A 60,948-nucleotide genomic window follows, 5' to 3' on the forward strand; every position below is an offset into this window, starting at 1 on the left:
TTTTTTCCGGCGAAAAATTAAGTTTCTCCAATCTCCTCAAGACTCTGGATTCTGATAGAGGGTCATGAGACTTAAACCTGAGTGCAAAAATGGATGCTCTAGACCCTTCCAGAGCTGAGATATCGAAACTCAAAAATTCTACCCAAAAAAAAAAACCGACAGTGGTACCCCTTTCGTTTTTTTTTTTTCGGGCGAAGAATTAAGTTTCTCCAATCTTCCCAAAACTCTGGATTCCTATAGAGGGCCATGAGACCTAAACCTGAGTGCAAAAATGGATGCTCTAGACCCTTCCAGAGCTGAGATATCGAATTTCAAAAATTCTACCCAAAAAAAAAAACCGACAGTGGTACCCCTTTCGTTTTTGTTTTTTTTCGGGCGAAAAATTAAGTTTCTCAAATCTTCCCAAAACTCTGGATTCTGATAGAGGGCCATGAGACTTAGACCTGAGTGCAAAAATGGAGGCTCTAGACCCTTCCAGAGCTGAGATATCGAAACTCAAAAATTCGGCCCGAAAAAAAAACGACAGTGGTACCCCTTTCATTTTTTTTTTCCGGCGAAAAATTAAGTTTCTCCAATCTCCTCAAGACTCTGGATTCTGATAGAGGGTCATGAGACTTAAACCTGAGTGCAAAAATGGATGCTCTAGACCCTTCCAGAGCTGAGATATCGAAACTCAAAAATTCTACCCAAAAAAAAAAAAACCGACAGTGGTACCCCTTTCGTTTTTTTTTTTTCGGGCGAAAAATTAAGTTTCTCCAATCTTCCCAAAACTCTGGATTCTGATAGAGGGCCATGAGACTTAGACCTGAGTGCAAAAATGGAGGCTTTAGCCCCTTCCAGAGCTGAGATATCGAAACTCAAAAATTCGGCCCGAAAAAAAAACGACAGTGGTACCCCTTACATTTTTTTTTTTGGGCGAAAAATTAAGTTTCTCCAATCTTCCCAAAACTCTGGATTCTTATAGAGGGCCATGAGACCTAAACCTGAGTGCAAAAATGGATGCTCTAGACCCTTCCAGAGCTGAGATATCGAATTTCAAAAATTCTACCCAAAAAAAAAAAAACCGACAGTGGTACCCCTTTCGTTTTTGTTTTTTTTCGGGCGAAAAATTAAGTTTCTCCAATCTTCCCAAAACTCTGGATTCTGATAGAGGGCCATGAGACTTAGACCTGAGTGCAAAAATGGAGGCTCTAGACCCTTCCAGAGCTGAGATATCGAAACTAAAAAATTCGACCCGAAAAAAAAACGACAGTGGTACCCCTTTCGTTTTTTTTTACGGCGAAAAATTAAGTTTCTCCAATCTCCTCAAAACTCTGGATTCTGATAGAGGGTCATGAGACTTAAACCTGAGTGCAAAAATGGATGCTCTAGACCCTTCCAGAGCTGAGATATCGAAACTCAAAAATTCTACCCGAAAAAAAAACGACAGTGGTACCCCTTTCGTTTTTGTTTTTTTTCGGGCGAAAAATTAAGTTTCTCCAATCTTCACAAAACTCTGGATTCTGAAAGAGGGCCATGAGACTTAGACCTGAGTGCAAAAATGGAGGCTCTAGACCCTTCCAGAGCTGAGATATCGAAACTCAAAAATTCGACCAGAAAAAAAAAAGACAGTGGTACCCCTTTCGTTTTTTTTTAGGCGAAAAATTAAAGTTTCTCCAATCTTCTCAAAACTCTGGATTCTGATAGAGGGCCATGAGACTTAGACTTGAGTGCAAAAATGGAGGCTCTAGACCCTTCCAGAGCTGAGATATCGAAACTCAAAAATTCGACCCGAAAAAAAAAAACGACAGTGGTACCCCTTTCGTTTTTTTTTTCGGGCGAAAAATTTAGTTTCTCCAATCTTCTCAAAACTCTGGATTCTGATAGAGGGCCATGAGACTTAAACCTGAGTGCAAAAATGGAGGCTCTAGATCCTTCCAGAGCTGAGATATCGAAACTCAAAAATTCGACCGGAAAAAAAAAACGACAGTGGTACCCCTTTCGTTTTTTTTTTCGAGCGAAAAATTAAGATTCTCCAATCTCCTCAACACTCTGGATTCTGATAGAGGGCCATGAGACTTAAACCTGAGTGCAAAAATGGAGGCTTTAGACCCTTCCAGAGCTGAGATATCGAAACTCAAAAATTCAACCCGAAAAAAAAAAGACAGTGGTACCCCTTTCGTTTTTTTTTTCAGGCGAAAAATTAAGTTTCTCCAATCTTCTCAAAACTCTGGATTCTGATAGAGGGCCATAGAGACTTAGACCTGCGTGCAAAAATGGATGCTCTAGACCCTTCCAAAGCTGAGATATCGAAACTCAAAAATTCGACCCGAAAAAAAAAAACGACAGTGGTACCCCTTTCGTGTTTTTTTTTCGGGCGAAAAATTAAGTTTCTCCAATCTTCTCAAAACTCTGGATTCTGATAGAGGACCATGAGACTTAAACCTGAGAGCAAAAATGGAGGCTCTAGACCCTTCCAGAGCTGAGATATCGAAACTCAAAAATTCGACCCGAAAAAAAAAAAAACGACAGTGGTACCCCTTTCGTTTTTTTTATTTTTGTGCGAAAAATTAAGTTTCTACAATCTCCTCAAAACTCTGGATTCTGATAGAGGGCCATGAGACTTAAACCTGAGTGCAAAAATGGAGGCTCTAGATCCTTCCAGAGCTGAGATATCGAAACTCAAAAATTCGACCGGAAAAAAAAAACGACAGTGGTACCCCTTTCGTTTTTTTTTTCGAGCGAAAAATTAAGATTCTCCAATCTCCTCAACACTCTGGATTCTGATAGAGGGCCATGAGACTTAAACCTGAGTGCAAAAATGGAGGCTTTAGACCCTTCCAGAGCTGAGATATCGAAACTCAAAAATTCAACCCGAAAAAAAAAAGACAGTGGTACCCCTTTCGTTTTTTTTTTCAGGCGAAAAATTAAGTTTCTCCAATCTTTTCAAAACTCTGGATTCTGATAGAGGGCCATGAGACTTAGACCTGAGTGCAAACATGGAGGCTCTAGACCCTTCCAGAGCTGAGATATCGAAACTCAAAAATTCGACCCGAAAAAAAAAACGACAGTGGTACCCCTTTCGGTTTTTTTCAGGCGAAAAATTAAGTTTCTCCAATCTTCTCAAAACTCTGGATTCTGATAGAGGGCCATAGAGACTTAGACCTGCGTGCAAAAATGGATGCTCTAGACCCTTCCAAAGCTGAGATATCGAAACTCAAAAATTCGACCCGAAAAAAAAAAAACGACAGTGGTACCCCTTTCGTGTTTTTTTTTCGGGCGAAAAATTAAGTTTCTCCAATCTTCTCAAAACTCTGGATTCTGATAGAGGACCATGAGACTTAAACCTGAGAGCAAAAATGGAGGCTCTAGACCCTTCCAGAGCTGAGATATCGAAACTCAAAAATTCGACCCGAAAAAAAAAAAAAAACGACAGTGGTACCCCTTTCGTTTTTTTTATTTTTGTGCGAAAAATTAAGTTTCTACAATCTCCTCAAAACTCTGGATTCTGATAGAGGGCCATGAGACTTAAACCTGAGTGCAAAAATGGAGGCTTTAGACCCTTCCAGAGCTGAGATATCGAAACTCAAAAATTCAACCCGAAAAAAAAAAAGACAGTGGTACCCCTTTCGTTTTTTTTTTTTCAGGCGAAAAATTAAGTTTCTCCAATCTTCTCAAAACTCTGGATTCTGATAGAGGGCCATGAGACTTAAACCTAAGTGCAAAAATGGAGACTCTAGACCCTTCCAGAGTTGAGATATCGAAACTCAAAAATTCGACCCGAAAAAAAAAATGACAGTGGTAGCCCTTTCGATTTTTTTTTTCGGGCGAAAAATTAAGTTTCTCCAATCTTCTAAAAACTCTGGATTCTGATAGAGGGCCATGAGACTTAAACCTGATTTCAAAAATGGAGGCTCTAGACCCTTCCAGAGCTGAGATATCGAAACTCAAAAATTCGACCCGAAAAAAAAAACGACAGTGGTACCCCTTTCGTTTTGTTTTTCAGGCGAAAAATTAAGGTTTCTCCAATCTTCTCAAAACTCTGGATTCTGATAGAGGGCCATGAGACTTAGACCTGAGTGCAAAAATGGAGGCTCTAGACCCTTCCAGAGCTGAGATATCGAAACTCAAAAATTCAACCCGATAAAAAAAAAAACGACAGTGGTACCCCTTTCGTTTTTTTTTTTTTCGGGCGAAAAATTAAGTTTCTCCAATCTTCTCAAAACTCTGGATTCTGATAGAGGGCCATGAGACTTAAACCTGAGTGCAAAAATGGAGGCTCTAGACCCTTCCAGAGCTGAGATATCGAAACTCAAAAATTCGACCCGAAAAAAAAAAACGACAGTGGTACCCCTTTCGTTTTTTTTTTTCGAGCGAAAAATTAAGATTCTCCAATCTCCTCAAAACTCTGGATTCTGATAGAGGGCCATGAGACTTAAACCTGAGTGCAAAAATTGAGGCTTTAGACCCTTCCAGAGCTGAGATATCGAAACTCAAAAATTCAACCCGAAAAAAAAAGACAGTGGTACCCCTTTCGTTTTTTTTTTCAGGCGAAAAATTAAGTTTCTCCAATCTTTTCAAAACTCTGGATTTTGATAGAGGGCCATGAGACTTAGACCTGAGTGCAAACATGGAGGCTCTAGACCCTTCAAGAGCTGAGATATCGAAACTCAAAAATTCGACCCGAAAAAAAAAACTACAGTGGTACCTTTCGTTTTTTTTTTTTTTCGGGCAAAAATTAAGTTTCTCCAATCTTCTAAAAACTCTGGATTCTGATAGAGGGCCATGAGACTTAAACCTGAGTGCAAAAATGGAGGCTCTAGACCTTTCCAGAGCTGAGATATCGAAACTCAAAAATTCGACCCGAAAAAAAAAACGACAGTGGTACCCCTTTCGTTTTTTTTTTTCGGGCAAAAAATTAAGTTTCTTAACAACCATAAGTTCCCACCTCCTCAGCACGAGCTGACCGATACATCTAACACATCAAGAGAGGCGGGACTTAAGGCAGAACAGCCAATCATCAGCCGGACACACTCAAAGCCGGTGTCATGTTTGAGAGGAGACAGCCGCAGCGAGCGCACACACACACACACTGAGCGCCAGAGAAACGGAGGAGTGACTGTAGAAAGGCGTTTGTGTAAAACTGCGGAAAAACGGCAGAAAAAGTGCGGGTGTTGAACACTCTCACCGGGAAAAGTGTGGGTGTTAAAACACCCACATCCCCCATGGTTGCGACGCCCCTGCTCTGGCCCCTTCCCATACTGAGGTTAACTGTATAAGAAATGTATCAGTGCTTTCACATAGGTTCCTGCAGAGCTGATTTCATTGTTGGTTAATGCGTTTTTTCCAAAAGAGCCGCAGTAAAAGAAATATATAATATTATTATTAAAGAAGTGCTTTTTTCAATAAAATGTCCGCACCATTACGCTAATTATTAGGTCCATAGACAACTAAAAACAAGCAAATATTTAGCAAATAAAGTTTCAATATTTATTGTGAAGGGCTTTCACTGTCTGTGTATGAGAGAGAGAGAGTACTATTTACAGTAATTAGAGAGAGAGAGAGAGTACATGTAGTCCTTACATCTACTGTGTTTATGTAACTCGACTTGGCATTTTAATATATTTCTGTATTTATTTGGCCGTTTAGGTGTGCAACCGAAGACAAAGGCTACTCTGCTTTTCCGTGTTAAAAAGAAAAAAGAGCAGACGCGCACACAGCATCCTGCCAGTAATTTAGTTCTTTTTCACGACTTATCACACTTTTCAAGGGACACTTCACCCATTTGCATTACAAACCCAGTCATATTTTTGAATGGTCATGGTTTATTCCCATTTTCCTCTGAGATGGGAGAAATAAGGATTTAAGTGTTTTACTTCCTGCTTATTATGACGTAAAAATCGTCATTTTGTGCCATAATAAGCAGGAAGTCACATTTCATTGAAAAGTGTAGGGACTACAAACATTAGCTCATTTTTACTCAAGGGGGTGGGACCCACTCACGCTACAGGCCTATTACAGATCAGTGGGTGGGACTTCACTTGTAGATACTGAAATCAATATCAGCCATCTTGTTTGGAAGCTAAGCTAACAAACGCTGTGGAGATAGGAAGTTATGACAATGACGGAAGAAACTAAACATGATATGGAAGAGGATTTTGAAATTCTGCAGCTCGATTGACATGTTCGTGGCTATCTTTACAAGCCACAATATAGTGAAGAGCAGCTGAGGCTGATGGAGGAACAGGAGGCGGCTGCCTGTTGCAGTCGAGGAGCCCGGGCTGGCTTGAGCTGGGCGGACTGCTGGTGCCTGTGCTCTCGCTGTGTGCTACGGACACAGATAGAGTCAGAAAGGCTGTCGAGGGGAACTAGGTATGGTTGGTATCAAGACCTGTTCCACTCCTGACTGAAACGCATAGCTGCTTTCTTAGAAGGCTCGCTGGGGAACGCATTTATGCGGGTCGTGAGGCTAGTTGGTGGCACAAATGGGCAGACCGGAAGAAGTGGGATACGCTTCCTCAAAAGCTTCTCACTCCAAGGAGAAGGTGACGGGTGAGTTGTGACATGCAAGGGAAGCTTAGCACAACGGTCGTGATGTTGTCTTTTCAGACCTGTACCAGCTCACACCCATCCCACACGACACCCTGGGGTGGGGCATAGTAATGGGGACCCGAGCTTCGCAGACGAAGGCGAGTCTCGATCTCAACACCGCGACAGTCATTTTTCCGCAATGGGAACATGAACTGTCCACAAAAGCTGCTTCAGTGGGCTGTAAGCCCAAACACATGATGCAACAATTGTGATCGTCATAGAGGAAAAGGGAATGACCACATCCAGAAACGCACGGGTGGAATGACATCTTGAAAAAGACGCAAACACAACCGTGTTGCTCTTTCAGGAAATAGGAACCATCACCAGTGCCGGAGCACCCATGGGAATGACTTTAGCAACACTGAACAGTGAACTGAAACAGTGAAGCACTCACTTTTCCACCCTCTAACCAGCCGTCAACACACAAACATTTAGAAAAGTGTTGCTGTTAAAGCAGCAGTTGAGATCTCAAAGCTTGCGATCACCGCTGCACTCGCACTGTAGTAACCATCAGCACTGGGAGAGTCTTCCAGAAGATCACAGACACACTCGCTCGTTGTAAACAACAGCACTCTTCAGTGTGCTGAAATTCATTTGTGCACAAAGGAGCTACAGCATGACTATACTCTGAATGTCAACAAAACTGGCATTACAAAATGGCAGTGTGGATGAAATGTTCTAAGTATAGAGTATGCATTTTGTTCTCCTGGTTCTTTTGAATTGAATTCAGATGAGAGTTCAAGCTCCTTTGCTCTGTGACTTTGTGCTTTGAGTTTATTCCAGGCTCACATATGACTCATTGTAGTGGCATTTTGGCTTTCCATGGTTGCAATAAATACAAAAACCCACTATACAGTATATTTCACATCATAAAAGGCTCACCATAAATCCAATTAGTCTCCAATCTGTCACACAGGGAAAAAAAATGTCTCCATTTCTCTGTTCACATGGGGCCAAGCATTTCATGGCACTGAAATCTGTCATGTATCTGTCTCCAAGGTCATTGGCACTTTTATAGTGTAATTTGACTCATCTGCAATTTGTTACGCATTTTTCATTTACGTTTGATGTAGAATAGCACTTACAAATGAGGAAAACAACCATCAAAAAACAACAACAAAAAAACAAACTTTTGTAGTGTTCTAAAAATTCAAGAAAGAAATAAGGGACTAATTTTGTCAATCTTTTTGAATCTAATAATTGTAGTTATTTGTTCATGATGCCATTTTTACATTTTTTTTGATAACACTTTATTTTACAATGTCCTTGTTACACATGTTTCATGAAGTTTCTGAAGTAATAACTATAAATTATCAATAATTACACGCAACAACCTTATCCATACCCCAATCCTATAACCAACAAAGTATGTAAACACGGATACCTTAAAATAAAGTGTAACACATTTTTTTTTTTTTACTTATTGTTTATTGTTATAAATTGTATTGCTAAAATTGTATTTACCCAAATTCTGTTTGATGAGCAACATGATGGTTGAGGGGGCAAGGGAGGGGGGAATTTCCTTTCCCTCTGAATGATGAAATGTTTTGAGAGAAAAATAGTCTTTGATCCAAATTAGCCTATGTTAAACACATGTCTGAATGCAAAAATGACAGCAGATTGCTTGACAAAGACCACTAAATAAACTGTTCTAAACATTACTTCATGAGCGTACAAACATGATTATGCATATGAAGCCATAGATGTAAACAATACATTTTCACTGTTTTGAGGGGAATACATATAGCATGAAGCTCCTGTGGTATAGCCTGGTGTACATCTTACTGAGAAATCTGGCATCAGAATAGTATAATGCACCAAAGTTGAATTTACAGCTTTGTTGTGTGTTTTTTTTTTTAAATAATTTAATAATAATTAAATAAGTAAATAAAAACAAGAATGATCAATAGCAACACCTCATACTACCAATAATTATTTTGTTTTTGTGCACAGCTGGGCATCATTTTTTATTTATTGAACAGCGCTGTTATGTCCACCTCAGTATAACCAAAATCACGTCCCACTCTCATCTGTGGACTTCTCAAGCCAGATCACTGATTAGCCCTAAACCCACAGACATCCCGCTTCTCCAGATGAAAGATGGGAAAAGGCTTGTTCCATTAACTAGTAACATCCTGGTGCTTCTAATCTGCCTCTGTTTTGGTTCTGGAAAAAGATAAATGCAAGTCAGCCAGCAATGAGACACCATATGCTCACATTCTCTGGTTCAACATGACCTGGGGAAAGGTAAAGCAGACAAGACTGCTTTCTCCACAAATATTTGTATTTTTGACGTGCAAGTATGGACTTTTCTGGTTAAATATTCACTTCTTGTGCTACTGATTATTCTAAATGACCCACTCTATCTCAGTGATTTGAATGGAAAAGTAGCAAGCAAATGATTGGAACTAATTGCAATGAGAATTTTGGCTGCGTGATTAGTACATCTGCCTTTCCATATATCCAGACAGACTTCAGCTTCTAGGGAGCATTATGTCATTTTTTGGCCTGGCTGTAAGCTACATGTTAAAGTTTGAATCCCATGGAAAATTACTCTAAACTTTGTGGAGTAGTGGCAGGTTGGAATAACAAGAACTTTCTCAGCAGTGTTTAATATGTTGAAAATGAGATGTCTCATTATTCTCATTAGTTTTTTTGTTTTTTTATCAAAAGTACTCCCAGGGACAGTCCATGACTTTGTTCACCCCAAAATGAAAATTCTGTCAGTAACTAAAATTAAAAAAAATTAAAATATAATAACATCCAACTACTTACAGCCTAAGAAAGTTACAATGCTTAAAATCTGTAATGCACTTTTTTACAGGGTATAATAACAGAATGGGTGCCTGTAAGTGGCTTGAATATTTGGGTTTCCTGTTGGGTGGGCTTTAGTTCAACTGCCCAAGTAGGGCAGTTGATAATTACACCACTATGTTCATTTAACTCGCAATTACAAACGCAGGCCTCATGAATCATTGGGATCACCCAGACAGCTGAACAATTTCAACACCCATACGTAGAAGACAAAAGTCATTAAATTATCAATGGGATACAAGCTTGGATGTCAACTAACCCTCTGCACAAAGAAAAACAATGACAATAGACATTTGCAGAAAGAAGATAAATCCTTTTTCTTTTTTTTATCCAAGATCAAAATGCTGGAACTAAATAAATGTACAATGACTTGGAGTCAAACAAAAAGCAGCTGCAGTTTGTTTGACTGTCTTAGACGGATTGTTTTTTTTTTTTTTTTTTTTTTTTTTTTTTTTAAGGGGAACCGACAACCTTCACAATGGGAGTATGTTTTGTATTTGGATGCCACCTCCATGTCTGGTGATCTGGTGTTTATGTTGGTCTGAGCGCCTACGTAGTTTACATACAGAGACATAATGACAAAGCAATGCTATACCCCTCTGACTTTTTCTGGACAAACGAGGCATGTGAAATACACAAAGACCAGCTAAAATTAGGGAATTCCATATGGGGCAAATTAAATGAGTCACTCTTTAAACTGTGAGGTTGTAAGCACATTCTTTAAATCACAAGAGTCCACAATTCCCCTCCCCATTGGCAACATTTAACTTTAACTTCAAGAGATTTTATAGTTTTAAACCATAAATAAGTCAGTACAAGCAGCTTCTTCTGAATATTTAGCAATTTAAAATTTCTTTTTTGTTTCACACAAGAACACACTGTTTTAATACTTCATGGCTGAGGGAAAAAAGCTTATGACTCATCCACCCACAAGGAAACATTTTCCCTTCACATGTGGAAGGATTTTTGTTTATTTAAATTTAATAAATCTATACTCTGTGTTTAGACAAATAACCCTTCTTCCTCATTGGTTCATAACACGTTCTGTCTATAAACAGAACGACAGTACTGTTGATCTGTACAATGTTCTCATTTGATGAATGGCAACACTTACAGTGCTGAAGTGAAAATCTAAACGGACGCAGACAAAGTGCAGTATAACAGTGAGACAAAAAATGTGCTGTGGGTGACAAAGTTGATTTTAAGATGTAAAGGATTTGCAGCAACAGCAGGTATATGCTTAAACATTGCCTACAGATTAATTCCCTGACTTTCTTCTATCATGCGGTTGTAAAAAAATAAAAATAATTTATGATGACAAAAACTCTTCAAAAAGGATTGCATAGAGTTGGGTAGAAAGGATTTGAAATCTGCTCACCTTTACAGCATGTCACCTTTGTGGCATGTAGCATGATGGGATACAGACATAACCCTTAACCCTTGCAAAAGCGAACTCGTTAGGAATGGCAAACAGCAATTTGCGAACATCTGTCTAAGTTGAGGTAAGATCTGGTTTCGTAAACCTCCCAGAGATGCTTGTTTGATGAAGACACTAGGCCTAAGCAAAGAAAAACCCCATCATAATGCTGATTTATCATTTAAGTAAAAATAAATAAGGAAGCAAAAAAGTACCAACTTTAAAAGATTAGGAACAAATATCAGTTTCATTTGGCCTTGCAATAAGTACTTAACAAATGGCTGCGCAGTTTCACACACACACACACACACACTGCAGCTGCTCCAGTAAAGCCTGTCTGTGACCCCTGACCGCTCCTGATGTCTAAGACTTCAGTTCAGCTGGCCTGCATTTATTACTGTTTGAAGTAGTGTAACGTCAATGATGACCTCAGACCTGGAAATATGTCCTTTGAAGATTTTTTGTCACTTGGATCAACTGTGAACTTACCTGCCAGAGATATGGCACTTTCCCCATTGACCATTATGCCCTTGGACAAGACACCTAACCACAATTCCACAACAAAAAGTTGGTGCAATCTCAAAATATAAAAGATGAATAAAATGCAATATGGAAGATAAAATTCTAAGACGAAGATTAAAATGGATGGGTTTAATATTCTCACAGTACCACATGTGCCCGTTGTTTCAGCACATATGGAGTGCGCTTTTCTTCTCAAGCTGAAAGGATGTGACAGTGGCCAACAGCTGGTATGTTTCCTCTACTTTTTCAAAACCACTCTGCATGAGAAACCAAGAAGGCAGTGCAAAACATCTGAATAGCAGAGATGCACTGTCAACAAAACATTTGTCAGACAGTGGAAACATCTTAAATACAACTGTGTGCCACCCAAAATAAACTGATTTAAGCTGTTGCTTGTTTGCACTGGTAAACAACACCTTTGTTTTATTTATTTTCCAGCTGTTTTTTTTTTTTTTTTTTCAGATTAACATAAGATTCTTTTTCTAACAAAATGCAAGTCAACTTTCATTTATTTTTCACTGCATCAACATAAGAGAAAATAGTTTACATATTATATAATTGTATGTATGGCCTTAAAAATGAGACTGGTGTTGAATATTGCAAGAAGTAATTTCGATTACCAGATGTGCCACAATTTGTAATTTGAAAAATGTGGTGATTTATTCCGATGAGTCATTTTGTTCAACAGATGGAAATGGAAGTCTTAACCATCAAAAACCATCGTCTTCGTTGAACCAAAATTAGACAAATATCAAATTTTGCACTCTAGTATCCAAACAGCACAAATGGCCTGAACAATATATTCATATAGCGAAGTATTTAAGCTGAAAAATAATAATTTACAATATTGACAGCAGTTACATATTTCAAAGCAGATGTAAAATTTGTACAAGTACAACCATTTAGACCATTTTCAGCTCCATCACTGAGCAGGACAGATAGATGTGTGTGTGTGTGTATAGGGTCCTGGACACCAGTGGGTTTCTTCCGTAGAACTGAGTCTCTGATAGGTGTTGAGGAAGAGAATGAGAAAGAGTGGAGTGCTTATCAGTTCTCAAGAAAAGCCACGTAGTCAGTGAGTCTGGCCAGCTGTTGTTCGTTTGGAACAAGAGAGACCGGGGGCGGATCTGGAGAGAGGGAAAGGCAGAACAGAAACATGAGAGGAGCGGGGATTCCTCTATGATCTGCTCTATAACACATAGACCCACGAATGTAAACAAAGACGTGCCACAGAATAAACGCATGAATATGTGGGAGAGATAGAGAGAAACAGAGAGAGATGCAAAAGCACAAGAAAGAAAAATGTCATAGCAACCGTTGAATTAATGAACTTCAGCTGCTTTTAGTGAAAGCTGTAGGTCATAAGTACTGGGAATAATTTCTCAATCATCAGTTACTCAAACGCATTACAGACATCTGCGCTGTCTCACGAGGCTCATGCAGAAACCCAGATGCTGCTTCTTTGGAATAAACGTGTCTCGTAAAAATGGTTCTCAACGGTTACAGGCAAACACATAAAAAGCTGTGTGCACTACAATACAAAACGCAAGAATTTGCAGCATTGTTTCTTGCCATTTACAAAATGAAGGAATCTTCAAGAAACTGTGAGAACCAATTAGAAACGAAAATGAGAGCAGGATGAAAATGGAATTGGTGTGAAGGCACCCATTCACATGCTTGTTATGAAATGACCATGCAAAACTATTAACTCAATGCAAGAAGGTTTTTTATACAGAGGAGGGGTCATGAGTAAAACCTTATGGAGGAATGAGTCATAGAGTGGACAAAAAACATCTGTTCTTGTTGGTTATAAGAAGTGAAACAGTGCCCCCACCTGGTTTCTGTGGCATGATCATCCTGGTGTTTGGATCTGCGTGCCACCCATGGCTAACTACACCTTGAGTGAAAGAAAAACGGACATTTACATTACAAAGTGCAGCACAATAAAGGGTTTGCACATCTCTAAAACAATACAAATTGCTTTTCCAAAAGAGAAAAGAAATTGTCACAGCCAAAAGAAACTTATTTTCTAATTATGACCAAACACGTGTGAAAGTACTCAGAATTGCAGGCATGTTTAAATATATTTCTTCAAAATATTTTATTTACTTCATACACATACTGTATGTGCGTTTTGTGTGCATGTGTTGTGGCACTCTTTCTAGGATTATATACCTTTAACCGCCTCTTCGACAGAGTATCCCACAAAGGCAGCGAAGTCGTCTGCACTGATAGAGGTGTATGCTTGAGCTACAAGCCCATATGCCCTCCTACGCGTGGACTCTACAAGAAACACAAAAAAGCAAGAAAAACAAATGAGAGGTTTTCCAGAGGTGGCAATCTCCCAAATGTAACACTTTCATTGGTAACACTTTATATTTATGGTCCCTTTTGAACAATCTGTTGATTATAAGAAACTTTTTAACTACATATCAACTAACTCTTATTAGAGTATTAGTAGCCTGTCTGCTTAATATCTGCTAACTCTTTATTGTTTTGCTCCTCCAACAGACATTCTACTTACTATAAGTAACTTTGCAACTACATGTCAACTTGCTCTATCCCTAACCCTACCAGTCTACTAATACTCTACTAACGCTCCAGTGAGAGTTAGTAGAGATGTACGTACAATGTTACTTATAGTCAACTGAATGTGTTAATGGGACATACAGTTGAGTGTCGTCAGAATAACAGTGTATGAGATCTCATATTTTCTGAAAATAGGTCCCTAAGGTAGCATATAAAGGGAAAATAGAATTGGATTCAAAGTGGTCTCAACTGAGAATAATAATAAATCAAACTTGATAATTTTCCAAATCAGCATATTATAATGATTTTTAAAGGATCATGTGACACTGAAGACTTGAGCAATGGCAGTTGAAAACTATGCTTTGTCATCACAGGTGTAAATAACATTTCCAAATATATTAAAGTATATAAATATATATTGTATAAATTCAATATATACTGAAAAAAATCTTAAAACAACAAAATCTTAAAACAACAAACAATATAAAACGTCATCACATTTTTAATGGTAGTATATGTTCTCAAAAATAAGTTGTTTATGCAAAATGTGCGTTTAACGTTTTTAACCTTGCTTTATGTATAAATAATTTGAAGTGAAACAAACTGAAATCATGTTTGTTTAAACTTTCAAGTTGCATTATGTATTAGGAAACTTGATTATTGATTATTAAACAAAAGTACAATCATTTTGCTTAAAAATGACTTTATAGTACAATTAAGCAAATTGAGAGGACAACCATTGCTTTCAAATGTTAAGATTGAAAGGTGATGTCTGTAAATGCATTTGTTGTCACACTTCCAATTACTGAAACAGACTTTAAGTAATGCTGTGAAGGCACTAAAGAGGTTGTGTGACATAATCGATCAACCCAAGCTTCACCTAAAGTAAACAAATAAATATTTGGTTTTATTATTTTTTTTATATTTGTTTGTTTGGTATAATGGAGAGAAGTATGATACAAAGGCTTACAAATACTTCTAAACGCATTCAGCCCCTGAACTAAATATATAGCAACTCACATAGCAACAGTGTTTACTAACAGCTACTGATATGCAACACCAAGGAGGTCAGCATTGAATACAAGACTGTCGTTTGGAAATTACAGGCAGACAGAACATGTTATACAAGAATGACCTCTACGGAAAAAAAAACAGATACACCCAATGTGTGAAAAACATTTGGTCTTAGCACCTCACAAGCAACAAGAAAACTTGAGAACAGAGTTACATTCAGATACATTTATTGCATGTTGCTTGTTTATTTTTAACAACAATCATTCCAAGTGCTTGTCAATCCATGATAGTCAACCTGATTCCTCACTTGCCTTGACCCTCTATCATGAATAGCAAGAGGTGCTGAGCAAGGCAGTGCTGGGGGGAGGTGGAGTGGTGTCCATCTGTCCTATTCTGGTATCCTACCCCAAGGTCCCCCCAGCCATATCTCATCCTCTTTCCTTTTAAAAATAGCATGTGCCTTTAACCAGAGAAGTTGAGAGTAAAGAGTTCACTTGTGAACAGTTATGTTTAGAGTTAGTCCAAGATACTCTATTTAAACTGCATTCTTAAATGTGTAACTTGGTTTATACATCAAAAAAAAGTAATAATTACAATTAATAAATGAATGAACTCAAATCTGAAATTTGAAACATTTATTTAATAGCAAAGCATTAAGTCCACATTTGAGCAAACTGAACATGCAGACCAACATAACCACATATCGGGAAATGACAACAATGATCAATTTTTGAGTGAAACAATGTGAAAGTATGAAGATAACTTCTAAAGTGACAACAGCAGAATTTTAACTACATTATAAAAAGTATAAAAATGGCACCTAGTTAATCTAAAATATTCTTATGATGATACAAGTTGAAATGCTGACACTGCTTAGCAGTGATATACAAACATTTAAAACATTTTCTTTCTCATTGTCAACATCTTTGCTTCATCTTCTTGTCTTCCTCACATCCTGTTTGACCTCCAAGACACTGTTCCTTCCCTGCAACCTGCTTACTCCTCTTCCTGATCCTCAGCATCTTCAAATTCCTCCTCATCATCTGCTCCAAAATCCATCTTGGACAACAAAGTCTCCACATGTTCTGTATCCAGAGTGAAATGGTCCATTCTTTCAAAGCCTGGCTCTGGCCTTTCTTCAGCAAGTGAGCTCTTCGCTGCATCCTTTGTCTGGGCAATCAGGTTCTTGGAGGCCTGCAGGAACTCTGCGGCACTACTTTGCTCCAGCGCCAGCACTGCAGTGTCCGTTAACTCTGTGGCTGCCTGAAGACGATCCCCATAACGCCTAGCCAGACTTCTGAGGGCAGCAACCTTCTCATCCTGCTCCTTGCTAATACGTTCCAAGAGGGCATTCTTACGCTCTTCCAAGGCTGCGTACAGAGAATCAAAGGATTCACCAAGCTTTTGCTTGGCACATTGAGCATTGTCCTGAACGCCTCTACAGGCGTCCTCCATCTGGTTGAGCAACGCCTGAAGGCGACCGTTCCCTGCCACAAGAGCATCAATTGCGTTACTCAGCTCTCCCTTTTGAGCCTGATAGACACTAGCAAGTGGTGACACCTCACAGTCTTTATGCTGGCCAAAAACCTTACACATGGAGCAAGTGGGAATTTGGTGAGTCACACAGTAGATGTTGATCTTCTCGTCCTCGTGCTCCTGGCACAATGGCTCCTTGGAGCTTTTGGGTTTTATCGAAGTTTCTGTGGTGGTGTTTCCACCACCTCCACCCTCCTGCTGCTGTTTGTATATGTCAATTATGTTCTCAACTAGAAGATTTCTCTGAAGTCCATGCACACCATGGCGATCGAGAACCACTTCAAATCGGCAAGTAGGGCACCGGAAGACCCCACCGGAGAAACGGTAAGGGTTTCGAGAGTCATAAAGATCACTAGCACATCCTCGACACAGGTTATGTTGGCAGGGCAGGATCACCACCGGTTTAGTGAACATGTCCAGACAGATCGGGCAGCTCAACTGTTTCTCAAGGCTCTCCATGGAGTCAGGAGACCCCAACAAAGAGGCAGTTCGCTGAATTTCCATGTCAGTGGTCGACTTGTCTCCTTTTGCTTCACTTCAGCCACTCCAGTGGCAGTGTACTCAAAAAAATGTGTCAAAAATAAACTGTGGCACGGCAGAAAATGATCCCTTGCAGTTATCAGATCTGTTCTGAGTCACAGTGGCCCTGGTCTTTATACTACCCTCGGCCAGTGGGTGACATACCATTCCTCCAACCAATCAGAGCACACATTCCTATCCACTTGTTTTCAGGATTCATTTTTGGAGATACAAAAGCCCCCACCCCTTAAAACCCATGTGTTGTGTCATGATGATACCATAACACCCCTACCCTTTCCTGTACAGTGAGATTTCAATGGTGAAATATGGTGACAAACAAGTTTCATGTAAAGAAAACAAACCCTGTCTGTTACAAAAACCCTTTGAATTTTCATGGCTATTTTTTTATTTATTCCTCAGAAAAGCCAAAATTATACACTAACTCTATATACTCCTCAATATATTCTTTTTTTTTTCTGATGAATAGTATTTTTGAAAATATATTTTATTCATAAGAACAACCCATAAATCGTTCAAAACAAATTATTTTTCTAAATAATTTCTTGTTCAAACGTTCTTGAGTAATTTGTTTGTGAAAAGCAACTGTTGATGTCCTAAAACAGTACATAGGGAACCCATGAACACATGGAAAGGGTTATTTTTAACCTATCCTTGGCCTGGGTGGGTCAGCTTCTGGCACGTGGGGATCAAATGAAAGCTATGTTTTAGCATGAACCCTGCAGATACAGAGAAGAGATTGCAAAAGAACTGCTGCTCCATTTGAACAAGAAAAGGATACAACAAAATGTAGCATTTTAATGATAATGGAACTTCCACACTTAAATTGTCCCTACAAGCAGTCATCATTTGAATGATTCACACTTGGCCTATGAATAGAGTTAAATGCCTGAGCTAAGTTTAGTCATGAACCACTTGAAATTAAATTTGAGAGCAAGATATGAGCAACTTCTTAGGGTAAATTCTAGGGCTGGACCCGAATATTCGAATATTCATTCAGTGGATTGGTATTCGATTTGAAAATGTGACATTCGAATATTCGTTTTTGTTTTTTTTGTTTGTTTTTTTTGCACAGAAAAATATTAGACTAACTTTATTAGACTTAAAATATTGGTTAAGTTAACAGACCTTTGTGTGTGTGTGTGTGTGTGTGTGTTTTGCGGTGTCCATTCTCGGAGCGCTTCCCGCTCACGCTGTTATCAGTTTATTAAAAGTTTATTAATTCTGAAGTGTCGTGTCTCGCTGTCTATCTATATTGCACCAAATACAACACTGCACTTCCTTGTAAAGTCGTTTGGATGAACGGTTCTCGAAATAATTAAAATGCAAACAGACGGACAGATATATAGAGATCCCCAAGCTTTGAATAATTGATGATCGTATCCTCATAAACGAAGAATATATTATCTTTAAACATGGGACGGGTAGGTCCATGGAGACTTCTATGTAGTTCTGCCATCTTGAATAAGTATAATAGCAGAGAGGGACAAAAAAAAAAAAACTAAGCCAACATGTTTCCACAGCGCGCTTTCGTTCAGAGCCAGCATGACTTAACTGAAAGCAGCAGAAACGGAAGAGCAGAGCAGTGAGAGGCGCTTCACTGCCCTGGCAAGTTTAAAAGGCTGCATTGCAAATCCTCATCACCAGAAAAGTCCAAAATAGATCATAAAAGGAAATGTGACCAGAGATTACAAAAAACACGAGTTACTGTCGGGATAGCTTTTTTTCCAGGTAGATAGAGTTAATGCAAGAGAAAGATTTCAAAAGAAATGCTAAAGTCCTGCTTTCTTCTCGACAGGTCAATGTTACGTTCTTAATTGCAAGCTTTTTTCATTGTTTGGTTGTGTACTTTATTTTATAGACAGATGAACATTTATAGTTAATAGTTGATCATATCTAACAATGCACGTACTTTACTAAAGTACTTTAATCAAAAATATGTACTTTAATCAAAAATATATTAATTTGTGTTCTGAAGATGAACAAAAGTCTTAACAGGGTTGGACCAACATGAGGTGAGTAATTAATGACAGAATTTACATTTTGGGGTGAATAACCCTTTAAGGTGACCAACCAACAATTCATTAATCACACTGTTTAATTCAAACATTATAACATTATCAAAGCCAGTATAGACAGCTAAAAGGGCAGTGAGTCTAGATCTGGTCATGCACGGAAACCTACAATTTCCTAAATGTCAATTCGTATTGAGGATTTGTTTAATTAAACAGACAAGAATAATCAGAGCAAATGAAAAGTTCAAAGCCAATATAGCCTACCCATCTTCTTCATTATAGATGTCATTTTAGGAATACAGCATAAACCCCCAAGCCACATGATCTTAGTACCTTGTAAAGCCTCCATCACAGGGAGAATGCTTTCAGACCACTGGTAGGCAGCAATAGCAGTGTAGATCCCTGGAAAGTCTCGCTGCCAGATACGCTGTCCTACCGCCCATATAGCAGCCAGCTCTGGGTTTGCCTGTAATTAAAATCTGTATCAGAGGTCTCAAATTCATTGTGCTTTATGTTAGACTAATTGGAAGCAAACAAAAAAACTCACTGTTTTGATCGCTTGGGGTATCCGTTTCCAAAGGTATCTAGCATTATTCCTGCATAAAAAAGTGACTATGAAAATCAACTGATAATTTAAATGTATATTAACATCAAATAATTCATGTAACATACTCACATGTCATTATGCAGGAGATACAGGACTAGTAACTGAGAATACACCTGAGGTGTAGCAATGCCACCGGGAGACTACGATACAAGGAAACATGATTTAAAATGAATGACATTAGGAGATGATTATGACAATTTGTATAACAAACATTCAATCATGCCTGCAATAAAATAACAAGTAAACACGAGCACCGTGAAAATTATTACTACACACAAAACTTCATAAACATTAACGCACAAGTTCCATTCCACATGAATGAATTTTAAAGTCTCTATTTTAAGTTACACTGGTGCCTAGAGCTGGCTTTACATGACTAATAATGCTGTTCAACTGACAGACCCAGATACTATTGCTGTTTAGCATGCAACAAACATCAGCAAAATAAAAGTATTAATAAATCAGTATCTCTGTCTGCTTTTACCTCTAGTTCTTGAGTTTCAAACTGCAACAGCAGCTTTTCATCAGGTTCAGCCATCATGACAGACACGGGCATCTTTTACAGGAGCTTCCTATGCTAACGGCTAAGAAAAATAAACCGCTGCTGCTCTGGCCCTGTGACGTGACGCCCCACTGCCCCCTGTTGGATTGGAGAGCAAACGACGCCACCACGCCTCTTACATTTTTGTATAGCTGAAAAACAAAAATGTGAGGACTGGAGGTACAGTACTTGTGGCTAGTTGTACTCATATTAGCACGTATATTGCTGCAGTCGCTCTACTTCCTTCAGAGACCCATTTGTGCACAGATATGAGCATGAGTCAAGTGAAGTCAAGTATATTTATAAAGCAGTTTCACAATATTGCATCAAAGCAGCTTCACAATATCAATCAAAACATAATACAATGTTCGTTTCTTAGTGGAACAACCTCCACGTTTGGTTGAGCTGATCAATGGTATTCATGATTGGTTAATTAATTTGAATATCCCCATATTGCAGGCTTAATAGCTCACTGAACTGCTTTTCTCAGAAATTGTAAGGTCCAATTGATTGACTGTCCTGCTGCTAGGCCAGCTGCTCACTAGGTTGTCTAGAGAGAAGTGTCTATAATAATCCACCTCTCTTAACACTACACTGTATTTAGAAGAGTATTACTGTGAATGCTTACACATGAAGTCCTTGCGTTGTGTTTAAAACTTTCTGAAGCTACACCAAATATATTCTGTTATTGCGATAATACATTTCATTAATCCATGTTTCTTTGCTTGCTCCACTCTTGTGTGACTGGCTGAGATTTCACATTAGTTTTGACATGATAAATGCTAACATCAGTCTTATAAACATTTAGATCAACTTACAGTCCGATCTATATTTAGATGTAACCACCAAGAACAACAACAACAGATGCGCAGCATATGAAATTTATTACAGTCTTCAGCATTTTATGGAAGGTTAAAACCCTACGAACAGTGACGGTGTTGAGAAACATTGTCAGACAACATTGTATTGGAAGAATCAGAATTTGTGCATGCTCTTAAAGGGATAGTTCACTTCAAAATAAAAATTCTGTCATCATATACTCACCCTCAAGTTGTTTCAAACCTGCCTGAATTTATTTCTTCTGTTGAACATAAAGGAAGATATTTTGAAGAATGTCAGTAACCATACTATGGAGCGAATTATGTGCCAAAATTAAACAAACAAATCCAGCATTTTGCAAACAAACTCAATCTGCTTTGCAAAGGAAAACTCGACTCGCAAACAAACAGAAAGCAATTCGCAAATATAAAGTGGGACCAAAAAAATGTAAGGCCCTGCATGAAACCAACACTGCTAGATGCTTATCGCCATGAAAATAACAAACCATTAATTTGAATGTGTCCTCATTGCATTGCTCATTGTCCTCATCAGTACAGCCATTAAATACCCAAGTATGTCATCAGCTGTTTGGGAGATGTTTTAAATATAGTTACATGTGAGGTCAGCTAATGAATACTTTCACATGCACCTACACAACTGCATAAGAACTGCCTATAAAAGCAATCAAAACCTTAAAGCCAAATGTTAGAAAAATGTTTTGACTTAATTCAAGTAATCAGCACTTAAAGGGATACTCCACTTTTTTTGGAAATATAATTTTCCCCAAGAGTTAAACAGTTGAGTTTTACCGTTTTCGAATCCATTCAGCCGATTTTCTGATATTTAGAAGAATGTCAGTAACCAGAGAGTTTCTGGTCTCATTGACTTCTATAGTATACTGATATTCTTCTAAATATCAGAAAATCGACGGAATGCATTTGAAAACGCTGAAACTCAACTTTTTAACTCTGGGAGTTGTAAAATCGGCATATTTCCGAAAAAGTGGAGTATCCCTTTAATGCTAAATAAACTAATGAATTTTCATCAAGGAGAAACTGATGCCCTTTCACTTATCACTGAATTACAGTTGACAGCTCAGGGCACTTTTGGAATTAAGGTCACATGGTAAAGCACCTGTGTGGATCAGATTCTGGGCAGCTGTGTGGCCAGTCTGATTGGAGAACAATGCTGTCACACCTCATGATTTGTTGAAACGGAGAGTTGGAGTCTATTCTTGTGTAGTGGTGATATCACCAGCAATGCTTTCCACTCAGCTGTGCATCTGGCATATTTATCGAACTCAGCCTCTGTGTTGTTGGTGAAAAAAATAATCAAGGCATCCTTGACATGCAATTGCCCTGCACTGATCACATGTCATTTGTACTAAAAATACAGGATAGAGCAACAGTGATAATATAAATAGACATAACAGGACAGGTAAGAAGTGGAAAGGGTTGTCAATATTAGCCATGCTCTCCCAAGGCGCTGTGAGTCGAAAGGCCACGTTCTTGACAGAGAGAAGGCGGTCGTCTTTAGAAAAGACCAAAGGTCATAAAAAACCAGGGTTGGACTTCATTTGTCCCCCTGTTCTCGATGACCTGTTAACTCACCACTGGAGGGACATGCAATATGGATTCTCTGATCCAGAGCAACTGAACAAAGTGTTAGAGTTTCAGAGTGATGAACTGCTGTGGACTGCTCAGAAGCAGGGTGAGTCAGATTTGATGAATAAGACAAAGATATAAAATATTATTATGCATTTGTAATGTTTCAGAGAGGACTTATGTTGATCAAAATAGAAAAATTCAATGAAAATCATATCAGTCATGGTCTTGAGTTTCAATATTCTGCTGAAAGGCAGCATATGTTGTGCATCTGTTGTGAACAACACCAACCAGAAGTTTGGAAACTGGTTCCCAGAATTGGATTCAGGTATGCTGGAGCAATTAACTGGCTTTTTAAATAGCTTAAATAGGTTTAGTGTTTATTTTGTCTGCGCAGGACTAGTGGGTGCAGCAAATCAATGTAGTTCACTAGAAAGTGCTGGCTTTTTTTTTTTTTTTTTTTCAGTGAACAACATTGTTTTGAGAACCAGTTTGTAGTCTCATTCTGACATCACATGTATAAATCATATTCTAAATAAACTAATGCATTAAAGGGATAGTTCACCCAAAAAGGAAAATGTGTCATTGTTCTTTTGTCATTCGAAATTTTAATCATGGTTTAACTTTGTTAAACTTAATTAAATCCAAGTCTTCTAAAGAGACAAGATTGTTTTATATGATGAACAGGATTCATTTATGCCTTTATTTGCATATAAACATTGCTCATCGCATATATTTTGAGCATATCACAAATAAACAGAAGCTCAACCATACTTGGTTGATAATTTCATTAAAAAAAAATATCTTAATTTGTGTTCCAAAGATGAACTAAAGTCTTATGGGTTTGTAATGGCATGAGGGTGAGAAAATAATGAATTACCAATTAAATTTGACAGTCTACTGACCAATAACCAGATTTAACAATTTTTTGACAACAACTGTATATATATATATATATATATATATATATATATATATATATATGACATATTCAAGTAATCCTGTAATCCAGGCTTCGACTTCGGGCAGCGCGTCTGCTAGTAAACTCCCCTCACATTCCCTACACTCACTCTTGATGAGACAGGCTTCCTACATGAGACACACTGACATATTGAAGCTTTTCATGCAAGGATAACAAAGCTTGTGTCTTTTAAAATAGACTAAACTTGCCACGCTCTACAAGTCTTTTATCACTTAGAAAGCTCTTAACTCATGGCATTCTGTGGGCAGATGGCACATTACTGAGGTAAGGAATCTGTGTGGAGTTGACACTGGATTGCTAAGGGATTGGGGTAATCTTCTGTGCATATGAATGTCATGCACAGATCAATACTCGAGAGCCCTGATCCCAGTTATTGTTTGGGTTGGTCTCCATGCAACACTCCTATTACTCATTCTGCAGATTCCAGTAAAGATTTTCCTGGTGTGCCCTCAAAATCAATGATCTCATACAACCCAGAGATTATGCCATTGCAATTAAACTCTGCTTCTACTATAAATATCTAACCTGTTACGCTATAGACACTTTTCAGCACAGGCTACATGGAAGTCGCATAAAATTTGATCCATTTAACAGAGCATGTTTTAAATGTCCCTGAAAGACGGGTCTATTATTCAAATAAAACAAGTCTACAAATGGACATGGATGTTTGCAGCTCAAAGGATTTAGCATATCTCATACATCAACAACTAAAAATGGCGCCAGTAAGCTATGATGACCAACTGATGGAGAACAATGGCTTACTAAAAATAAAGGCAAAAAGTGCTTGAAGCCATAGGAAAACATGACTAGCACTATATAAACTCAAGTCCTTGAAAGCATGAGCCATTTGAAAAGTTAGGGGAGATGCTAAGAACTATGTGCTTTGAGAACCTCTGTTCAACCGTGCAGCTGAATGGATGGCAGGCTCTGCTGGATGATAACTGTGAGTTAGGACAAGATCATTGGGAAAGAGCTCATTTACGTTCCTTGTGGCTCTATAGAGCGGTAGTGAAGGGAGACTCCAGAGGGCTTCGAACCCTCCTTAAAAGGAACTATATTGATGTTGATGTGTTTTACAATGTGAGCCGGGAGGAACTCGAGTGGAAATCTCAGACAGAAACCACATTTGGACCCTCAGGTAAAAACAGTCATTTGTGGGATGGAAACTAGGTATTTTGAAAATGTTGTTGTATAAAACAAAGATTAAACATTTTATACTGTGGAGCATTTCTTTCAGATTTGTTTTAGATGTATTATTTCTCTATTACATTTTGAGTATTTTAAAATCTATTATTTTAAGACTTTACTATTCCTACTCTTAATACTTTCATTTAATTAATTCTATCTTATTATTCATTATTACTCTCAAGATATATTTTTAGCAATTCAATGGAAGTAACCATTAGGCCTATTTTGTTTACTTGTTTAGAGTACAATCTTTTCTGTAATATAATTTACTGCTTTGTCAAAAGTGCCAGTAAGATTTTTATTTTTTTTAACTCACCAAGGCTGCATTTATTTGATTATTTTAATATATTTTAAAATGTAATATTCCATTTAATATTCACATTTAATAAGTTTTAATTGTAACATTTTGTCTTGTTTTCTGTGAGATTCAGCGATACCCAGAGCTATCTCTAACACAGATGGATCTCAACTTGTCACAATAATATAAAACCCTCCTGATATTAGAGTAACAATAAGAAGAATAAAATAAAGCTAATGTTGTTAACTTTTGGAGCTTGGAAGGGTTCAGTTTCAGCAGATGTTTTATACCATCTTCCTTATCAGAGAATGTGTCAATTTCACATTCAGCATCTGACTCATTTACGATCTTTAAAATCAATATTTTGATCGTTGACAGCTTCTTTACCAGATCCATCGAGTGACAGTGACATTAATATTTAATTGTGTTCAGTACTTGCTCTGCAGTAAATCGCTGAGCCATTTCAAGTTTTAATTATCTGGTTTTTTTTTTTGCTTTGTTTTTGCCTGCTGTAACTCACTTCATCATTGTGTATCAAATATTGCTACCTTGTGGAATAATTCTTATTCAGTCATCAAAGATTGAATTATCATTGTGCTGAAAAAAATTATAATTCTAGTATAATAATTATTTTATTTTTATTTTTTGTTTGTTTGTTTTATAATGAATTGATTGAGGAATACTAAGATAGCATAAAGGCAACTTTTAATTAACAAGGATGAAGGTAGTGAATAACATCCCGGGTCACCAAAGCAACATCGGCATCAACATCGGCAGAGCGTTTGAATTATGGAGAGACCTCTGCTATTTTTAATTTGATAAATTACAAGTTTTCAGATATGCTGAAATAAATAATGGTAAACTGTAACAGGTAAATTACAACATATAGGCCTATGAGACATGAAATGACAAAAGACTGTTCCAGGATAATAAAATAAAATTATTTTTATGTACTAGATCTACTGTCTAACGTCATTCATCCCACTACTATCATATCGTTCACACACATTTCCAGACACTTTCAGTGCAGTAATGTTACTTCCTACGATCTTACTGTTACACTGAAATTGTTCAGTCTAGTTCACTAACCGTCTCCGTTATCATGTTATACATTCACCCATGTTGACATTGCTGATTGTGAAAGATACATGAATAGTTGTAATTCCTTATGCTAGATAACACCACAAATGTAACGTTATCATGGTACGGGCATGGAGCATTAGTTCAATGTCAAGCTGATAAAAGTGTCCTATTATTGTAAAGTTGAGTGGGAGTTTACATGAGTTTTCAGCATGCTATGTGATGCTTTCTCCGGTGTGTTAAGTCTCAGTGTGGCCGAGCACGCGCAAGATCACTTTTGTAAAAACTGCAAAAGAAACATCACCGATAGAGACCGCAAAAAAATACATATAGCACCTTTAAGGGTTAAAAAAACATATCACAGTTGTGACTGTCTGGTAATACTTCCCATTTCAGGTCTTTGGTCTTTGGAGTACAAAAGAGAACTGACAAGCCCACTGTGTATTGCTGCTGCACAAGGTTTCACCGAATGTCTACAGTATTTACTGGAGCATGGCGCACACCCCAACCTTCTCGCGGGAGGAAAAGCGGCACTTCATGAGGCCTGTGTAAACGTCAACACTGAATGTGTAGAGCTGCTGCTGGAACATGGAGCTAATCCTAACCAGATTACAGAGGAGGGACTGACTGCCTTACATCTCTGCACAACACCACAATCACTACGGTAGGCTATCATCATTTGAAAATTATACATACTTAGTATTAATACGCCTTATTTTTATCATTATCACGACTATAATTCAAATGCAATAGTAAAATATATACTGTAGCTACTAAATTAAACAAGAAGTATGAATATAGTCACATTATGTTGTTTTACAGTAATAATTTAAATGAAACCCATATTAGTAATATTTTATCTTTAGTGCCAAATATGCAGGTTCTTCCCCCCGAAAATAGTTACACATTGTTTTTGCAGTGCAAGCTGGATTATTAAAAAAGTAGGCCCATCTATAATACATTTTAGAAAAAATCAGTTCAAGCTGCAGTGTTTGTATTCTCTCATATTGAGCATTTACTGTACATTTTTATTGTAGTTGTGCAAAAGCCTTGGTGAGATATGGCGCCAAGGTGAACGTTCCCAGTGAGGAAGAGGAAGAAACGCCATTGCATGTGGCAGCTAGACATGGTCTGCCCCACCATGCGCAGCTGTACCTACGTTTTGGAACCTGTGTAAACCATAGCAGCTCTTCAGGTGAAACACCACTGGGGGTGGTGTGTGGAGTCGCACCAGAAACGACAGCCAACAGCGAAGATGAACGATACCTCGAGCTCTGTCATCTCCTCCTGGCCTATGGAGCAAACATTAATTTAGCTGATAAAGAGCGCCGCAGTCCTCTACACAAGGCAGCCCACAATGTTCAGCATAAGATGGTGGACCTTCTTTTGAATCATGGGGCTGATATCAATGCCATTGACTACAACGGATGTTCACCGCTATCTAGAGTTCTACAGTGCTCTGTGGTTCGGCAAAAATGGGAACCTCACATGGTTGTTCAGACCTTGTTAAATCGCGGCTCCATTAAAGTCTGGCCACAAGCACTGCTGAAGGTTATCACTAATAACATTAAATAATGGCATATTTCAATACTCGACAAAAAAAAAAAAACCTTCTTATTTCATTACATAACATTTTCTTACTACTGAATTCAAGTCTTTTAATTTCCTGATGTCTCATGCATTTTCAATCTTTTTGATATGATCAGTTTTTAAAATGTAATGTTTTGTTTTGTTTTAAGGTATTGACAGCCTGTGCAGGGGCACCTAAAACTGTGGAAATCCTGTTTAACTCATACACATTTGTTCCTGTAACCTACAAATGGGTGGAGGCCATACCTGAGGATATCTTTCATGTGAGTCTCGTATTTCACCAGGATCTTTGAATGCATACTTGTGTAAACATGATTTATAGCATAATTATTTCAAATAATGTGTAGCAAAACCAGGCTAAAAGCTTAAAAAAAATCAAATCTTTGGAATTAGTCAATGCATGTTTGCATTATTGTACCATAATGAAGCAAAATGGATAAATATTAATACATTAATATTCATATAATTCTTTTTTAGCTTCACCAACCCTTTTATGAGTCTCTTTTTGCTCTGGAGTATAGACCACGTAGTTTACAGCATCTGTGTCGGTCTGCGCTGAGGAAACAGTTTGGGAAAAATTGCTACTCACTCATTCCCAGTCTCCCTGTGCCAAAGCCACTACAGCAGTATCTTCTTCTGGAACCTGAAGGGTACTTCGACTAGAACCAGACCTTTTGGCAAATAAAAACAGATTACTTCTGAAGGCTTTTTTAGCGTTATAAATTAAGTATTCTGACAAAGCCGACTTCCTTACATTTCACAGTGTGAAATGTGATATTTTTAGAGAGGGTTTTTTTTTTCACCTGTTTCACCTATTTCACCTGTCATACAGTATATAGACTGATATTTTAGTGTAATTAGGGTGAATTGCCCTAAAGTGGTAAAATGTCATCATATACAGTATGAGGGTAAAGTAATCAGCAAACGAGAAACACCTTGTGTGAAGACCACCCAAAGGTCAGTGACATAGCAAATGTTTGGTCTAATGTGCTTATGAAATGTTTGTTCATTGAAAAAAAAAAAATTATAACTTTGTATGTATAAACTATGTTACCAAATTTCCTAGTGTCCCACTTTAAGAAATGTGGTGTTGCAAAATGGGACAGTATGATTAGCCAAATGTGGGACCATACTTCTGTCAGTCAAAAATGTGTGGTGGGGCATGGTTTGTGGGACAAAAATGGTTATTTACAGGCTTTTAGTGTTGTGGAATTCTGAGTAAAGGTTGAATCTAGCCTGAAGTTTGATCAATCTTGGTTTTTTTTTTTTTTTTTTTTTTTTTTGTTTTTTTTGCAAGTTTCCAGATTTTATATTTTCAAATATCCCCAGGCTATGCCTGTTGTGATAGTTAGTATGTACTTGTTAAGTAAAATTAACTAGAGAATAGTCAGAAATTCTGACTGCATTTAACTGTTTTCTGTTACATAGGCCTATATAATAGTGCTTAATGTTGTTCAACAGTCCATGTTTCATCCATCCATAACCAAGAGAATTACTAACTTAAGAAGATTTTCCTATTCTACATGGATCAAGGTGATTGTGGCCTTATATCATAGACTTTTCAGTGTCCCACATTAGATAGGTCTTAGTGTAAGTCGTCTGAGACTATCATTTCTTTTATGAATGTGTAATCTGAATTATCTCTTTTGATTTGATTAGGACACATTCTGGGAATTTTAAAATGGTATTGGGTGTGTGTATTTAATGTTTTGTCTACACATTGCAATATGTCAAAAAAGTCTGAAATGCCAAAAATGCCCCATGTTAGGGCAATTCACCCTAGCTTTACAATACAATTTTATTGTTTGAATGGCAGTGTTATGTGTATGCTATGAATTCTTATTTAGTTCTAATTTCTATAAATATGTAGTTAAAGCTCATTTGATATTTTTGCATAATTATTTAATTAAGAAATATTTTTCTTGTTTGTCCTCCAATTAATATCTTTTGTCAAGTCTCCTTCATTTCTCAGAACACATTTATGTTTGTATTTTGTAAGGTGCAGTGAGCAGTAGCTACCCAAAAAACACAGAACGTTGGCACAACGTCAACCCAATCTTCTAACAAAGTTTTAACAACATGGCCAAAGATTGCTATAACTACGTTGTGTGGTGAAGGTTGGTACAGCGTTGTCACAATGTTGACATTGAACCACTGTTCAGAGCCATTTGCTTAAAGTCATCACGAAATCAAATTTTCTATCCTTTAATCAAATACGTTACCCTTCGCTCTCCTCTCGAAACAACTTCTCGGCCCAGTCCCAAATGGCTCTCTCCGGACTTATGGACTTGCAGACCTATATGGCCCTTATAGGGCCCTCAGCGCGAGTCCGCAAGGGCGCATTGAGAGGTTTTGGTTGTTGTTGCCTGGTTGTAAAACATGACAATGTGGGGCTCAGGTCAGGAAGCAGACAGACGGGCTAAACCGACCGACTAGCGGCCTCACGTCACTAAAGTCAGATTAATCGCATCACATAGAGCCTCTTTCACTTAGATATCGCCATATAGAGACTGTGTCTGTTCCCAGAATTTGGAAATCCAAAAAACCTCTGGTTAAAAATTCAATTGATGTTCAACAAATAAAAAAACAGATATAATAGAGGAGCAAATGAAAGCTTGGGTTGCTGAATATGCCAATCCCTTATTTCAAAATCACTCATAGTTAATGATAAGATCTCAGATTATAATCTGAGGTGTTTGACAGAAACCTGGCTAAAACCCAACGATTGCATTACTTTAAATAAGTCAACCACACAAGATTGCTGTTATAAACATAAACCTTGTCTGAAAGGCAAAGGGGGGAGGTGTTGCTGTAATTTATAGTAATATTTTCAAAACCACTAAGAAATCTTGTTTTAAATATACTTCTTTGTGTTGCTTTGTTTTACATTAAGTTTTGCTTAATGTAAAAATACATAGTGTAAAAAATCGTTTCGCTAAATAAGACCCTATTCCTCAGCTGGGATCGTACAGAGCCGTTTGAAGCACGTCAAAGCCCACGAAAAATCCTGAAATGTTTTCCTCAAAAAATCTTTTCCACCGAAGAAAGAAAGGCATGAACATCTTGGATGGCATTCGGAGTGAGTGAGTGAATCAGGAAATTTTCATTTTGAGGTGAACTAATCCCCCTTAACACCATGAGAGGGCGATCTACTCCATGTAGATAGTGGTGGTTGAGGAGATTTCCCCTTCCATATGTAAAGAGCTTTCGGTAGGTTTATGGAGTTAATTTTATGCCATAATCAAACAAACAAATCCAGCATTTTGCAAACAAACTCAATCTGCTTTGCAAAGGAAAATGACTTGTTCGGTGTAACATTTTTACAAAAATGTAAAAAAAAGCAACATATGGCAGAGCTTTTAGCTTCAATCAAATGCCAATTGCAAATATACACTTTTCCAAAAATATATTCATCCTAAATGTCCATGTCCATGTGTGTATATATTACATACAATAACAACAAACAAAACAACACTAATTAACTATTCTAGAGGGGTTGCAAGGAATAAATAAAAAATACAGGTTTAAATCTTACCAAACTTAAAAGGAAAGAGAAACTCTTGACAAAATAGAGTTTACCTTTTTTATCAGATAAGGAGAAACATAAAGAGAGTAACATGGGTAAATCAGTTTAGATCTGCTTTGGAGTATTCCAATGTATTCTCATCCTAGGGCGTCATGACGCTTTTGACCATGCATCTAATTCCGACGCACATTTTTGTTTATGTTTCTCCTTAACTGATAAAAAAGGTAAACTCAATTTTGTCTAATTTTATATGGAAAAACAAAACTCATTATATTAAAAAAAACAGATGAAACTCTGATGATTAAAGATTATAAAAATGGAGGTCTAAAAGCCTCTTAATTTGAATCAATGGTTGGAGTACTAAAACTGAATTGGATTAAAATGTATTTAGCACAACCTAACTCAATGTGGTATCATATTCCAAAGTCTGTATTCAAGCAAGTTAGAGGACTAGATTTTTTTCTGAAATGTGAGGTTTCCGAATTGCCAGTTAAGCTTTTAAAATTCCACAAACAGATTCTGCACTACAGGAAATTGATATTCGCCCAAAATGTTTCACCACATTGTTCAACATTGTGAAATAATAGAACCATTACAATAAAACTATCGCAAATCAAAGTGAAAGTAAGTCGCAGACGCTTAACACACAATTGTCATCATTAAAAGTAAAGAAACGAAATAATCTTACCATGGGCTACTTTTCCCAAAAGCATCGTAAGCCTATTGATCATAGAGACCATATAGATAAAGCCTAGAAGTGTTACGGCGGAGTTTCCATCGTCATCACCAGCGGCCATCTTGTCACAGACAAGCTGATGTAAGATGAGTGGTCAGCACGAACACAAATACTCGTATCTCATTGAAATCTTGACGGATTTACAAACGGTTTGGTTTCTTAGAAACGTTATTAACGTGGCTATAATTATCTGGATGATTATTTATTTATACACTTTTTATTCATAAGTATGCAGTGTCATAACTACATCTCTGATGTTTATAACAAAACAAACCGTTTGAAAATCGGTAGAAAATTGAGCAAGTTATGGTCATTGAAATAGTACATGTACCATTAACACAATGTTACGAGTGAGCGAGCTGCCTGTGACAAGATGGCCGCCAGGTGCAGACGTCGACCTCCATTGGCCAGCAGTGTGGACGACATATAGCCTTTATATAGATATCTATGATAGAGACCATTGGTGGCCAGGGTTGGCCAAGGCTGTTGCCACTCTCTCTTATTTATACTCTTATTCATGTTGCCACTCTCTCTTATTCAGACTGCAGTCACGTGACTACCATGGTTGCCTGGCGGGTAACAAATGAGTATTTTCAATGTGAGTCCTGTAGTTCCAGGTCTTTCTAGTAGCTTTCTGTTAGCGAGCTAGCTGCTTAACTACGGACTAGGATTAACTCCAAGGTGAAGGTAGTTAAATTATGTAAAGCAGACAAGGTTTTTTTTTTCAGATAATCGAGCAGTAATAAGCTGGTGGCTTTGATTGACGAAACTACAGGTCAACTTAAAGACACGATTAATTACATGATCATACACCCATTGTATTCAAGTTGATTCAAATCAAATGTTGATTTCGAATCAATTGTTGAAATTACCTTTGATTGAGTGATGGAATGATCACTGCACAGACGTGTAACGTGTGAAGGTTGTGAACACAAAGGAAGATTTTTGGAAGAATGTTTTAATCAAACAGATCTCAATCCCCATTGACTTCCATAGGTGACTATTAGTAGGAAAAAATACATATATGGTAGTCAATGGGGATTGAGATCTGTTTGATTAAAACATTCTTCCAAATATCTTCCTTTGTGTACAGCAGAACAAATAAACACAGAGAGGTTTGGAGCAACTTGAGGGTGAGTAAATGATGATAGAATTTTCATTTTTGGGTGAACTATCCCTTTAAATGCAGTTTGTAGGATGGTTTGTATTTATATGTGAAATTGTATAGTCTAATTTATTTATACAATGCATATGTGTTACATTTGTGTTCCACTACATTTTCTCTCAGACTGGCCTTTGTACTTGTTTTTGTTTGTTTGTTTTGTTTTTTGTTGTTGTTTTTTTTTTTTTTTTTTTGCAAATAAGCAGATCGAGTCAAGTTTTGTTTTAAGTCAAGTTTTCCTCTGAAAAGTAGATCGAGTTTGTTTGCAAAATGCTGGATTTGTTTGTATTATTATGGCACAATATTTAGGCTACCTAGAAAAGCTAAAATTTATTATTATTATTAGAATAAAGCTTTTTTCTAGAAATAGTATCTTGTTGCCTACATTAAGATATTTAAGTTATATCTCAAGAGTCCTTGTATTTTTCTTAATATGTAGAACACTTTGGCAAAATAATCAACTGTGAGTGCGAAAAATTTCTGTTTTTGTCATTGTGTCGCAACGCATCCATAATCCATATGCAGCATCCATCGATTATGTTTTAAGATTAATAATATTTCCGTAATGCCTTATAGCTTTATAGATACTTTAAGTGTTTAATTATTTATTTGTTTATCGTATGTCCACATTCCACGCAGACCGAGTGCGTATGTTTGTCCAGAAATACTCGCTGTGTGCCACCTGGGAGCGGTAAACGCGCTATTGAATTGAATGAACGACGGTGACGCAAAAGCTTCACGAGCGAACCAGATTAGACAGACTCTGGCTTGTCATTGTTAGCTGTTCCTGTCACCCTTACCGGGGTCGTTTGTCCATTTCAGCTTAAAAAAGTTATTCGCAGTCATTGTGTGCCGTGTACGTGCATGGGCGTAAAGTGCAGAAGAGAAAACGGGAGGCATGTGAAGTTACTGTCTGACTCTCACCAGAGATGAAGAATTCAGTGGAAGATGAGTGTGCTGATTCAGGAGCGGAGACCGGAGGGTAAGCGATATTTTGCTAAGATAATGAAATGACGTAGGCTACTGCGAATGTATCGATGATGCCCTTGCTTAGACGCTGATGTGATACAGTGAGTCATTTGACGAGGATTCTGATTCATTATATTTGACAGGGCGCTTAAAGTTTTCTTGTTTCGCTTCTAACTTACCTCTTTTGCCCCATTTCTCATTTAACCATCTGTTGTTTGGCATTAACACCCAAGACATCTGGCGCAGAGATTTACTGATGAAATGAGTTCAGCTTTATTGCATGCTTCTAGACTGATTAGCACAAGAGTGTGACAGAAGTAGCCATACTAATAATCACATAGCTCTCACTTCAGCTCTCTACCTGAGATTTAACTCTTTTATCATTTCAAAGTCATGTGTGATCTGTACCATCATTCTGTGCTTTCAGCTGTGAACGATGAAAAGATGCATCCTGGTTTGTTTATAGGTATGTCACATTATAATGGCTGTGTTGTAGGTGTAGGTATGCTTTAGTAGGACTGTAGTCTTGCGGCACATTGATTAAATCCTACATTCTGGAGTAAATATGACTGTGTATATAATCTGTTTTAGAATATTATTTCTTTAGATATACTAGAATAATTTGTTCAGAAGAAAATGGCCTCAGCACCTTTCTAATGACTTCAGTGACCGCCTTCCAGTCTTCAATTAGCTGATGTATTTATCTAAAGCCACTTACAGTAGGCTACACAGGAGCAACCTTTGGTTCAAGTTCAATGTTGATAGCTTATCCATAATTGAGTTAGAACCACATCATTTCTGTTAGAATGTCCTTTTTACCACTGAGATTGATCATCGATCTAGTTCTAGATCAAACTTATACTTTAAATGGACAAAAATCTCTTCAGAATTTATCTGACCTAAAAATGCATTGTATCTGGATGATCCGGTAAAAATAATATGAAGGATGCATTCCCATATGTAAATATAACCTATTGAATGAATATCTTCCACGTAGTGGTTTTCAGATTAGGTTTACATGGGCGTTTTATTGTTAATTGTTGTGTGCCTCATATTCTCATTTGGTTTGTTTCCAAAACAGTAACTGACTGTAAACTGCATGAATGGCAGTTGATCATAGAATAATAAAAAAAAATGCTTTCTAATGGTGTTTATGAGTTCATTGTTGAAGTGTGAGAATAATATAATCATTATACAGCCTCATTCATTCAGGGTTCGCAAATGTAAAACACATTTGATTCACTGTAATGACAATATTGGCCACATTTAGAGGCTTTTATGATACTTTTCTTTGTATTAAATATTACATAGAAACACAAAAGTGCTTTTGCTGTTAAATGCCAAGTATAGACCATGGCATACAGTACAATACATAAAAGTTTTTGAAAGAAGTCTCTTATGCTATCATCATTCCATCATTCTAATCATTCTAATATGCTTATATGATGCTCAAGAAACATTTATTTTATCAACTTTGAAAACAATTGTGCATCTTTATATTTTTGTGGAAACCATGATTAATTTTTTCAAGAAAATATTAGATTAATAGAAATTTAAAAAGAAACAGCATTTATTTGAAATAGCCACCTTTTGTAACTTTACAAATATCTTACCATCACTTTGATTAATTTAATGTGCCCTAGAAAAAAAAAAGTATTAAATTCTTAAGAACTTCTTACTGACCCACATCTTTTGAACAGTAGTGTACGTTGCACCATTTTACCAGTAAAGACCATAAAATTACAGCATTAAATGACAACATTCAAAATTCAAGTTTAACTACACATAATTTCCTTGTTCTTAAAAATAATTGGTATTGCACTTTTCTCACCACCAGATAAATAGGAAAGACAGCGAGAGAGTTATAGGAAAGGAAAAAGATTGACCAGAGAGCAATATAAAAAAAAAGCATGTACAATGAAAAAACAAACAAAAAAACTCTAGGTCACTTTATGGCGCTTGTACTATGAAATATTTTAAACAGGTCTCACTCTTTGTTTGTTTTTAACCTTTCTCAGCAAATGTTGAGCTGGGAGTATTGAAGGTTTTTGACACAAAGCAGCTAAAGACACAATCTTTGATCATAACTTTTGCATATATGTGTGTGTACTGTATACACTAGAGGATCTACTACACACACTATACCATGACACCCAGGATTGTTTGTCCAGATGTAGGACCTTCCTTTGAAACCTTGGGATCCTAAATCACTCTAACAGTCTCTAACAAAAGTCTCTTTCTGTTTCTTTCTCCTTTCTGTCATTCTCAGGTCTGACTACAGTCTTATGTCATCAGCAAGCAGTGAGTACATGTCATTTGTTGGTACATTCCCCATGCAATTCAGATTAACTTTCTAATAAAACATGTCTTAATCAAACTCACGCACATACATTTTCAAGTCATATCTAACTGATGCACTTCAAATACCATCCTGTTGTCTTGTTCTAACTGGGGTGTTTTTAAGGGTATTATTTGCAAAGCTAATATGCATTTTGAAAAGCACACGTATGAACTACAAGTGGAAGATTTCAGTTAGATAAAACACTTGACAATTGTTGCCATGACAGTGAGATTAGTTAGTTCTCGAAATCACAGCTTGAAGTGCTTCGCAGCTCTAACACCTCCGCTGTTTGTGTGTGAGTACCTGCTTGTGTGTGTGTGTGTGTGTGTGTCTGTGGCTGACCTTTCCATGTGGCTGTGTTGGGCCCAGTCTGTTTCCCTATGGAGGGATTAATGTCCAATATTAGCCCATTAATCTGGGCAGCAGGAAACACTCCTTCCAGTGACAGCGCAGGAAGAACTCTCTCACTCACTCACCCACTCACATATAGACACACTCACCTACTCACACATGCATACACACTCTAAAACCTAGAGCCCATCAAGGACACTGCATAATAGACTGTGTATAATTTACTGAAGAATGAAAAAAAGTGGTTCAGTGGGGAATCAGGGACAGAAAATGAAGAAAACAGATTAAGACTGTTTGAGAAATAAGGAGAGAGGAGGAGATAGAGTGTCTATCTCTCTCTCTCTCTCACACACACACACACACACACACACACACACACTCTCATAAATTATATATATATATATATATATGAAGAGTTCAGATGCAAAAGCCTCTAAGTGCCATTTGAAATTTTCTTCTAGAATGATAATTTTTATCAAGCTTGTATATTTAAGTTCAGTGATTTCACTTAAATGGCAATGAGGATTACCTATTAATTGTTATTTAAGTGAAATTACTGAACTTAAATATACAAGTTTGATAAAAATCAATATTAAAGAAGAAAATTTCAAATGGCATTTAGAGGCTTTTGCATCTGAACTCTTCATATATATATATATATATATATATATATATATATATATATATGTATATATTTCATTAGATGACAGGGTGCAATTTAGTCATATGAGTCATTTTGAATTCATATTCCATTGTCTATTTCTTTATCAAAACACCTCCACATGGAAGGGAAATGTTTTTCACTTTTTTTCCACATCCATCATTTCCCTTTATTGTTTCTGCATTCTCTCTCTTTTTCAACAGTATGACAATATGCTTTCTTGAAATGCTGCCACGAATAACTGCATACTGCTGCATCGTCAGTCATGTCAGCATTTCGTCGCTTCTGCAGCTCATCAGATTTTGTCTGTAACCATGTGCACAACACTTTCCTCTATATCTTTGTGTTGTCACATCACTAACAACTTCAATGCACTGCATAAACAGAATCTGGAGTCGAATGCATATTCTCTGGAATCTGTGGTCCCTCTTTATATCTCTGTCCATTTACTTTTCTACACTGAAAAAAAGACAAATGCTTCATGTGGTTACATCCAAATCAATTGATTTTAATTCAAATCAAAAATGTTATTTAACATCAATCAGTCAACCTCAATGCATTATGTTACACCAACAAGATTAAATATAAGGGGCAGATAAGAGAGAAATAGCCACAATTGCAGGTCACCACTTTTACATTGTAGGAACGGCACCAGATTGTGGTAGGGATGGTTAAGCTGGTGCTAAACTTATTTAATGGTGTTGCTTAAATCTCACACAGCCAAACAGATTAAATTCCATTACAGGCTCAACTGAGATTACCGATCAAGCTCAAGTTCTTGATACTAGCTGAACGCAGAGCTGTGTCTCATAGTCAGAAATTTACAGACCAGCTTTCCGTTATTTTGACATATGCTAACATGAGAATATGCTGCTGTATTTCAACACTGTTACAGTAAGATTGGAATTTATTAATAATATGAAAAGATAACTTAGTAAATTATGGTAGTATCACTGTCTTGTAATAATTCACAAATTATAACTGAAAAAAAATATTTAATAACTAAGCATTAATGTCACAATCCTCAGTCACCAGACCAGTCACCTTCCTCCTGGCTCACACCTGCACACACCTCACAATCATTCACACTTCCCATCAATCACCATCAGCTCCACTCTATTTAAGCCTGCTCCACAGTCGACACGCTCGTCAGTGTCTGGTCTCGTTGTTCAACACTGTCCAGTGATTTCTTAGTAATAATAAGTCAAAGAATACCGTTTCCTGAGAACCGTTTCGTGTGTCTGCGGGGCAAAATGCCATATTATTCACAAATTTCTTCCAGCTGAAAGCTTTTGGCAATTAAAATTATTAACTGGATCACATTTAGGTCTGTCGTGCATATGTATTCAATCTAGAGGTCATACAGTAGAAAAAAAATGTGTATGGTTTGTCTGAGCAAGTACCTTTGCTTAGCGAATATATAGGCTACTGCTTAGTTTTTCTACACTGATCAATTGAAAGGATCCTTCATTGAATGATGTGTGTCAATTACACCTGCAAGAGTGCAGTGCAACTAGAGAAGTGTGTTTACTTGCGTGAGTGTGTTTTTGTGTGTACGTGTGTAAGAGCATAGCGTTCCCTCGGCCTCTGGTGCCCCCAACCTTAAACAACAAACAAACTGGGACGAGTCCCATGAGCCAGGAGACAGAGTTTGGGGTGGGGTGGGGGTTGGAGGGGGTGTGGAGGAAAAGAAAGGGGCAGGTGTCCATGCCCTGCCCTGCCACTTTCTGCTATATACTGAGAAAAAATGTTTGATTCTGTGTTTGTTAGAGTAGCTATAAACAATAACTTTGTTCTCATAATAACAACACAAAGATATATCTTTCTGCTATAGATTATAGCAGCCAAGAAGATGGCTAGATCAATACAAGGGTTTGCTACATTATGCAGCATTTCTTAGAATGTTGAGAGATCATGTTTTTACATCACGTAATACTATTACAATTAATTCCTATGAGATTTTCTCTAATTCCTGCTCATGAATATTGAGGTTTAATTTCTGCAATCATAAAATGTCACATATGCCTCTATCCCTTTTGTGCTCAAGGATATGTGTGTGTGTGTGTGTGTGTGTCAGGTCTGGTCAAAGGTTCAGTGGAAAGGCAAACCTTTTTCAGAAGTCCTACAGGGAGCCAAAGCATTTCTCCAGGGTCACTAACCATCCACTAATGCAACTAATGAGGCTGTACTGTTCACTATACAGCCTGATTACAGAACATGAGAGCACATGGATGAAAAGATTTCATTCAGTCTTGAGAGCCCATCCATTTTTTTCATTTCCCGCAGTGCTTTCCTTTATAGAAGTCAAAGTTGAAGTAGGTTTGCCAGAACATAGCAGAACATGTAACAAACAACACCTCATATAAATAAAGGCAAGAACTAGTGTGTGATAGGCATAGTAGCAGTGCACAATTCTGGGGAAGCATATATCCCAAATAAGGAATAAATGGCTTACCATATGTATTTGTAGTAGAAAACACAATGACAACATCAATTTGCTTTAAACAGTCAGCAAAAGGGTTGAATTACACATTAAAGGGATACTCCACCCAAAAATCTAAATTCTGTCATCATTTTTTCATTTTTGGGTGGAGTATCCCTTTAACGTGTAATTCAACCCTTTTGTTGACTGTTTAAAGCAAAATTCAGACCGTAATTTCTGTCCCTTTTAAAACTGCACACGTTCCCTTTTGTCTGTTTAATATTTGTATTATTAAAATATTATGAAAAAAAAATGAAAAGAAAGAATGGTAGTTTTAAAGGATTGTGTTATAAATTGTGTCCTTGCTTAAAAAGGATTTAAAAAATAAATTATCATTATTACATTTTATTTATATTACTTTATAAAAATTATTTAAATTGCATGAAATGAAAATTCAATCTATTTTCTAAATCTACGTTTATGGACAATTCATCCATGCATGTTTCATTTTTTTAACCTTGTAATGTTTAATGAATATGTTTAATCCTAACTTTATCTTCCTGTGAAACAACAGACTTATGTCTGCTCATGTATTTTGTACTTCTCCAATTTGGTCCAGTTAAATCCCATCTTTCTTACAATTCACTACAATCTAGCATTCAGATCTGCCTCCATCCAATTTAACTACCTTAGTATCCTTAGTATATTTTCCTATACAGAAGTCACAATACACGACACAGAAGAAAAGATCTGTCATTACATTGTTTAATTGGAATTTATATTATATTAAATTAGTGCAGCAACATGTTTATGGATCATTCTCTTCTTGTCTCTCTATCCACCCACCTCTTGTTATGTTTTTTTGTTAGGTGATTTGTCCATGGGGGACCTACAAGACCCTTTCCTAGTTTCTATCCACATCATCACTGACCCCGGTCAGGCCAAAACGCTCCAGCAAGCAGCTGATCAGGTCCTTTCCTGGCTCCACCCGGAACTTACCCTCTTCAGGGTGTCAGAACGGGCAGGCGGTCTCTCTCGAAAGCCCAAGGCCCACCTACAGCGCGTCACTGAACCGCCATCACACCAGCCATCCTTGGCCGTCATCCTATTTCTACAGGATGAATACGGAGGTGAAGAGAGTCTTAAACGTCTCCACTGTCAGCTGAGATGCCCACCGTGGCGATACCACCACACAGAGCGTGTGAACGGACGAGGGCTGTTGCCCCTTTCACCAGCCAGCCAGGACTTTGTTACACTGGCACCAGGCACACCGCTATGGGCACTTCGCCAGGTCCACTATGGCAAAGAGATTGTGCGTTTTACGGTCTACTGTCGCTACGAGACCTACACTGAACAGGTGCGTCTGTACAGGCTGCTCCTGCGCCGAAGGCTTGCCCAGAAGAAGGAGGATTTCTGCTTCTGTGTGGTCTACTCCAACCCTGAGACAGAAATCCAGTTGTCGTTCAAGCGGGTGCCCCGAGGCCAGAGCCCCACCCCCACTGAAAATGCTGTGATGGAGATTCGAGTGAGGGATATCGGTGAACTCGTGCCATTGCTGCCACGCCCCTGCACGGCCATCAGTGATGTCCGCTGGCAAACCAACGATTATGATGGTAACAAAATATTGCTACAGGTAAGATGGAGAGTATATTATTGGAAAATATAACTTAAAGTAGCCTTTTTTGAGGTCCTAAAAATTTGTACGGCATGTAAATGACATCTCAGATACCATATGACTCCTTTCCATGAATTGTGTAAACATTTCAATTACTAAACTATGTGAGTAGAAGTGTATGGGAAATAAAGATTCCGATTGAAAGTTTATGAATCCGACAATGACATACTAAACTCCATATATGTTACATAGCATTGTAAAACTCTAATTAATCAAGAGACTACATTAAATATTTGTTCTTTACAGTATTATATTTTATTCACACCACAGTACTGTCAAAATAAACTATTGAAGGTGATTAAAATGCAAATAATAATAATAATAATTATATCAGTTACCTTTATCCACCTGTTTCATGGGGAGCTACTGTAAAAAGTAAAGTGGGTGCAACTTCCGGTCAGACGGCGGAAGTAGCATAGCATACCAATGGTATTTTGTGTGCTATTTAGCAAAGAGGCTAGGCGCCTCCGTGTCTTGATTATTGTCTGCTATATTTAACATTACTTATTATTTATTAAACCCATAATTTGTAGATGAAACATTGATTAAAATTAAGATACAATTAATACACAAAATGTGTTTGTGTCACGTTCCTCATGTGTATTCCCCTCATATTAAATATAAAATGCATGTGTTATATTTTTCTAATCTCCGGACTCCTTTATTAATGGAGTATGATATATTAACAGAGGTTTCAATAGCCTAAATTCATTTTGACTGAAAATGTCATGTCCATAAGGCTGGAATCGCCCAATTTTAAATTATTTATTTATTTTGTGGTTTAGGTCTACAAATTTTATAATGATAACTTCAAATAATACAAATAGTACATTATGTATAATAATATATTATGTATAATAATAATAATACATTGTATGCAAACCTTAGATGCTGATGTGTATCCTAGTTGAGATCCAAACACCTCTAGCCTCTTGTGTGTGGACTGGATTCATGGTAAAAGTACCAAACAAACCTAAAGACAGCTTAACACACAAACAGATACAGGGCATTTTTGCTTGACCTGGATTAGTTGCGATCAAAGCAGGGTTGGCTCTCGCTCTACAGCTTTTTTACTAATCAACCCCTGCTGGTGCCAAATGGCACAGGGAGGATTTCACACACAATACACATTATTGCTCAAATGAAAATGCAAAAAATGTCTATACAGTCTATACAGACATAGACAACGTCTCCCACTTAACTCAGCCTCCTCTATATAGTATATAGACTTGTAGCAAATTCAGCTATGCCATAATTAATGAATCAAATAAATTTACTGTTACTGTATTTTGAGCAAATAAATATTACAGAAAAAAGATTCTTACCAAACCCAAACTTTTGAAAAGTAGTGTAAATACATTAAAATACTGTAATTTTTACACTTCAAGACACATGTATTTTGATACTTTACTTTGCCAGTGACCATTTTGTTTACTCACCAAAAACATTTGGTGCTCAGTGAATGTTAATTTGACCCTACAGGAACCCATGAGGAATCCCCAGAGTGAAAAGAGGAAGATATAGCACATACAAATTGTAATTGAATAGAATGACAAAGAGAAAAAAATATGAATGTGGAGAATGTGGGAAATGTGTGAGTGGAACAGTGAGAAAATGGGGCACAAAGAGGCTCAAAGATGGATGGAAAACCAAAAAAACCTAGAGGAAAATGATCGAGGGAGAGGTAGAGGGATGGAGGGAATGTGCAGTGTGGTGTGAAGCAGAAAACAGTGGAACTTTGTTACTCTCATGCGCGCGCGCACACACAAAAATGCTTAAAGAGAAATTTTCCTCTCTTACTCTTTCTCTCTCTCACTCCACAGGTGTACAGTTACTTTATCGAAGCCACATTGTGTTTTGTTTGGCAGTTGCAGGAACATGGCTCATTTTCCCAAGCTATTTTTATTTAATGTCAAACTATTATGACGTTAGAAGTTTTAAAGATTGAAAGCAGCTGATATTCAACTTGTTCTGCTTTAGGACCCAGATTTTATTTTTATATAGACCATTTCACAAGATGTAAACAACACTGGTCCAGAAGCACTTCCTGTTTCAGATTTTTAACACTACATAAAAGCTGGGATAAAATACAACCAACAGAACATTTAAAACTGAATCAAAAAGTTAAACAAACATCTTTAAGATGTTTTCTTTACATGTGAAATAAAGAAAACAGTTACAAACTGAAACAGGAAGTGCTTCTGGACCAGTGTTGTTTACATCTTGTGAAATGGTCTATACATTGTCAAGAGGCAACAATTTATAACACAAAAGCAAAAAAATATTGAGATTCGTTATTTTCTGATGCACTGAATAGGGCCATCAATATTTACAATTATTAACAGAGCACAACACAAACCATATTTATCCTTCAACTTTTTTATTTTATTTCAAAGTGTCTCTCCAAAGCTGTATTTATATGATCATAAATACAGTAAAACATGAATAGTGTGTAATATTATTACATGTTAAATGAGTAGATCTATACTTTAGTGCCTATTAATTGCAAATAACATTCTCAATTTGACTTTGTCAGGTTCAGGGTTCACGGTATTACCGCAAACATACCATTGCAAAGTTTTATCACCTTCCACCTGAAGATCCTCCGGTCACCTCCCTTCCTCCACCAGAGCCGCCCCTTCCTCCTCCTCCTCCTCCTCCACCATACGGCCGCGGCCCTGCATCCTACCGGAATCGGCGCTACCACCGGAACTCCTCGCGTTTGCGGACCCAGACCCTTCCGTCTCCTGTCACACACGCCTCCAGGACGTCTCCACCTACTCTGTGTGATCAGGAGGGCCGCATGGAGAAGCTCCAGAGGGATGTGGAACTCTTTCGGGCTGGATGGACAGGCCACCGCACACAGTCCCTCTTTTCTCTGCCTACAGATGAGCCCCGCTCCTTGTGTGCCTCCCCGTCAAGCTTCCGTCCTCGCTGCTTCTCTTCCATGGCTACTCCAATTTTCCGTGTCAATGTCGATACGCTAGTGGGAGCTGAAGAGACAGATGTGGACACAGGACAAACCATCAGCGCCAGCTCTGTGGACCTGTCAGTGGTCTCAGGTTATTCCCATCCACAGCTGAGGCCCCATCTAAAGGCCAAAGCACCACGGCCCAAGTCAGCTCCTCCAACAGATGGAGGTCTTGACTTTGCTGAACTGACCTATAATAACAAATCCTTCTCTGTAAGACAGACTTCTGTGCCGCTTAGAACACAGAGTGTCTCTGCAAAATGTACACCTATAGTACACAAACCACAGCTGAAGAATGTGTGGGTCTCACAGCCAGATGCGCTGCAGGACAGCGGACAGCAGAACGGCAATGGTATTGCAAAAATAGACTGTAGTCAAGAAGGCACTGCGGAGGATGAGCAAGAATTTTACATCTGACACGTGCAGGACCGTCATCTCATTGACATGTATGCAGACATCCTCATGTCTTTCCAAACCCATAATACTTTGGGTCATCTTCGGAAGACAAAGTAAGATATCTTTTATGAAACCTAAGAAGTTTCTGTCCCTTTCATTGCAAGTCCAGGAGACTAAAACTTATTTAAAATGATAATTGAACAGTTTAATCCAAAACTTTTGAAAATATACAATCACTTTATATGAACAGATTAAATTTAAGCTTTTGTCCTAGTGGAGAGAGATTTATTATGACAAATAAATGACAGAATTTTGGGGTAAACTAACCCTTGTAAAAGCTTTGATGTTGTAGCAAATGTGTTTTATTATCAACATGCGATGCTTAATGTGCATTCATGATGAATTACTTTACTTGTTGTATGCGGTTATATTCTGTAATGTTTCATAATAGTTTTATAATAACAAAAGATCAATTGCTGATGTCAGAAAACTCAAAATGAATGTAACTCTACCACCTAGTGGTTGAACATTGCAACTACACAGGTGCTAGACACTTGTATTATGCCACATCACAACTTTATTAGAGAAAAAATATTTACTTCTCTACAATTTGTAGATTTTCACTATTTGTTATGTATAAGAGTTTAGAAAAATTGTTTTGTTTCTGGCCTGAGTTTACATTATCACATATTTTAAATTATATGTACATACTTTGTTTTAAATATCAGTGACCAAGATTTTATTAGAATGACTTCTGTGCAAAATACCAATGATTATGTGGATAGACAAGAAAATAATCAAGGAATTCATTAATGTTTGCATTTACAAATATAATGTAATGATGTTATTTTTCAGTTCATGGTGTGAATTACTTTCTATTGATGTGATGTAATAAAACCGAATAATTATTATGTTTATTATAAGGCTTAGCAGCTGTTTCTAGTAGAGAAAAAATTGAAAATAAATTGTGGGAAGTTCTTCTCATACTTCTACTACGATTGGTCATTGGGTCCTGTTATACATTTTTTTTTTTTTTTTTTTTTCAAAATTCTTTATTGCATGTTATGTGGGCCTATGCCTGTTTATCATTAAAGGCCGCTATTATGATCTGATTCAAATATTGGCAAATGTATTCTGCATTAGGTTATTGAGCCATGTAAAAAAAGTTACATATTTCTCACGTAAGCCTATATCCCTTTTAATTCAACCACCCCATGTTTATTTTTTCTTTATTTTTTCCCGAAAACAAAACATTAAGTACCAGTCACCTAACTAAATATATATATATAAAAAAAATGTTTCAAAACATGGTTCAGTGTAGGGTCAAAGATGTTTTCAACAGTCAAGGCATCATGTTTCATAAATTCATGTAACCTGTTGATGCTCGTGCACATATACGTAGGCTACGCATAGAGGACAGGTTCCGTCCTTGTGAGTTGCCCCTGTCAGTGCCAGAACACCCCCTCCCCCAACTAATTCCGTGAGCGTACCTGGCACATCGCTACGTCGATACAGGCTCTCAGTGCTAGCGCGCTCCGGCACTGGACTAGGATTCTGTTAATCCGGTCCAGCAGCCACAGAGCTATGGAAATAGGGCAGGAGAGGTGAACGACAGAGAGCACTCACCAAATAGCACAGAGCTTTAGTTCCAAAACACAAATCTTGGACAGACCCTGCTAGAACATAAATCAGCAAAATCAATAATTATAATCATTATTATTATTACTACTACTATTAACCCATAACATATATTACTATTACTACGACTAATAACCTATTACCTACTATATATGAAGAGTTCAGATGCAAAAGCCTCTAAATGCCATTTGAAATTTTCTTCTTTAATGATGATTTTTATCAAACTTGTATATTTAAGTTCAGTAATTTCACTTAAATAACAATTAATAGGTAATTGTCATTGCCATTTAAGTGAAATCACTGAACTTAAATTTACAAGCTTGATAAAAATGATCATTCTAGAAATTTTCAAATGGCACTTAGAGGCTTTTGCATCTGAACTCTTCATATATATATATATATATATATAATATTTAATTTAATAACTTTAATATGAGAATAATAGTAATTATTATTAGTAGAAGTAGTAGTAGCAGTAGTGCTCACATAATTATTTTATCATAACAATATGTATTGTCAAGCCACGTTCTACTGGGGTTTTTGCAAAAGCAAGAGCATCCTTAGTTGATACTGTAATAATATTATATTGGCCCTGTCCCGAATGGCATCCTAAACACTCACGGTCTTCAGTCCGAGCTTTGGTGACGTAATGGTGCTTTGGCTCCTAAATGGCACATTTCATGTGGACTCGCGGTCTTGTGTGCTTAAATGGGCTTTATGCTCAGCTGCACTACTTCCTGAACTTCAGCCAGCTTCTTGTTTCCTGTCTGCCATTATTGGCCAAATTGATTAATTCAGGTGTGTCTGATTATTGTTGCCATGACAACTGAGGTCAGGCACATCTGGATTAATCAATTTGGCCAATAATTGCAGACAGGAAACAAGGAGCTGGCTGAAGTTCAGGAAGTATAGTGCAGCTGGGCATAAGGTCAATTGCGTATGCTTGCCAAGTGTACGAGTCCGTAGGGTGTCCCTTTTGGCATTTCAGAGCTCAGTGTGCTTGTGAGTTGCTGCCTTTGTGCCCTCAATGCGTACTTAAGCGAAACCTGCACTTTCGCACCCTCCACACGAGTTACCTACCCAATGATCATTGCAAAGTTGCGAATGCCCAATTAGATAATTGAGGGGAGGAATTCCGTGGCTGTTTGAATTTCGGTGATGTGATGTCATCAAGCCTGTCCCAAAATTCACTCTTGTGTGCCCTCATGGACTCGAGGCCAGTGCCCCTTAGGTCTGCAATTCCTGACGTCACCAAGTGTGAACTGGAAAGAGGTCTACAAGGCCGGAGTGTGCCATTTGGGATCCAGCCTTTGACTGTCGGGAATAAGTGTGCTGCGGAACTCGCTTCAGTCCGGGCTCGGCAAAAGTACACATTGAGGGTGAATATTGTCTGCAAAGGATGCAGTTCTGTCACTTAAAACGACAAATGGGATAGCCTCGTGGACTTAAGCAACATGCATGTGGCAGCCATTGTAAGTCCTTCACCGGCGGTCACTCGAGGCAAGTTGTGTCCTCTTCATTGTGTCTACTTGTGGGTCTTCAGATGGCTGTAGAAGCTAAACCACAATCCGCTTACTTTGGTGCAGTGTGGGCAGAGGAGAGTGGTGATCGTTGGTGGTGGTTGAGTCTTTTTGTCTTTCTACTGCATTATTCTAGTGGTGATACAGGTCATGTTGGCTTCCTCCAAGACTCTGATGTTGGTACGTCTGTCCTCCCAGGTGATCCTCAGAATCTTTCGTAAGGATCTTTGATGGTATTGTTTCATGGCTCTTGTTTCATGGTGCCTGCTGTAGGTGGTCCATGACTTGGCTCCATACAGCAGTGTTGGGAGGACAGCGGCTCTGTAGACCAGGAGTTTTATTTGGATTGGTCTCGGACTTGAATACGTTTATCTTCCCTGGGGATTCTTGACAGTGTCTCGTCGTAGAAGGTCTCTTTTATTTACTCTTTAGAGTCTAAAGTAGGGGCAGGTGCTCACAACTGTTGCTATCTGGTTGCTGGCAAGCACCCGTCTGGGTGACGGATGGTCATGATATGCTCATTAATTCACTAGTTCATAGAGGTGGCTGATAAGCTGGTCGCCTAATAGCAAATCCAGGCTATCTCTGACACACAGCACAGGACAAAAATGTGTATAAAAAAGATAAGATTAGAAAACCTATACACATTAATTTCAGAAGCATCCTCAGTGATTTGATTCTGGAAGTATTATTTGATTTGATTCTAGATATTAAAGCTGTAGTATACGATGTTGAAAATCAGTCGAGAAAGCCTGAAACGGGAGGGACGTTTTAAAAAAACTCATCCCGCCTCTCCACACACACACACACACCCCTCCCCTCTGCTACGTAACGAATTGAACAACGTCACTCAGTCAAGTTGTGATCATCATACTTTCACAACATTGCTTAGTCGCTTCAATCACATCATATTATGTAAAATTGCCTTTAGACACTTGAACTTAGTTGCTTCATCAACAATTCAATGACACCTTTGAGATCACGCCAATGCAAGATTAGCAACACACTACCCACCACCATAACTATGATATTAGTAGTATTGCGAAGGTTTTGAGTAATTGTTATAGCAGCATACAGCGCATCTTGTTTAAATTCCGATCGGCTCAAACAGAAACCCGCTAGGCATACTGAAATATAATCAAGCACTTTAAGAAATATATTTACTTTGACCCATGATAGGCGATGCTAAACAGCTAACATTCCAATGCCGACCGGCAGAATTAGCAAGTTGTCAGACTAATAAAAAGCTAACACTTCACGCTACTCACGCCATTTAGGAGTATAAATAATGTTAAACGTTACCTGCTCAACCAAATAAGCAGTGTCAGCATCGGTATTCAGTCCCAGATCTCGCTGAAGCTTTCTCCATCGGTCAATGGTGGACCCTATATTTATTCTCCTCAAATTTCGGCATTCTTCACATTTTCTTGTAGGGGCAATCAGGGGACGCTTGCTGTTGTCTCTTTCGTTTTTATCCATTGCTGTTATGCTAACACTTAGCTACCATATGCGGTCAGCTGCTAACGCGCGCGATTCTCATGACGCAGAAGGGGGGCGCGGTCGGGCGTGGTCGGGTGCGGTGGGGTGGAGACGCGAGCGCCAGGCGGAGTTTCAAGTGTAGCTGGATGAGAGCAGTTGACCATAGCTTTGCGATCGCAAATCTTTCATTGGTCAACTTTTATGCGGCTGTACAGCCAATAGAGTGAATGAATTTTTTTCGTTCTTTTTTCTATTTATATTGTTAGGATTGTACTATATAACTGTAACCAGCATATAAACGAGGATATTAATAATGAACAATCTTTGAAATCGTATACCCTAGCTTTAATACTAAAACATTAATAAGTAAATATGGCTAAATGCAAACACATGTGGAAATGTTACCTGTGTATCTCCCACTTGCCCCTGCCTCTATCTATTTGTAATCCTTCTCCACTACATACTTAATTGTGATAATTTAATGCTGAATTCAGTATGTCCAGACAGTCCAGTCACACACTGATGTTACTCCCACTTAGGATTGCCCGGTTGTAATTGTTTTCCATAAAGGGTTAAAGCGGTGTCAAATTGTAATGTTTTAGTCCATCAATGGCCTGTTTGGCCCATGATCAACCTTCTATCAAACAATGTTTTCATAGCAAATTTGAAATATCTGACCGTCAAGATGAAAGAGGAGTTGTTTACTTTGGCCGTCATTTGGGTGCATTGTCCTTGCTCAAGTGAGCATGACTTTCCCATCATCGTTTCCCATCTTAAAAATTCAAATTCCATGGTCGGAATGCTGGAATTAAAGAATCTGTCTTCTCCACTGACTGCTGCCAAGTTAGCTCTACTAATTAACATGCCTTCTGATGGGCATGATCCAAATACCTGATGCTTTCTAATCATTTCCCGGTTGCAATTTACCATGGGAAATATGCGTCTTCAATCCATTACGGGTCATTTTTGGAAACTCCAATTAGCAAACACAGGACTGCTTTTAAATGTTTCACAGTGGCCCTGTTCAAAAGATATGGTCAGTAAGATTTTCTTTTTTTCTTGAAAGAAATAGCATTAAACTGTTAAAAAGTGATTTTTACATGTTTCAAATAAATGTTTTTTTAAACTTCCTCCATCAAATAATCCTGAAAACAATATGTATCTTGGTTACCACAGGATATTAAGAAGCACAACAATGTTATATTGTGATAATAAGAAAGATTTCATGAGAATGATATATGAAGGTTCACGTGACACTGTTTTCCTGTAGGCTATTTTCGATCCAATAAACACTTGGTGAGCATAACATTTCAAAAACATAAAAAAAATCTTACCAACCCCAAACCATCCAAAATAAGTAAGAAGTGTTGGTTACACTTTATTTTAATGTGTCCTTGTTTTAATTACTCATTTAAGTACTGAGTAACATTATTTAACTTTGAGAAAATGTTCCTCCGCTTCGAGTCGGGGTCCTGATCAGCCTGTCGGTGTTGTAAGTTATTAACCAGTTTACTTTACATTATCCCTTATAGCAACTTAATATCGTTTAGGGTGAGGATTTTGTTTAGAGGTAGTTGCGTGTAATTACGCCTTAATTTATATTAATTACTAGTAAATATGTAACGTGTGTAACAAGGACACATTAAAATAAAGTGTTGCCGAAGTCTTTACAAACAAATGGCCAAACACATGCAGATGTTAACAGTCACACGTTGCATTACACGTCAAAATTAAATTGTATCTCATGCAAAAACGCTGATGCAGCATGTTTGCCATTGTCATGTGTTCCTGTGCAGCTGGGATGGCATTTGTCACTCCATCAAAAGAATAAGCTTGTGTAATGACTTCCTCTCTCTCTCTTAAATGTGTGTGTGCGCGCGCCTTATTTTCGAGTGAGGATTTGCTGGTCGGGCGCATGCCTCCCTCTGCCTGGCTCCTTATAGTGCCGGGCGGGAGGCAGGAATTCTGACCGAGTGGTACGGACATCGCCGCCAGAGACCACAAACACGGAGCTCTCCCTTTAAACACGGTCTCATGATCGACAACTCTTTCAATCAGTTATCCTGGCGTGGAGGATCAGGGGGAACGCACGTCTTCATTTACTTAGAGCAAAGCGTGTGACTGACAGTGACAGTGGAATTGAACATTAGCATCTGCCACTCAAAGAATCCACAGACGACGAACAAGAGTACGTAAGAAGTTTTATTAAATATTTTAATTCAGTTATATACTTTACTTTGAATTAGGCTAAATATATTTTGATAAATAAAAAATCAATCTATTTAAATGTAATAAAGATTTCTGTTCAAATGTTTAATTGAACTATATTGTGGTTGACGCTTTGCAATTTTGTGTTTTAATATGAATGCTCTTGACTTAAAGGAACTTAAAGTTAAAGTTCACCCAAATATGCCAATTTCAATCATTTAGCCTGCTCACCCTCATTTTGTTCCAAACCTGACATTGGATGACCACAGGGCCATCCATAAGGGGGGGACAACGGGGAACGTTTTCTGGGGCCCGGGGCCCATGCATTCCAGCAATTTAACCAAAATAGCACAAATATTGTTGAAAGTGAGAAAAAAAAAACACATTTCATTTAATGTTGATTGAGTAAAATGTACCCTGTGTCATAATGAAAGACCCCTCTCCTGAAAATGTTCTGAGTAGTCTATTTTTTTTGTGTAACACAAAGTCAAAACGCCAGTGCTTTGCGCCAGTTTGCGGTCAGCGAGTGTTTTTTTTTTTTTTTTTTTTTTTTTTTTATTGGTTGTTGTGTGTTAAATTGTACCCAGATACAATAGTGCTATTTTCTGATTGGCTTTTGTGTAGCTCGACATGTCGAAATGTCTCAGTATCTTTTTCTCCATGCAATGGAAATCAATGGTCACCAAAACCAACATTCTTCAAAATATCCTCTTTTGTGTTCTGAAGAAGAAAGACATGTTTTGGAATGGCATGAGGGTGAGTAAAATATAGGCAGCATGAACTCTGAAATGTGGGCGCTTTGGGGAAATGCCTTAGGTGAGACAGGTGTCTGAAATCACACTGACTGGTGACAGCCCCTGAATCATTAATTAGAATGATTAACATGCGACCTAAAAGTATAAAAGGGCGCCTTGCAAACATGACAATATCTTTTCATCTTCAGGGACTGTTTTGTTTGTAACCGCTTTGAAAATTGGTTGGCCTTGGTCAACCGAGGGCCATGGTCTCTCTCTCATAGAATTTTTTACTTGGAGTTGACTGAGATAGACTTCTTTCCTGAGTACATCGCCCCCTTGAGCTCTGTTGGGTTTTCAGTGGGCTTGGAGATTCTGCAGCCCCTCTTATGAAATAATAAAACATTTTCTTGTAAGGCTGTGGCTCCTCCGAGCCCTCATGTAGATCTATGCTTGCAGGCTTGCCCTCACCAGGGCCACCTCTGTAGCTGGCCTAGGCTGGGATAGTGGAGGCACTCTGCTTAAAGGGATACTCCACCGGTTTTTCTTATTCCCTTAACTAAGACAAGTTGATACATACCTCTCTCGTCTCAGCGCGTGCACTCAATCGCTCTGGTGTGCGAGACACTTTTGAAAGCACTTAGCTTAGCTCAGGTTCCTTTAATAGGGGCCAAGCAGAGAAGCGACGGAACACCTCCACGTTTTCCTATTTAAATAAAGATACACGAGTAGTGTAAGGGCCGGTTCACATATCGCGTCTTTTGCGCGCTCAAGTTCGTTATTTCAAATGTAGGCGCGCGGTATGCGCGCTCATAATGGAAGCGACGCGGTCGCGGTGCGACGCGCTCGTTTTTTCCAGGCGCGTCCGCGCCGCATCGAGATAAAAACATCTCAACTTTTCAGAATGCCGCAAGCGCACCGTAGGTCACGTGACACGAACCAACCAATCAGCTTCCTCGCCATTTTTGTTACCTCTTCCTTGTCCACTCTGAAATAGGCTTTGAACCTCCCATTGTCCAGGCGGAGTTCCTGAATCAGCTGGTGAAATTCCCCATGGTTCTTGCGTTTTTGTAGTATGGGGTGCACCCAAACACTGCGGCGATTTTTTTTTTACTTTTATGAGTAAATAAATCTTGTAACAGAGTTACAGCAAGGGTTTTTCGGTGGTGGAAATCCATTGCTGAAATTTCCTTCATGTAATGGAGAGCGCAGCTGATGGTTGCTTAGCAACGACAGACGCCTCCGGAGTGCAACCGCCCTAGCGCTTCTTTGGAAAAAGGAGAACGCGTGCGCCTAGCGTTTTCTACGCGTTTTTAGGCGCGATATGTGAACGGCCCCTAACTCGACCAAGAAATAAAACGTTGCACTTTTCTAAGCGTGTAAAGTGGATAACTATAATGTATGACAGCAAGTGCTTAGATAACACAGTCTCATCCCAAATCGTCATATAACTGACGTTTTGGGACGTATTTTGACCATACGTCAATATCCGCCTTTTTAGGGCCCCCTTAAACGTCGGTAGATGGCGATCCCGGGCCGTCATACAACTGACGCTTTACCTTTAACGTCAGTTAGGTGACGGGTTAGGTTTAGGGTTAAGTTTAGGTATGGGGTAGAGTTAGGATCCCATAACCTCATCTACCGACGTTTAAGGGGGCCCTAAAAAGGCGAATATTGACGTATGGTCAAAAGACGTCCCAAAACGTCAGTTATATGACGATTTGGGATGAGACCGGGTTGGCTTAGAAGCACTTCGACTCGGTGCATATATATGTATGGACTCGACGCAGTAATATCATCTCTCGTGAAAAGTCCTCTCCCCCCTTTCCCTCTCCGAAGGGATGAATACTGCGCCTTTTTAAAAAAAAACACATAGTGATTGGCGGGGGTTCCTTCAGGTTCCTTACATAGCCACATTCCCTAGAAGGGACCCCTTCTAATTGAAGTTGTGGTCCTAGGCCTTTGAGCAGGCCCAGGTAGGCCTTTCATTTAACCATGTTTATGAAGGTTTTCCTGTGAGGCTTATAGCTTGGGCTATGACCGCAGGGAATGCTGTCACTGACAGTATGGAAGAATAGTACAGAATAGTCCCTTCAGACGAAAGGATATTGTCATGTTTGCAAGGTGCCCTCTTATACTTTTTTACATTATACATTAATGATTCATGGACTGTCGCCGGTCAATGTGATTGACATGATTTGATAATGATTTCAGACACCTGAGGCGTTTCCCCAGACTGTCAATGGGCGCAGTGTCTCGTTCCCTGTTCTCAGGGATCATAGGTTACAGTCGTAACCTGAGACGTTTTTAATATTATTTTAACTCAACAAAATAAGTTACAAGATTAAAAAAAAAATACAAGTTATGCAAGATTCAACTAATTTTTTTTAAAGTAAGTTTAATGCAATTTAAGTTGAAATGACTTAAACATGAAAATTGGTTGTACTTAAAAATGAAAGTTTTTTTTTTTTTTTGTACAGTGTTCCTGTTGGTTTTATGTTTGCAGATTTTGACCTGTTGATCATGCATCAGCTGTCTGTGATTTCCCTGTTGGCCGGTCTGTGGCTGGTGAAGCGCTCCAATGGCAACAGTAGTTTGGGCAACAGCCTCAATGATCTACACACTCAGTTTGGTGTCAGCCTCTACCAAACGCTCACAGAGATAGAGAACAACTCCAATCTGATCGTGTCTCCAGCCAGTGTCTCATTGTGTTTGGGACTTCTGCAACTTGGTGCCAGGGGCAACACTTTAGCACAGCTTGAGGGAACTCTGGGATATGATGTCAATGGTAAGAGTAAACTAGCAACACACTTGTAATTTGCATGTCCCAAACAGCTAGTGCAAAATCTAAATCAGCAATGCCTGACAACCTGCCTACTTTTGTCCAATACTTGAAGAGGAAACATATGATGAAACAATTGTCTTCTTGTAGATGCTCGTGTACAGGACATTTTGTCTCGGCCACAAGGAGACCTGGGTAATTCCAGTGATGGGGTGCGCCTTCAGCTTGCCAATGCCTTATTTGTCCAGAGTGGTGTGAAACTCCTGCCAGAATTTACCCAGCATGCCTTGGGATGGGGTAATAGTAGTCTACTGAGTGTAAACTTCAGTAATCCCAATTACACTCATAGTCGGCTACAGCAATGGGCACGTTACCAGAGTAAAGGTGAGTGCCGTGAGTGAGCCTAAAACCACTAGGATCAGCATGATATATATTTAAAATGTCTTTAAGTGATGTTAAGTTTTAGGACATTTGTATATCAATTATATATACAGTGTATATTATTATTGGTTAATAGTCATGGATATTATGCAAAATTAAAACTGATTTGAATTTAAATACAATTACTTTTAATTATTACTTAAAATATATAATTATGTAAATATAAATTATGTAAAATTACATTTTGATTTGAATTTAAATATGAGTGTATATATAAAAACAGAATTAGCGAATATTTGTTATGTAAAAGTAAACATCGATTAGAGATTAAATGTAAGTATTAATTAAAAATATAATTATGCCATTTTTTAAATTAGAACTGAAATATAATTGTGATTTTAAAATTCAACATTGTAGAAATAAATTACTAAAAATTAAATCCTGATTTGAATTATGTGTAAATGTATTTGATGTAAAAGTAAATATTGATTTGAATTTAAATTATTACATTTTCAATAATATTTAATAATGACTTTAAAAATATTATTATATGTTTGATGTAAAATTTCATATTTATTTGAACTTAAATGATTAATTATCATGAATCTTTAAATTGACTTTATAATATAATTATGTAAATATATATTATGTACACCTAAATATTGATTTCCATTTAAAAATAGTTTTATTACCCATGACACTAATATAGTTTTTTTTTTAAATGGTCTAATTTTTATGATTTCTAAAGCCGATGACCATCTCCAGACAAGAGCGGTGCAGCTTGGTTCCGGTGAGGCCCAGGAAGAGGCCTCCGGGCGATACAGTTTGCTCCACATTGCTCTTCTAAGCACAGTGGTTTTCCATGGTGCCTGGCAGAAACAATTTCTCTTCACTGAGACTCAGAACCTGCCCTTCACCCTCTCAGATGGCAGCACAGTCAAAGTGCCCATGATGTACCAGTCAACCGAGGTCAATTTTGGTAAGGGAAGGAACAAAACAAACACCAGTTACATGGAAGCCTATCCAAATTATATTGGAAGATTATCTATCTATATATATATTTTTTTTTTAAAGAAAGTTCGCTTGCTTTACCTGTTCACCTGTTCATCTCAGGGCATTTCCGACTGCCTTCAGAGCAGGAATACACTGTGCTGGAGCTGCCATACCTGGATCGCTCCCTCAGGCTTCTGGTGGCGTTACCTGGTGACCGGAAAACCCCTCTGTCACAGCTGGAAAAGCAGCTCACGGCCCGTGCTGTGGGACTCTGGGATACTGGATTAAGGCGCACTAAGATGGATATATTTCTGCCCAGGTAACTTTAAAAAATATTTTATGCAGTTGGGATTGAAAGTGAATAATATTATTTATATCAAGGTGTTGTGTGTATTTCAGGTTTAAGATGCAGAGCAGGTTCAATCTAAAGCCTGTTCTTCAATCTCTTGGTATCTCTGATGTCTTCAGTCCCTCAGCTGCTGATTTAGGAGGCATCTCAGGTAAGAAAGTGGGACTGAAAACCATTACAACCCATCACTGATGCTGAGAATATCACAGATATCTTCAGTTGAAATCAGTGATTCCAAGTTTTTCTCACTCTGTGAAAATTAAAACTGTTTAATGTGTCTACAGATGGGGAAGGGCTTTTTGTGTCAGAGGCTTTCCATGAGGCAAGAATAGAGGTGACAGAGGAAGGGACAAAAGCAGCTTCAGCAACTGGTATGTGATATTTTGCTTGCTGAAAGGGATTAGTAGGGAATTAAAAATAATAGAAATGTTTAGGAATACCTCTAGATATCAAGTAGGCTACTAACTGTCTGTTTAATGTTAATTAAGACTGATCCGATCCTACGTTGACATGCCAGCAACATATTATAGAATTGGAAACATTGCAGTTTTTAATAGAAGTCATGTTACACGAAAGTCACGATAAAGTGAAAGCAGTGTCAGATCTTTTCTTCTGTATTGTGACGTACATCTAAGAATAACAGATTTTAGGGTGGAAAAAATGTATGACAGGAGCTTGCTTCTATGGTTTATCTGCACTAAATATTTAGAGAAGGCTTGCATACGTCACCAGAGAGTAGTATTTTGTTTCCCCTGAGTTATGACATTTTGATGAAAAAGTCCAAATTTAAATAAAAAAGAAACATACACTGTGAGAAATGAGATCAGTGACAAACATTCAGACAATAGGTTGAATTTTCCCTTAAGATGTAATGTCTGTGTTATATACTCAACAAAGCTACTGAACAAAGAGTGTGTTTACCTGCCGGAGAATCAGTTGTAGTCAACAGAGGGGATATAGCTGAACAGTCTGCTCAAGCTGTGAATCCACTGGGAAATAATGACAGAACTTTCTTTCTCCATCTTTCTTTTTAGCGATGGTGCTACTGAAAAGATCCCGTTCAGCAGTTTTTAAAGCAGATCGACCATTTCTCTTTATCTTGCGACAGGTCAATACAGGTAAATACTAGAAACTGTAATTAGTATTCATGGTAATATTTAGTAATATTATAAATTAGTAATATTGTGGAAATTAATATTTTAAAATGTAATGCATTCCTGTGATGGCAAAGCTGAATTTTCAACTGAATTTTTTGCTCAGGAAACATTTCTTATTAAAAAATAATTTATAATATATTTTTCACAATTCTTCCATGAATTGTAATGTATTTAGCTTAATGAGTCCTTGATGAAAAAGTATTCATTTCTTTCATAACAAATCTTACTGTTTTGAAAATTAATTTGTGGACTTTTATTCCACAGGTTCGTTGCTGTTCATAGGTCGGGTTCTGAATCCAGCTGAGATGTCTTGAAAAGATCCATGCAATCACAACTGCTTCAAATTATGAACACACACTCAAACTTGGCAAAATCATGAAGTTTATTAACATGACTCCACACACCCCTCCTCCTTCATGGTTGGTGTGGTGAGAGGAATATTTAAGGACCATTAGGAGGGTCCACTGACACTTCAGGAAGAGGGATGAGACTTTTGTACATATTTGTAAATACAATTTTAATACATCAGGGTTTTTTTTTGCACTTCACAGTGTCTACTGTCATTTTTCCCCCTCTGCCCTCAATATTTCCTCATTTCTGATGGAAATGTTTGGTTACCATCAGTTACTGATTTTTTTAATTTATTTTTTTTATACAAAGTGCTGCTTTCACGCAAGAAAAAAGTAAAAAGGCTATTGGATCACAATGTGCCATTTAAGATGCAAAAAAGATGCAATTTTGTCCAAAAACCTGAGAAAATCATCAAGACTTCATCTGGATGGCACAATCAAAATATTATAGATGGTGTAAATCGAGTCCCTCAAGACCTCCTAAAGCTGTAGCATACAGTTAAAATTTCGTTCTGGGTCAAAATTTCCTTCAATAACATTCGGCAGTTTTGATTTATATGCTGTTTAATGTCGATGACAGTATAGACATAGTATAGAGTTAGACGTCCTATTAGCTGCTGGGCGCAAGAAAAGCGTCTGCCATCTTTAACCGGTCATACTCCTAAGTTAAGATGCCAGAGCACTGAGCAGCATATTCATGTTCAAATTGGCAGACCATCACAAATAGGGCTCGAGGGATTACTTTTCACAAGTAAGATTTAACATTACCGTACTACTGGTTATATTTTGTGAATAGAATATCACCAGAGAGTTGAGAAGGAGCAAGGATCTTTGATATTACTGTACTGAAATCGTAGCTAAGCTAAGTTTACTGCACCAGTCATTGTTCACCCGGCTAAGAACTGAGATTTGATAAGTCATATTCCATAACACTGACTTAGATTACAACTGACACAAGAATGCTATTGTAGAAATATTACTGGTATAACATTGGCCTGCAAATTTTACACAAGTGGCACAGACTGTGTTAACAGTGTTGGGCAGTCACTGCTGGTGCGTTCATGTGCTATGGTAATTATGGTAAATATCAAAAGCCGACGTGGAAAATGCACATGAACACCCCCACATGTGGCATTTACCACTGGGCAACTCGTAGAATATTTTGATGGACGAGTTGCTAAGATGAGATAACCTTTGACCATTTCAAAATGGCGGAGAGCACCGCGAGAGTCGTGAATGGTAAAAATATATACTATACATGATCTAGAAGATACATTATCATATTATTTACCATTTGAGTTTTGATAAATCATGCTGTTGCAGATGACTTAAGCAATCTAAAATAGTTTTAGCTAAATAACAGGTCTGGAATGGATCTCCATCTTTTTACCACATTACGACAACAAAAGCACTTGAACGCAACACACTGGTAAATACCAGTTCACAAGTGGAAAATATCCTATTTTCCATAGCACGTGAACGCAGCGTCATTTGTTGCTTAGTATTTTGGAGGTTGCTTCACTATTTCCTGAATCAAGTCAATGGGCTTTATGCCCAGCTGCACTACTTCCTGAACTTCAGCCAGCTCCTTGTTTCCTGTCTGCCATTATTGGCCAAATTGATTAATTCAAGTGTACCTGACCTCAGTAGTCATGGCAACAATAATCAGACACACCTGTCCTGAATTAATCAATTTGGCCAATAATGGCAGACAGAAAACAAGGAGCTGGCTGAAGTTCAGGAAGTAGTGCAGCTGGGCATAAAGCCAATTCAGTAGCCTAACAAATTTATCAAGTAACAGTTAGCTTGGCCACACAGGCTACTTTTCTTATCATGGAAAATTAGCGAAATATAAAGTAGCTTCCTTGTAGTGAACTAGCCTACTGCTGTGTTTGTATTTAGCTTGCTACATTTGACTAGGTGGTAGCTTTTGTGTAGGGAAACTCACGGCAGCTTAGATAAGTTACAATTTCCAAGTAAATTGCCTAACACCATGTTCACATTTAATTAACCTTAACAAAAGACAGATACCTCTCATGTCATTTACTTGAAAGAACACCTGTCTGTAGAATAGTTTGTGAAAAGGAGTTTTGAGGGAGGTGTGGGTGGCTGGTTTGAGATTAGTGGAGGTGTCGGTAAGAAGAGTCTTGTCCAGTTACTTAAGTTTCACAATGTCCATTTTATTAGGCATTTGTGTCTGTTCAATCTAACATTACATTGAAACAGACAGACTGAAAGGATGTGATTGACGTGATGATCACCTGGTGGAAAATGCTCTGGTCTACATAGCAGGAAAGCTGGTCTACGAAAGCTGTCCTGTGATGTGTGCAGCACGAACACAACCCAGGTAGCAAACTGAATAAATCAACGTGGAAACGACATTTCTCATGACATCGAAACAACATTGAATCGACATTGTTCTGCTATCTGGGAAATACTCTTGGTTTGGAGGATTTAATCTGGATGATTATTTATTGATACACT

At 37.9% G+C, this 60,948-nt stretch overlaps 5 protein-coding genes and 1 long non-coding RNA gene across 8 annotated transcripts; 3 read left to right on the top strand and 3 right to left on the bottom strand.

The window, feature by feature from the left end:
- Positions 1-11,814: 11,814 nt before the first annotated feature.
- Positions 11,815-20,207, bottom strand: cops8 (COP9 signalosome subunit 8). The gene is made up of 7 exons (XM_039655949.2): positions 20,046-20,207; positions 19,631-19,701; positions 19,502-19,550; positions 19,288-19,420; positions 13,499-13,606; positions 13,158-13,220; positions 11,815-12,450 (listed from the first exon to the last, which is right to left on the bottom strand). Exons 1-7 carry the CDS (start codon positions 20,115-20,117, stop codon positions 12,371-12,373), a joined length of 576 nt encoding a protein of 191 aa, XP_039511883.2. The 5' UTR covers positions 20,118-20,207; the 3' UTR covers positions 11,815-12,370.
- On the bottom strand, positions 15,487-19,280 carry trim63b (tripartite motif containing 63b). The gene has a single exon (XM_089133251.1). It carries the CDS (start codon positions 16,904-16,906, stop codon positions 15,863-15,865), a length of 1,044 nt encoding a protein of 347 aa, XP_088989377.1. The 5' UTR covers positions 16,907-19,280; the 3' UTR covers positions 15,487-15,862.
- Positions 20,208-22,390: 2,183 nt separating the features above from the next.
- On the top strand, positions 22,391-28,419 carry asb18 (ankyrin repeat and SOCS box containing 18). Of its 2 annotated transcripts, XM_089133253.1 has the most exons (6): positions 22,391-22,631; positions 22,842-22,853; positions 26,470-26,737; positions 27,111-27,624; positions 27,813-27,926; positions 28,141-28,419. In XM_089133253.1, exons 1-6 carry the CDS (start codon positions 22,391-22,393, stop codon positions 28,324-28,326), a joined length of 1,335 nt encoding a protein of 444 aa, XP_088989379.1. In that variant the 3' UTR covers positions 28,327-28,419. The 2 variants fall into 2 exon arrangements, with proteins under 2 accessions (XP_088989379.1, XP_039511300.2); XM_039655366.2 differs by lacking the exons at positions 22,391-22,631; positions 22,842-22,853 and adding an exon at positions 23,561-24,645.
- Positions 27,225-32,050, bottom strand: LOC148978351 (uncharacterized). Its single transcript, XR_016169293.1, has 4 exons — positions 31,878-32,050; positions 29,886-30,029; positions 28,253-28,334; positions 27,225-27,365 (listed from the first exon to the last, which is right to left on the bottom strand). It is a non-coding gene; the product is annotated as an uncharacterized LOC148978351 (long non-coding RNA).
- A 1,713-nt stretch (positions 32,051-33,763) lies between these two features.
- On the top strand, positions 33,764-45,862 carry fam124a (family with sequence similarity 124 member A). Its single transcript, XM_039655256.2, has 4 exons — positions 33,764-34,069; positions 36,326-36,357; positions 40,701-41,464; positions 44,043-45,862. Exons 1-4 carry the CDS (start codon positions 34,017-34,019, stop codon positions 44,892-44,894), a joined length of 1,701 nt encoding a protein of 566 aa, XP_039511190.2. The 5' UTR covers positions 33,764-34,016; the 3' UTR covers positions 44,895-45,862.
- A 5,548-nt stretch (positions 45,863-51,410) lies between these two features.
- serpine3 (serpin peptidase inhibitor, clade E (nexin, plasminogen activator inhibitor type 1), member 3) lies at positions 51,411-58,657 on the top strand. Of its 2 annotated transcripts, none has more exons than XM_039655306.2 (9): positions 51,411-51,698; positions 54,933-55,240; positions 55,385-55,618; positions 56,364-56,594; positions 56,729-56,927; positions 57,008-57,108; positions 57,242-57,328; positions 57,992-58,075; positions 58,379-58,657. In XM_039655306.2, the coding sequence occupies exons 2-9, from the start codon at positions 54,949-54,951 to the stop codon at positions 58,426-58,428; spliced, it is 1,278 nt and encodes a 425-aa protein (XP_039511240.2). In that variant the 5' UTR covers positions 51,411-51,698; positions 54,933-54,948; the 3' UTR covers positions 58,429-58,657. The 2 variants fall into 2 exon arrangements, with proteins under 2 accessions (XP_039511240.2, XP_039511241.2); XM_039655307.2 differs by having other exon boundaries at positions 51,412-51,698; positions 54,959-55,240.
- Positions 58,658-60,948: the final 2,291 nt, after the last annotated feature.

The sequence above is a fragment of the Pimephales promelas genome, chromosome 7, assembly GCF_988280905.1.
Source record: "Pimephales promelas chromosome 7, fPimPro1.hap1.1, whole genome shotgun sequence".
NCBI classification, from domain to species: Eukaryota; Metazoa; Chordata; class Actinopteri; order Cypriniformes; family Leuciscidae; genus Pimephales; species Pimephales promelas.

Excerpts from the sequence above, each read along its gene's own strand:
- trim63b (XM_089133251.1), bottom strand. The coding sequence starts at position 16,906 with ATGGAAATTCAGCGAACTGCCTCTTTGTTGGGGTCTCCTGACTCCATG.
- cops8 (XM_039655949.2), bottom strand. The coding sequence starts at position 20,117 with ATGCCCGTGTCTGTCATGATGGCTGAACCTGATGAAAAGCTGCTGTTG. Across the intron at positions 19,421-19,501 it reads TACCCCAAGCGATCAAAACA|GCAAACCCAGAGCTGGCTGC; the intron begins GTGAGTTTTTTT and ends TTTTAATTACAG. Across the intron at positions 13,607-19,287 it reads TGTGATGGAGGCTTTACAAG|AGTCCACGCGTAGGAGGGCA; the intron begins GTACTAAGATCA and ends TGTTTCTTGTAG.
- serpine3 (XM_039655306.2), top strand. The coding sequence starts at position 54,949 with ATGTTTGCAGATTTTGACCTGTTGATCATGCATCAGCTGTCTGTGATT. Across the intron at positions 55,619-56,363 it reads GGCACGTTACCAGAGTAAAG|CCGATGACCATCTCCAGACA; the intron begins GTGAGTGCCGTG and ends TGATTTCTAAAG. Across the intron at positions 56,595-56,728 it reads GTCAACCGAGGTCAATTTTG|GGCATTTCCGACTGCCTTCA; the intron begins GTAAGGGAAGGA and ends TGTTCATCTCAG.
- fam124a (XM_039655256.2), top strand. The coding sequence starts at position 34,017 with ATGAAGAATTCAGTGGAAGATGAGTGTGCTGATTCAGGAGCGGAGACC. Across the intron at positions 34,070-36,325 it reads TCAGGAGCGGAGACCGGAGG|GTCTGACTACAGTCTTATGT; the intron begins GTAAGCGATATT and ends TGTCATTCTCAG. Across the intron at positions 36,358-40,700 it reads TCTTATGTCATCAGCAAGCA|GTGATTTGTCCATGGGGGAC; the intron begins GTGAGTACATGT and ends TTTTTTTGTTAG.
- asb18 (XM_039655366.2), top strand. The coding sequence starts at position 24,372 with ATGCTAAGAACTATGTGCTTTGAGAACCTCTGTTCAACCGTGCAGCTG. Across the intron at positions 24,646-26,469 it reads AACCACATTTGGACCCTCAG|GTCTTTGGTCTTTGGAGTAC; the intron begins GTAAAAACAGTC and ends TTCCCATTTCAG. Across the intron at positions 27,625-27,812 it reads GGCCACAAGCACTGCTGAAG|GTATTGACAGCCTGTGCAGG; the intron begins GTTATCACTAAT and ends TTTTGTTTTAAG.